Here is a 72,089-nt window from a genome sequence, read left to right as displayed (position 1 = left end):
TGTGTGTGTGTGTGTGTGTGTGTGTGTGTGTGTGTTTTGCTGGGACTATTCTTGTTTATGTGAGGACATAGCTATGGTAATATGTCTTGATGTTCTACAAAGACTGCTAAGAGTTCCAGATTTTCTACCTCTGCATAGCTTGGAGAATTGTAGATTTATAGATTTGTGTTCCATTTTATTTGATTTTTCTTCCTGGGTGTCCTGTTTACTTGTTTTAAGACCTTAAGTAAACCCTTTGTTCTCTCGTAACTTTAGCTTTGGATCGATACAATGGGAAGGGAAAGCTGAAAGGTACCCATCCAGTCTTCTCCTAGTATTTCTATAATATAAGCTGCTCCTTGTATTGTTACCATCACTCCTATTATTACTATCGCTAATGTGACTATCACTGTTGCCATTATTGCTTTTGCTACCGCTGTTGCTGCTGCTACTATTTCGACTACTTTACAAACACCACTATGGCCCTCATATTTGCAGAAAGTCCTCATATACAAAGAGTTTTCCTACATATTTTCTGGTTTAAAATTGCAAATCTGATGAGTCCTAGGGGAGGAGCCACGCTGTTTCATAAGTAAAAGACCAAATGTATCTTCTTATCAGCAGCATTTTTGTTCCTCAGTCAGCCACCACCTCAAAAAAACTACCCTCTAACTGAGTCAACCCCTGCATTGCTGCAGCTTTATTCATCTGGATTAAAATGTTAATTTGATTCTGTTGGATTTCTGCGTGACCAGCAGTGAGAGAATTGACTCAGAATTCTTCACAATTGCCACTCCAGCAAAGTATTATATTATTTAAAATTTTTAGGGTTTTTTTCCAAATTCAAATATTTCTACCTAGAAATTGTTATATTTGTATATTTCCTCTGGGGGACAGATATGATTGATGTCATTTGCCCTCTTGAGTACTAATGGAAATTTTCCCATAAGCCCCCCATTCATCAGAGAGAAATGACAGGCTGAGCCGCCGGATTTCTGTGTTGCTGTGTTTCCCGCAGTAGCCTGTGCTCCCATTAAAAAGAATGTTGCAATTCAGAGTTATCATAAGCCTCTCGTATATTAGGTGTGTTGTTTAGGATTATAGAATCATTTATCACTCTGGTGGATTTATTATTTTTTATTTCACCCCTCGTACTTCTGAAATCATTAAATAAGCATCAGTAAGAGTAGTAAACACGTTTTTGCTTCTGAAATAGGGGATCCTTCTCTCATAAAGTTGCAGGCATATTTCTTAGCCTTATAGATGCCCACTGATGACAGGGAAGCAGGCCACGTGGCACCCGAACCCGGGCTCAAAGGAGCGCACTTTCTAAAGTCCAAAATTCTTTCCCTGAGATTTGCATTACATTTCTCTGACTGTGGCTCTCTTCCAACACATACCAATCCCAGTTTTGTGCCAAGGAGTTGGACCATTCCTGAGACAAGTAGGAGCGGTACAATGCAGCCTTCATTTAGAATCTGGAGATCGGAGTCCTCAGCGATCTTATCTTCTTATTGCGGCATGATTAATTCATGAGTCCTGTGACATCTAGTACAAGCACTGCCTGTAAGCACTGAAGTACTTTCAGATGCAGCTGGCTTACCTGGTACCCGGACCCCAACGACAGGGATGCTTGAATCCCTATTGTTTTATGGGATTCCAGCGAGCCAGCATCCATTGAACAGGCACATATTTTAGTTGGATAATTTCTACTTATCAAACAGGAAAGGGAAAGTCAAACTGTTTTAAGACAAAAGAGAATGGCGACGTGGTGGTTCCTTCACCAATTAGGAAGTGGAAGAAATGAATCCATTACCAGGTCCTGACCTGAAAGTCAATGGGACAGAGAAATGCTGTTCTGGGCAACTTCGCCTGTGACCTGGCCTCACGGAAGGAAGAGCCTGGTGTCCTTTGTACCAATTTCACAAAACATCTCCTATACGCCACCACAAAAACCACACATCACTGAGTCATTGTGAGAAATGAGAATTGCCCACTGTAGTGATGTCACATTGAAAATGCTGGAGAAGTGGCCTCTCCCCTGTACAATCCCCATGAACACAGACAACAGAGTGGTGAAGGCCTGTGACTGAGGGAGGGAGGTGCAGGCTAGAAGGGGTCAATAGGGCAAAAAAAAGGGGGGACATGTGTAATACTTTCAACAATAAAGATTAAAAAAAACAAAACACATATTCAGGCCTGGCCGGCATGGCTCAGTGGTTGAGCACCAACCTATGAACCAAGAGGCCACGGTTCAATTTTCTGTCAGGGCATATGCCCAGGTTGCAGGCTCTATCCCTAGCATGGGGCATGCAAGAGGCAGCCAATCAATGATTGTTTCTATCTATCTCTCCCTCTCCCTTCCTCTCTGAAATCAATCAATCAATCAATCAATCAATCATATATATAACATACTAGTATTCATGGTTGGCTGGAAACTGTTATCCTACAGGTGGAAGCAGCATTTCTTTCTCTTTCTTGAGGAAGGCTGCAAGCGGCATCTGAAATTTATGTACGAGGTGGGGAGGCACAGGGGAGGAAAGTGTGGGGGACAGTAAATGAAGCCGTCCTGCCGCTGCGAGCGAGCCCCGGATGCTGGTGGGCTGTGGAGAGCTTGACAGCTTTTCAGAAATGGAACATCTGAACTTTATGTGAACACCTGGAGTTGTCTGTGTTCTCTGTGTCACAGGGAGAAACCGCAGACACACTGTTTCCTCACGCGTCAGAGAACACTTTCATCTCATGCAGTTGACACAGCTCAGTGTTCCTCTCTAGAACCCCACCTGCCCCAATGGGGGTGAGGAAGACGTGGACAGGATTACAGATAGACGTCCCCAAGACCAGACAGTGTGCTCAGAGTGGACACTGAGGCTCCAGGTTTAGTGCCCTTGATCCGGGGCTCGTCTGCTCGGTTTCCATGATAGAGTCATACTCTTTCTAATAAGCTCTGTCTACAGGGCATCCTTTCTCTGCCCAGTGAGCACTGCATTCCTGCCCCCCAACAATGATCTCATTTAATGATCACAAGGATCAGTCTCTCTCTCTCACTTCTCTGTCTTTTTTTAATTCTTACCCAAGAACATGCGTATTGACTTTTTTTTTTTTTTAGAGAGAGTGGAGGGAGAGAGAGAGGGAAAGAAACATCAATGTGAGAGAGAAACACCAATCAGCTGCCTTCCTGCACACCCCAGCTGGGGATGGAACCCACAAACTAGGTATGTGCCCTGACCAGGGAATTGAACCTGCAACCTTTTGGTGTACAGGATGACACTCCAACGAACAGAGCCACACCAGCCAGAGCTCTCTCTTTTTTAAAATGTCAGGGAAGAATATTGAGATTCTAATCACATTTTAAAATTAAGTTATAATTAATATATCATAAAATTCATCCTAGCCCTAACTGGTTTGGCTCAGTGGATAGAGCGTCGGCATGCGGACTGAAAGGTCCCAGGTTCGATTCTGGTCAGGGACATGTACCTTGGTTGCGGGCACATCCCCAGTGGGAGGTGTGCAGGAGGCAGCTGATCGATGTTTCTCTCTCATCAATGTTTCTAACTCTCTATCCCTCTCTCTTCCTCTCTGTAAAAAATCAATAAAATATATTTTTTAAAAATTCATCCTATAAAAGTAAATGACTAAGCGGAATCTAACCAGTGTTTGAATCAATGTGGACTATAAGTCTACAATATAAATATACTATAATGTACTTATATGTACCTTATTATTATCATCAATTTATACCTTTTATTGAATGTCTGCTGTTTGCTAAATAATACTGACTACCTTCAACACCGCTATGAATAGATCTCATGAACTCATTTTTTACAAATAAAGGTGATTTAAAGTTTATAAAGGTGATTTAAAGAAGAATATTGAGATCTGGAGCGAGTCACAGAGCAAGCTTATTGACTTAGGCCAGTGGTCGGCAAATTCATTAGTCAACAGAGCCAAATATCAACAGTACAACAATTGAAATTTCTTTTGAGAGCCAAATTTTTTAAACTTAAACTTCTTCTAATGCCACTTCTTCAAAATAGACTCGCCCAGGCCGTGGTATTGTGTGGAAGAGCCACATTCAAGGGGCCAAAGAGCCGCATTTGGCTCGCGAGCCGCAGTTTGCCGACCACGGCCTTAGGCTGACTGTCGTCATCCAGTGCCCTCCGCCAGCTGGATGGGCATGCATGGCAGCAAAAGTGAGGAGAGCAGCGAGGCCCACGAGGAAGCTTTAAAGCGGCATCAAAACTATTGGAATGAACGAGGTGGTGCATGGAAGTGAAGAGGAGAAGCACAGACCTGCAGGATGCCATACATCTAAAGGATGATGGAACAAGGGGAATGAGAAAGACGAGCTTAAAATGGGGCTAATTCTGGAGCTGGAAGGAAAAGACCTAATAAAATAAATATTTCCTATCTGGCCTCTGCAGCACTGTAGCAGCTCTTCAGTTTGCTTCACCTGTTCTGAGCCATATCCTCGGGGTACTCCCTTATTTTTTCCTCAGTCATTTCCTTAGCCTTGGCACGCATTGACAACAAATATGACAACCCACTTACTTATGTCCCAGCCTTGTTGTCCCTTGGCAAACACTGTTTGTGATTCCTAGCACTGTCTGCAGAATCCCAAAGCCGTCGCATGCCCTTGTAACCGTTTCTCACATGAAACACACCCTCTAAGTCGGTGTTCCTTCATGTGTAGTCTGCAGCTCACCTGGGAGGACTCACCTGGGATACTTGTTACAGTGCAGATTTCTGGGCCCCACCTCTGCCTAATAAGCTGGAAATTCTTGGAGCAGGTCCTCCCCTATTTAGGAAGTTCCCAGGTAGTTTCAGTGCCTCGTCTTTACTCCTGCTTCATAAGCCATGGGCCTTGGAGTTCCTGAGTTAGGGTGGGGAATCAAGAGAGAAAAAGCATTTATCTGTGTGCATGAGGATCACCCGTGATAGAATTAGATGAGGAATCAATACATGAGAAGCCTCAGATTCAGGACATTCATTGTAAGCTAATAATTAGTACCTGCTTGTGAGCTTCTAAGGCTGGGACTTAGGTACCCCTTCCTTGGGTTCTCTGCCATGTGGCAGAGAGCCTGTCTCAGCAGGCAGCCAACCAGGCTGTGCCCAGTCAAAACTAAACCCAACCCGACTTCCTCATCTCTTGCAAACGTGACCTTGGATGCTGTCAATGGTAGAAAAGTAAGAGTCAGTAAGGCAATTCTTGATAACTATAAAAAACACCAAATTACATGGAATTTAATGATGATATTGATATCAATGACAATAATTTAACATTCATTGAATGCTAATAGCCAATTTAAAATTCACTATTTATTCAACAGCTGTGTATTGAGTGCCTACTATTTGCCAGGAAGCATTTTAGGCATTTGGAATAATCACTGGGCAAAGCAGAGAGCCCTGTTTTGAAGGATTTCATATGCTCTGTGAGATGGAGAAATAAATAAGCGTTAAAAATAACAAAGAAGCCCTAGCTGATTTGGCTCAGTGGATAGAGTGCCAGCCCGCCGACTGAAGGGTCCTGGGTTCAAGTCTGGTCAAGGGCACGTACCTTGGTTGCAGGCTAGATCCCTGGCCCTGGTCGGGGCATGTGTGGGAGGCAATCAATCGATGTGTCTCTCTCACATCGATGTTTCTCTCTGTGTGTCTCTCCCCCTCCTTTCTACTCTCTCTAAAAAAATCAATGGAAAAATATCCTCGGGTGAGGATTAACCAAACAAACACAAAAACAAATACGTGCAGTCTGTAGTATTTTAGAAGGTGATGAGTATCGTAGGAAAAAGAAAAAGTTGAGCTGAATGAAGCATTAAACTGCAGAAGGGGACAGTATCAAATAGGGTGGTAAGTACTTTATTTTCTATAGACCAAATGATATAAGCATCATACTGATGTATTCCTATTTTTCAGAGTAATGGATTAAGTTTTAGACAGGTCTGTGAGTCTTCCCACAATCAGACTCTTAGTAAGAGATGGATCTGGACTCAAACCCAGGTAGCCTAGACTTCTGAGATTTACAATTTATATATTCTTTCTCATTGGCAAATGATGTCCGTACCATTTGCATTGTCAGCTGCACTGGTTTTCCAGGAGCTCCAGGGCAGGAATAAGCAATTCCAACTTTCATAATCCCAAGCTTAATTACCCAGTGGGCACCGGGAGCCCTCAGTCACCCGCAGAGTCTTCTGTTCAAACAAGACGCATGATTCTAATAAAGAATCAATAATATAAGGGCCGTTGCATATTTTCTTACTCGCTGAAATGGTGAGGGGCTCCCTGGGGATAGCACAGTAGGGTGCAGGAGGAGGGGAACATGAAGAGGGTTACATGCTTATTTTTAGTATCAATTAATAAATTTTGCTGAGCCATCCAGTTTGGGGGGAACTTTTTAAAAACTTGCAGTATAATTAGTTTCTAATTGCTGGAAATGAGTAGACATCGGAGTGCAATATTCCTGTAATTTTTTTAATTGTGAAATTATTGGACATTGTTTTACACACTCTGACACTTCTGTTATTACCTGAGAGAAGGAAAATGATCTCGGGACCAGGGATGGTTTGTGTGGAAGGAGACCTCAGAGATTGCCTTGCCCAGATCTCTCCTTTCTGAGAGGATGACATTTAGAGAAGAAAAGCACTATGCCTGAGATTCCTTCAACAGTGTCCAAGAAGAGACACACCATTGGGAAAACAATGGATTTTTTACTGTCTTAAAAAAAAACAAAAAAACCACACATTTATTTATTTTATTATTTATTTATTTTATTATTTTATTTATTTGCTTATTTTGCATTGCAATATACTAGTATTTTTATTGATTTCAAAGAAGAATGGAGAGGGAGAGAGAAATAGAAACATCAGCGATGAAAGAGAATCATTGATCAGCTGCTTCCTACATGCCCCACACTGGGGGTTAAGCCCATAACCCAGGCATGTGCCCTTGACCAGAATCAAACCGGGGACCCTTCAGTCTATAGGCCAACACTCTATCCACTGAGCCAAACCAGATAGGGCAGGATTTTTTTATTTTTATTTTTTTACTGTTTTAAAGAAATAAATAAAGAATTCAGGATACAATATACACAATTTTTGGGAGTCATCTATTGTTATCCTCTCCTTCTCCAGATAAAATTAATCTCAATGCAAGCTCCTTGACTTTCTCATTGAAATCTCACTCTCTCCAAAACACTCTTCATGGAACACACTGATTTTCTTTCATGCAAATATAAACATGTCACTCACTTAAAACACTTCAATGATTTTCTGTCTTCAGCATCAAGTTGAATTCTGTTGCTATGCACAACAGGTTCTCCATTCTTTGTCCTTTACGTCCTTTTGCAGATACACCTCTCAACACTCTCCTATTGCACTTGTTCTATGCTCTGCTCTCCCGTGGGCTCACCCTCACGTTGACCTTGGTCTTCTCTTTCGCAGGTTTCATTTTAGGTAGAGAGCCATCCAGGATGCTCTTTCAGCTGTGTCGATGCCCCTTTTTGGTGCATTCCACCTCCTTTCTGTTGTCATGTATTACTAATGTTTTGTTTAGGTCAGCCTTTGTCATCACGAGAAGCCCCGTTAGGGCAGAGATTGTGATTCTATCATTCTTTGTATCACCATCTTTTGGTAGCACCATGCCTTGCACGTGGATAGCCTTCAGTGAATACTTGAAAGAATGAATGAATAACAGAATGACTTGTGGCTTAATAAAGGTTATGGATAAGTGTGTTGTTGGTGTTTTTTTTTCAAAAAGGAAATCAAACGAAAAGTAAAAATAGTATTTTGGCCTATTATTGAAAAGCCTCAAGTAAAATATAACCTTGTAAAATTTCATAATATAGATATGGAATGCTGGTTGATAGAAAGCATCTTTCAAAGACACTTTGGTGCCATTATCTCTCTAAGCCTCAGTTTCTCACTCTGTAAATCTTAGTTCAATGGTTCCCCACAGTTCCATATAGTTGGGACAAACTTTATCAAAATTGTGTATATTGTATTCTGAATTCTTTATTCATTTCTTTAAGACAGTAATTGAACTTATACTAAATTTGGCGATATTCTCCAGGGAGGGATGAGCACATGAGTAAAGTTAAGGGAGCTCATGTTCTAGGAAGAGAGATAAGCACACAGAATTGGTTTATATCCAAACATACGTAGCTAATAGCCAAATGGATATGCAGAGGACCAGGGGAGGTTAGAAGAGGTAAAAGGTCATTTCTATTTGGGGACCCTGGGAAGACTTTATGAAAAGGAACCATTAGAGTGGGACCTTGCAGAGGAGTGACAGGAAAGGATTTCATAGATCATGTTACATAAGTATAAATTCCTGAGTTCCTCTTGGAACAAGACAGTACCATGAACTCTACTTGGAGCTAGTCTCATTCATTTTATGGAAATGTTTGGGCTTGATGATCTCAGGAGTAATAAGGTTACCTATTATTAAACATGAATTGTTAGTCTCCCAGCAGATTATTTTAGAATCAAGGAGGTCACCAGGTGCTAGCTGGGTAAATCCGCTCTGGATGGTAAGACCCAAAGGGTAATTAGCATTAATAAGCACATTAAGTGTAGACTCTTTAGTCATTCAATAAATATTTACTAAGGACCTACTGTGGGGCAGGGTTACACTAGTTGCTGAATTTAGAGTAATGAAAATGCATCACTTCTGATCTTAAGAGCTTAAAATCAAGTGAGGGGTCAGCTGTGGAAACAAACAATGATAAGGTTTATTTTTCTAAAAGTATGCATGACTGTGAGCATCATAGGAGGCCCCCAGAGTAGGAGTTAGTTGAGCTGATTCTTGAGAGATAAATAGATGTTTGCCAGGTATTCTGGAGCAGAAATAGACAGAGGCAATATGTATCAATAGGCACAGAAACAGGGAGAACACTGTGTGCTCTTAGATGGAGTATTTTTTTAAAAATTTAAGAATGTAAGTGATCTCTTTTTTTGTTTATTGGTAATAGCACTTTTTATTTTCTTTTTAGTGGTTTAGTGTTCATAATAGTTATCTTTTACCTTATAAAAGTATTCTTTCATGTCCCTCCCCTTGCCTTTGTGCTATTGTTGTCATACATTTTACTTGTATATATTTCTAGACCAAATAATGATTTTAAAATTGTTGTTTAAAAAATCAAATGTTTTTAAAGAGATTTTTAGAAATAGGAAATATATCTTTTATATAGATCAACCAAGTCACCATTTCAGGGGCTCTTTCATTTCTTTGTGTACATTTCCACTTCCATCTGGTATCTTGTGTTTGAAGGAATTTCTTTAACATTTCACATAATGCAGATCAATTGTTGATGGATTATTTCAGACTAGAGGCCCAGTACATGAATTCGTGCACCAGTGGGGTCCCTTGGCCTGGCCTATGGGATTGGGCCGAAACCAGCTTTCCAATATCCCCCGAGGGGTCCTGGATTGCAAGAGGGCACAGGCCAGGCTGAGGGACCCCACCGGTGCACCATCGGAGCTGGGGAGGGATGCAGGATGGCTCCAAGGTGTGTCCAGCCCGTCTCACTCAGTCCCAATTGACCAGACCCCAGCAGCAAGCTAACCTACTGATTGGAGCGACTGCTCCCTGGTGGTCAGTGCATGTCATAGCAACCAGTTGACTGTCTGCCCCCTGGTGGTCAGTGAACGTCATAATGAGCAGTTGAGCGGCCTTAGCATATCATTAGCATATTACACTTTGATTGGTTGAATGGCTGACAGGTCAACCGGACACTTAGCATATTAGGCTTTTATTATATAGGATTTTGTCTATCTGAAAAAAGCTTCCTTATGCCATTATTTTTGAAAGACTTACTCACTGGGTATAGCATTTTTGGTTGATATCCACTTCCCCTTAGCAAATAACTTAACAAGGTTGAGCCCTGTTTTCTAGCTTGCACTGTTTGTAACATCACTCTTATTTTTGTTTTTCTCAATGATGCCCTTATTTCCTCTCAGGATGCTTTAAATTTTTTCCTTTATCTTTAAGCAATTTGATTATGATGTGCCTTGGAAAAAATTAGCAATTATTTTCTTAAATATAACCTTCCCTCCTCTCCAGGGACTCCAATTACATGTGTGTTATATCACTTAAAGTTTTCCTACAGCTCTGTTGTTGCTGTGTTGTGTCAGTTTTGTTTTGTTTTGTTTTCTCTTTTACCACTTCATTTTGAATAGTCGCTGTTGTTATGTGCTCAAGTTCACTGATCTCTTATTCAGTGTCTAACCTACTGTTAATGTCATTCAGTGTATCTTTAACCTCAACTACTAAAAATATTTGGATCAATTTGGATCTTCTTTTTATATCTTCCACATCTTTCCTTAACATGTTCATACTCTCCTCTACCTTCTTGGACATATGAAATCCATTTACTGTGCCTATTTTAATGTGCCTAGGTCTGTTTTTATTAATTGATTTTGCCCTTTATTATGCATGATATTTGTTTGCTTCTTTGCATGCCTAGTACTTTCTTGGTGATACTGTGAATTTTACCTTTGTGGGTGCTGGATATTTTTGTATTCCTTTAAATAGATTTGAGCTTTGTTCTGGGGTACAGATAATTTACTTGAAAACAGTTTTATATTTTCAAGGTTTGCTTCCCAGCTTTGCTAGGTAGGTTCAGAGCAGTGTTAAAACTATGGGGCTAATTTTACTTCCCTGTTGAGGCAATACCTTTTCTCTACCTGATGCCACATATATTCTCAAGTTTTAATTTCTTTCTTCCTTTTTTTTTTTTTTTTTTTTTTTTTTTTTTGCCTCAGGCTGGGGGAAGCACAAATTATTTCTGGCCCTGGATGAACTCCAGTGGTTATTCCAACTGTTCCTTTCAGGTATTTTTCCCCCAGTCTCTGGCAGTTTCCTTACATGAGAGCACACTGATCAGTGCTCTGATGGAGACTTTAGGAGGACCCTTTGCACCTCTCCAGGGTTCTTTTGTGCAGCTTTCTCCTCTCTATGTTCATCCCCTCTTTTGTGCCTTTGAGTACTACCCTGCAAGTCCTAGCTGTATTGGCTTCCCCAAACTCTTGATTCCATCCCCTCCACTCAGAGAGGCCAAGGCTCTGTTTCACCCTCTCCTGTCCCCCACTGTGGCCTGGAAACCCTACAGCAAGCATGTCAAACTTGTGGGTAGCATGTTTGACATGTTTGCACAGGCAGTAAACTCTAGACAATTGTATGGCTCACCTCATTTGTTTTGGAAATAGCCCAGATGAAATGCTGTGTATATATAAACCTAGATAATGATGGTAGTCATAGAGTTGAGTGTACAAATGTAAGAGATATTTGGATCTCAAAATGACCATCAATGCCATAATCCATGTGTTTGAGTGGCAGATAGTAGTTGGAGTGGAGAGATCTTTTTTAAGAAACCAGTTAGGTGTAAGCCTTCAATGAACTGATAGATGTGGTGCCAGAGGGCTAAGAGAAGAGGGACCACAGGATAGGGGACAAATATTGTGGAGAAAATGATTAATTCAGTTTGGGGCTTATTGAGTTGAAGAACCTGTAGAAAACTCTAGTGTGGAATATTTATTGGAGACTTATGTAGAGAGCGATAGGCATTGATTATAAGTAAAGTTTCAGGATTATTAGTATTAAAGTGGTAGGTAAGACAATACACTGAATAACACCCTCACCCTGATGCTTCCATGAACTATTTCACTATTCCTTCTTGGCGGTAGGCACTATTACCTATCTACCCATAGCCATTTCTTCATTTCCATTCTTCCTGATTGGCAGAACCTCACCTTTTTTTCTTTTAGAGTTAATTATTTGAAGACATATGCTAGAGAGACAGAAAACAACTCTAGTCCAAGGTATGGATCCTGTTCAGAGATCTCTGTCAGCAATTGGCTTAGACAGAAGAGGGAAGGGATCAGACCAAGCCAGGGTCAAATCCCAGCTCTCACACTTAGAAGTTGTGTGACATCTGGTCAGGTTACTTAAACGGATTAAGTATCAGGTAATTGACTCATATAATGGGGAAATAATGATATTATAACTTATGAATTTACTCAAAACACTTACTCAGTTTCACACACACTGCTAGATGCTAAAGAGAGAGTGGTAAAGAGAGACCCAGTCCTTACCATCAATGAACCTATCACCTCTCAGCGAGCACAATATAAAAAGTAATAACAATAGAGTGGGATAGATAGATAAATAAATAAATAAATAATACATAAATAAATAAAAAATAAATTGAGCACTGTTGTATATTAGAATTTATGTCTATTTCAAAGATTTAAGGAGCAAACCAGATAACATATGGACCTCTCCAAATGCACTGACTCTCACAACATAGTTACTCAATAAATAACCAAAACATTGCATTGAGAGATAGTAAATTGTTGAAAGCATCACTGTTAAAGGAAAGGGCATTAATAAAAGTCCATATATTTATGGGGTATGTGAAAGACATGGTAATCAAGAAATTTGATTGGCTATCCATTAAGAAACAATTTAGCTGATTTGTCAATAGAGCTTGGCATTTGATCACGGAAACCTATCAGTGAAAAAATAAGAAGCTCCTTCACATAAAGACATTTTGTACACCCCACACCTATACTACACACACACACACACACACACACACACATACATATACATATACATATACATATAAAACTTTTGCCACTTTCTCTTAGCTTCATGACTTTTACAAAGTAGCTTTGATCAATTTCTAACTAGAAGTGTCATCGGTGAATAATGCCATGAGAGTCATATCCTGCACAAGTACATCCGGAGCAAAGATAAAGTGTTGACAGGATGATTGAGTTCAGCTTGCAAAATTGATTATTTTACTTCCCCACTCTCTAGCCTTTAATTGAAATGGATAGATTTGACGGAGCACCCTTGGCCTTGGCCATAGTGTCTGGCAGAGCCTGAAAACTAACACCCTGACTTCTGAGGGCACCGAGCCAAGGGTTCCCATAGGTCAATTCTCCCTCCTCATTCCATCCCCTCGACACGGATGGGATGAATGGGAAATGGGCCAGGTCGCCACTCTGACGCCTTCCACCCTCAGTTCAGGGAAACAGAGCTTATGTTACCCCAACAGCAGGGCATAAAATTAGATTTCATTGCACATGGTATCTTTAGTTAGTGCACACTAAATGGTCAGCTACCCATCTAAATCACCCCCACTGCGGGGAGAAACATATCCTTCCTGAGAAAAGAAGAATCTGGGAATTGCTTCTCCAAGATAATTAACTGGTTCTTCTCTGGCTAAATTGGGAACAGTGGGCAAGTGATCCTCACCTCAAAGTCTGGTGCCACATTTTCCACAATGACAATCTTTGAAAACACCAGGATGCAGAATGGCCCGGGGATCTGTGTGGTATTGACTGAAGATGCGGAGGCTAAGAGGGCCATCGCTTCCATTTTAAGATAGGGGCATCCCAGAGAAACAAAGAGCTAATTGGACAAGTTCCACATGCTTTAAAAACCAACTTCATGACTTCGCTGTGGAGAAGTTAACACGGTGAACCTTTCCCAGGGGTGTTGTTGGTGCACTTTCATAGGAGTGTCCGCGTGGCTTGGCCTGCCTAAGTTACTGGCAGGATTAGCCCAGTTGCCACACTTGTCTAGCAGAAAAGGGAACTGCACTCCTGTCTTTACTGAAGTCTTGCTAGAACTTTACAGAGGAAAAATGTGACTTAGAAGAAAAATATGTGTATGGGTGCACACATGTGCATGATTACATTCTGATGCTCTATCACAAAATCTCCATTATTAGGTATAGACTACATTCCTAGTTGAGCATCATTGAAAAACACACACACAAATCAAGGGTGGGAACAGATTGATTGGAATTGACTGCTCCTACCCCCTCTTTCGTTGTTCTATTTTCTGTTCTTAGAGGGCCCTCGAGAGTGTTAGTAATTGAATGCGACCAGTTGCCTTCATCAACTCCCTAAGTCCATCATTTTCTTTTCCTTGCAGTGATGCCAAGGTCTTCATCCCTCCTGATGACTTTGTTTGGTTGTTGCTTTTTCCCTGTGTTTTGGTGGAGAAAGAGTAGTTTCTGGTTTAGACTCTCTTGAAATGTCTCCCTCCAACAATTTAAAGAAAACTCTCTTCCTCAACATCACAGCAAATTCCTGTGTGGCAACAATAGTAGACATGGTGGTGGAAACACTGTCCTCTTGCTCTTTTAGTTTTTTCACAATGACTGGGAAGAAACATCCACTGGCCCATATGTTTTCATCTAAAATGTTAACATTCCTGTGGGGGCAAAATTATATTTTCTGAAGTCCTGTGTACAAATTTTTACATCAATTTTATTTATAGTGGTAAAAACATGGGGATGTGGGTGCAACATGCATTTCCAATGTAGTAGCATGGTGAGTAAATTACAGGGCATTTAATGAATGGAATATTATGTAGCAATTAAAATGATGCCTATGAAGACTTTCTGTTGATGTGGGTAAATGTTTGTGATCTAAAACTAAGATAAATCCTAGACAGAACTGCATTTTATCAACACACAAAACACACTGTACACTTATCTGCCTATCTGCATAAACAAAAACCTAAAAGGAGACCACATAGAAGTTAACACTTCATCAAAAGTTTAATAGTGGTTATTTCTAAGCTGAGGAATGGAGTACTGTTTATTCATGCATTTTAATATTTTTTAAATGGTTATTCATAGAATTTTGAAATGAAAGAAAACCAGAGCCAAGGAAACTTGCCTGAAGAAAAATAATACTAGGTGGTCCCTTAGTCATCAAATCCACTGACCTTTCTTTCTAAACCTCAGGTGTTCATTATTGTTGCCCCAGCACCCACTGAGAAAGAATCCAGGTTTCCTAGAGGGAGAAATGACTTGCGAGAGTAAAGCAGTGACTTAGTAATGAGGTCAGTTCTGGACCTTACCCACAGACACTGACAGCTGCTGTGAATAGTTTGGGTTCTTCTGCCTCTGCCATTCAAACAGCTCTTTTATGTTCTGTAACCTATGGCTCAACAGCAATTGTAAATATCTGCTTTCCTCTCCAGGAGAGACTTTTATTGGAAGCATTAAGAACCCTACTGGTATAACTTACTTCATGACATTTTCCAAAGTCACAAGGACTATGACATGACATTTTACAGGGTTGTGATTTCACAAACATCTTTATAAAACATCATGAAAGTTTCTCATTAAACTAGACTAATTTGACCTGGACAACTGGTGGTTTGTAAGGCTTCTTCTCACATTAAAACTCAGTGCTCCAACTTCTGATTCATTCATTTTTATTTTTATTTTTTGCATATCTTTTGCTGAACCATGAGTCCCCTCTGCTTTAGAAACTAACTCCTTCAAATTTCTCATTTTATCGGAAGAACGACACTTATTTATACCAAGATATACTTTTGTTAGAAGAAATAAAGTGGGAATGAAACTCTTTGAGTCTAAAACATCCTTTAAAAATTTGCTCAAACTTGATTTATTAATAATGAGATTATATGAACTACAGATGGAGCATTGGTTAAATCATTTAAGTTTATAGCTCGTTGTTTATCAAAGTGTGCACTGTCAGTAATAGGTATTGTACAAACAAAAGCATGTGGCTAACTGCACTGGGGAACTATAGGATTAAGTGAAGCTATATACATTTATTTACTATAGGTTTTCTCAGAATTCTTAATTCATTAAAAAAAAACACACAACAATAGTTGGTCTTCCAGGAGAGGTCTATTGGACTGTGGTACCCTGTAAGTTTCGTCTTCTTATTCCTTCTGAAAGCCAGCTCTGTATTCTAATCCACAGGAGTGAACACATGACCAAACCTGGCTAATCACATAGACCATGAACTTTCTTTAATAGCAGTTAGTCCAAGAGGTGGGCATATGAACCAGGCTAGCCAATCAGAGCTTTCCCTGGAATTCTATAGAAATTATGACAGAAAGAAATGTTCCCTTCTGTTTACTCCCTTCTTTCTAGCCACTTTCCTTGCTATATTTTTCTTCATAGCATTAACTATCATCTAGCATAATATGTATTTTCTTGTTTTATTTATTATCTGTGTCCCCTTAGTAACATATAAGCTCTATGAGGACAGGGATTTATTTATATTCTGTTCATTGATCTATTCAATGTGTGATATACGGTAGATGCTCAATACTTGTTAAATCTTGACCAGATCAAGAGATGTAGACTAGATGGTGTTTCTCAAATTTATTTCAAAATAGAAGATTTATCCATAAAGCATTGGAAAAATTAGTTCTCTGTGGAACATAGTTTGCGAAACATTGTGTTCATAAGGGTCCTAATAAAGTATCATTTTAGACATGGGCATTTTTTTTTTAAATGAGGCAACTGAGACCAGGAGAGGTTAAGTAAATGACCCAAAAGTCGGTGCCATACTATGCATTTGAGCCCTCAGTTCTTTCATATCCAGTGGGAGAAAATGCCCACTACTGCATGCCAGGCTCACTGATGGGTCTGCCTCCTCACATTTTCTCTCCAGGGCATCCACATGATGAGAGGGGCTGGAATGGAATCCCTCCTTTGTCCACAGAGCTGAGGATGTGACTTCTCCAAGGCTATATGCCCCAGTAGCAGTGAGGCTGTTCCCCATTTTGCAATGCTGCCTCTTCACCATTTGAAAGGCCCCGATTTCTGCAAAAAGCATAAAGAATCTATACCTAATAAAGCAAAACATAGCCTGAAACTCTGTATAGAGCAGGTGTTACATGTAGTCCATCCAGCATCCATTCAGCTAATATTTGAGTGTCTACCATATGCTAGGTACTGTGCTAGGCAGAAGAAATACAAAACAGAAATCATGTCAGCTGTGTGAAGTTTAAACTCTAGCAGGAGGAGTTCAAGAACAATTAAGCATACAGGCTTTGATGGTTGGGAGGCATGCTATAAAGAGAAAAACAATAGGAGATTGCTACTAGTAAGAAACAGAATTTTATTTATTTTTAAAATATATTTTTATTGATTTCAGAGAGGAAGGGAGAGGGAGAGATAGAAACATTAATGATGAGAGAAGGTCATTGATTGGCTGCCTCCTGCATGCCCCACACTGGGGATTGAGCCCACAACCCAGGCATGTGCCCTGACCAGTAATTGAATCATGACCTCCTGGTTCATAGGTCAATGCTCAACCACTGAGGCACATGGGCTGGGCAAGAAGCTGAATTTTAGATGGCCTCTCTGAGAAGTCTGCTGCTCTGCTCCTAAAAAATAGGTAGATACTGGATGCCATGTGCTAAAAAATAGGAAGAGAGACTCCATCCATGCTAACCAACCCTTTGGCCTTGTAAAAACCAACACTGCAGTTGATTCTAGAGTTGAATTATTTCCTTTTTTTCCATTGAATAACTTGGCAGCATCAATGAGCCCACCAAAAGGACCTGGCTTTACCACCAAACAGATTTGATGCTGAACTGGACCTCAGATGAGATGGAAAGTGCTGTCTTGGAGGCAGATGCCAAATGCTTTATGCATGTAATCACACTGTTCTTCATTATCCATTATTTATCAGCCTGGGGAGATTGGAGGAGAGAGAGTGAGACCCCTTAGTTTAATGTGAGGTCTTTATCTTTCGGCTCTTTAAGCTCAAACATGCCAAGAAGAGCTGTTGAATTGTTGTCAGTGACCATACAGATCACTGGCCAGCCAGTTTTCAGCCTCAGATGCCCAACCTTAGAAATGAAGGCACCTGAAAACTCAGTCAAGGTCTTAGGGGGATAGTGTTAGCAGGCAATTTAATTATAGGCCCATGAGAAAGGGCTAAGAGATGGGGTTTAGGACAAACATTTCCCCCCCTGAACTGTTTTGGTTCTTTTTCCATAAAATGGTAGTTCTCAATCTTAGCAATAAATCGGTGTCACTTGGGAGAGTTAAACAACAATGCTGATGTCCGAGTCCCACCCCTAGAGAGTGTGATTTATGTGATCTGGTGACAGGCTTGAGTGTGGGGATTTGCCAGCACTTCCCAGGTGACCCTAATGTGCTATCAGGGCTGAGAACTCCTCTGTAGAGGTAGGTGTCCTCGTGATGAACAACTTAGGCGTGGGTCAAAGGTCAGATCTTTTAGGACTGTGTCACTCCTGTCTTGCCAGAAGCCTTCACAAAAGATTAGTCAGTCAATGGGCAGATCTTAATCTGGTCTCATGCTGCCCTTTTGACCATTTTAAGCAAAATGGTCCATTTACCTACATTTGAACTCAGAAATAGGTAGGTTTTTTAAGGTCGTTTACTTCGTAGGTAGATTTTCTCTCACTTCTGGTCTAAGGAGGCAGGATGGCTAAATCAGTATGGGGAGGAGGTCTGATAGCTACCACATGACTAGCCTGGGGCTCTTTGGGAGGAGGCAGGAGCTGGGAGGCATGAGACAGGCAGAAGGATGAGTGTGAAAAGGTGAGAAATCTCTAGTGCACAGGTTCACAAAACGTTCCACCAGGAATTTTTCTCTACTATGTGCCCCATAAATTTGATGTTGAAAAACTTTCCTTACAAAATAAATGCATTTTCCTGCTAAAATATCTCATCATAAGCCCTCCTGTCTACTAAGTGGAGTTTCCCTTCAGCAGCATGCAACCACTGATGTCATTCCAACCCAAAGCAAAGAACCTCAGCTTTGCGTGTGATCTCCCACAGGTGTTTGCATGAGTGCATGCCTCCTACCAGGCTCCCAAGAAGTGGAGAGTGGATACATTCAGAGACCGCAGGGAATCTAGGCCCCCAGGAAGAGAGAAGGGAGCCCACAGATATTAATCACCTATAATGGGCCAGGCACTTTGTTGGAAGATAGGTATCACCATACTCATTTCATGGGTCAGGAAATTTGGGCTTTGAGAGGTCAAGTTATTGGCTCTCAGTCCCAGAGCAGTGAATGGAGCTGGGATTCAAATGGAGTCCTCCATCTCTCTGTGCTGTTTCCCCTATACCACACTAACTCCTGTGGGAACATCTGAATTTAGACTTCCATCAGTGAGAGAGACTGCTTCTGGGCCCCAAAGGAAGCCGCTCTCGTTGAGTCTTCCAGATTTCCCCCATCCATCTCCCAGAATGATAGGCTGGGCTAATAGGTCCAATTAGGAAGCACCTCTGGCTTCGACCCTAGATGCATTAGAGGGTGTTGATGAAGAGATGAGCTCTGGCTTCAGATCGCCTGGGATTTATTACTGCTCCATCCCTCACCAGTTATGCTACCTCGGGCAACTCACTGAGCCCTCTGAGCCTCAGTTTTCATCATCTGTAAAGTAGGGACAAGGATAGCGCTTATCATGTAATGTTTTGGGGGAGACTGAATGAGATAATCATGTCAGACAGTTAGCACAGCACGTGGGGAAGTGTCCAATAACAATGACTATTATTACAATGCCCACCCTCCAGGGCCTGAGCTGCCAGCTTGCCTTCCACTGGCAGGCCGAGAAGCACATCCCTGGCTGTCCCCTCAGCCTTTCCCTAGATTCTAGGACCCAGCAGCTCAGCCTGAGTATCCATTGCTATTTCAGCGCCTGCCTCCCTCTGTGTATTGATCCCATCTCCCTGCACCCCCAGCCTCCATTCATACAGAGGTAATGCAATTTCTTATTTCAGAGTGAGAGCGAAGAAAACTGAGTCCTCCTCTTTGAAGAATGGCTGAAAAGCCCTCAATTTTATACTGTGTTAATCAGGCCTGAAAGAAGTGACAGAAAGCCAATAGCCAGGCTTGGAAATCTGTGAGAAAAAATGCCCCGGGAAGGCTCATTGGTTTCTTGTGCATAAGCAAGTTGCTATGAGAGCTGCTGCTCTGAGCCAGGCCTTGCCAGAGCTAGGTGGATGGAGACAGAGGTCCCCGCTCAGACCCCACCATCTCTGCCTCATTGATGAAGAGGAAAACTGGCTTATAGTCTTGGGGAGCCTGGAACCTGGACCCCGTGCTCTGGAATGGCTTCCCTGGAATCCACACCTACACACATTCACAGTGCCTGGGTCCTCCAGGCATCTCAGCATCCCTGTGCCTCCCCCAACACCGTGGTGGTCAACTTCTAATTAAGATGCCAAAAGACTAAGTCAAGGTCACAAACATCTACCCTTTCAATTATGGCTTCTGTGTAATATCAGTGTCTGACCGGCCCACTCCTTCCAAGCGTAAAAGCACATTCCTGTTTATTATCTCATCAGTGGAAACAGCAGTGCTGAGAGGGAGGTGTCTTTACTAGATAACTGTCACCCAGGTATTTTTATTTGATTGGATTTCTAAAGTAGGAATAATAGTCCCCATTTCACAGGACAGCTCTAAGGATTGAATGGGGAATTTTCTAATATGTAGTAACTATTCGGCGAAATGTCCGTGGAATCTGAACCCAGGGAAACCAGCCTTTATTGAAATCTCACATTTAGGTAGTAGCAAAACCAGACTTGAGGCTGGGTCTTCGGAGCTCTGCTTATCTTAGTCAGAGATGGAAAGCCCTGTTGGGATTTCTCAGCTCATTTGTCTATTTCTAGCATCTGTAGAGTCGTTGGAGCTGACCTCAGTGCTAGTCTAGCATGTATCAATAGACACATATTTTTACCTATTTGGGGAGGGCCTGTGATTACTGGAGACAGGTCTGCAAGGGGCTCTGCCATCCAGGAGTGCCTGTCCTGTGGGGAGGCAGACCTAAGACCGAGTGACCCATGCTGAGGTCTGCAAAAGCAGCTGTAGAAGCAGAGAGAGGCAGCGCCCTTCCCAGGAACGATGCCTAATGGAGGTCAGAGTTCATTCCGAAAGCATTTCAGAATGGAGACCGTGCTCTGGCCCCAAGTTTAATTCCAACCACTGCCACTTAGTAACCCTAGGGCCTTGGCCAACTCACTTGGCCTGTCTGAATATCAGTTTCCTTACCTATAAAATGGGTTTATTAACTGTTTCTTGCAGGACTTGGGGGAGGACTAAAGGAGCTACAGTATTCACAGGGTGGCTAGCACAGCAAGAACATTGGAAAATTGCCGGCTATGTTTTAATGTTAATGTATATTGATATCTACAGATAAAAGCACTATTTGGGGAGATATTAAATGTGTTATCAGTGGGGCTATTTAAGCAGAGACTAGAGTTAAGTCATAGAGAAGATTCTTAATCTTATTTCCCAGATTATTTCAGACCCCATACCTCCATACAATCTGCAAGTCAGTGGTTTTTACCTGTGAAGAGGAAATCCTAGACCCAGACTCCTGGAGGGGATAGTTCTCAGGGAGGTGAGCAAAGCCTGGTGAGATTAGCAGAGGGGAGAGAGAGAGAGAGAGCGCGCGCTAGCTAGCTAGCTCTGTGGAGCAGGGCTGAGGACCAAGAAGCTTATGACTGGTCATAACCCCGAGAGAAATATCACACATTAATGAGACTGTTCCTTGCCTGGACAGTATTGCTCAGTGGTTGAGCTTCGACCCATGAACCAGGAGGTCATGGTTTGATTCCCAGGTAAGGGCACATTTCTGGGTTGCAAGCTTGATCCCCAATAGCAGGTGTTCAGGAGGCAGCCGATCAATGATTCTCTCTCATCATTGATGTTTCTATCTCTGTCTCTCTCTCCCTCTCCTTTCCTCTCTCTGAAATCAATAGAACTTATCTTTTAAAAAAGAGAGTGAGAGAATGTTCCTTTGGCTCACAGGTATAGATTGGGAAACATCATATAGAATCAGTAGTTTGAATAAACCTTTGAGAAAATAGAGGAGATGAGAGACGAAAAGGGAGACCTGTTAGGGTACTGCAAAATCCAGAGGTGATAGTAGCCTAGAGTGGCAGTAGAAATATTTTTTAAATAGGAATGGATTATTGCTAAGATAAAAAATAATTCATTAGAGAGTTCATAGTCTAATAGTCATAGTCTAGACAGCTCAGTCTAATAGAGATAGAAACAGTGTAACAGATAATAATGTCAGCCTCCCTCAGTATCTAGACTCCACCTGGGCTTGGGTCCCCATTTCTGTTTTTTATTAGCTATGTAGCCTTGGGTGAGTCACTGTATCTCCTTAGACCTCAGGTTTCTCACTTCTAAAATGGGATTAACAGTAATACACTTATTAAGAGTGCTGTTGGGAGCCTGAGGAATCCCCACAAGCAAATTATCTAGCACAGTAAACATCAACATTTATAATTCTAATTATACCTAATACACCCAATATATTTTACCTAACATACCTAATATAAGTATATCAAATATGCTATTATTAGATAGAATGCATCAGAAATACAGTAGTTGTTTTTATTTCTAACAAAGTTTGAACCAAGTGAGACTTGGGTTTTTTCCTTCATTAACCAGACAGTACACCTAATTGGAGACTCTCAGGCTCAGTAATCAAAGCAGAAAGGCAGGGGGAGTCCCTTGAGGCACCCAGACAAGAGGATAAAGACCCATCAGATGTCAAAGAGAATCGAGTTAAGATCTGGAGGAAAGAGCCAGGGCATTTGGTGAGGAGCCTAAATTGCGGAAATCAAATAAGTACAATGCTATTCACCATGGAAGCCAGAGGAATTTTCTCTGATAGCCTCCAGGGCCGCATAATGGGGAAGCAGAGGTCCCCTGCCCCCTGGCCGCAGTGCCTGGCACGGGAGAAAGTGCACCTTGGCCACAGGAGATGCTCTCGGCAATCTCAGGGAGTCCAGGTTTCCTCTGAGCACAGCTTGGGAGGAGCCCCTGAGCATCTGTGGAGCCCCCCAAGGGTCTCACCACTCCTCAGGCTCTAGGGCTGCATGTTTCCCTGGCTCTGCTCAAACTCCATGCAGACAAAAACCAGCCTTCTTTGTTCACTTTTCTTTACGATTCAAAGGAACATCTGCCCATTTCAAGGGATTGTAAATACGGTCTGACTTAACCTTCCTGATTTAGACAGAAAAAAAGATTTCCCCAATGCTTCCATTTGCAAAGCCTTTGGCATCTACAGCACCTTATTGGTTCCTTGGACCCTGGATGGCAGATAGTATCCAGAAGGTCAGGAGGGCCGGCTGGCGTGGCTCAGTGGTTGAGTGTCCACCTATGAACCAGGAGGTCACAGTTCGATTCCCAGTGGGCACATGCCCGGGTTGGGGGCTCAAACCCCGGTGAGGGGCATGAAGGAGGCAGCTGATCAGTGATTCTCTCTCATCATTGATGCTTCTATCTCTATCTCTCTCTCCCTCTCCCTTCCCTCTCTGAAATCAATAAAAAATATATTAAAAAAGAAAAAGGTGAGGAGGAAGCTTGTTTGCTACTGATATGACCCCATACCAGTGCCACCTCTTTGCAGGTGTGTGCGCTCAGGTGAATTCACTCCTTCCCTTGCCTCAGTTTCCATGCTACTACCCTGGGCACTGGGCGTGTAATAGTGAATGAAACAGACATGCTTTCTTCCTCTGTGAAGCTTACAGTCTCGTGAGGGCCAGTGAACCATAAATAAGTGGACAAATGCGTACATATGTGATCCTGAATTGTCCATGGACTAACATGAAAATAAGTAGATCGCTACGATGGAGTATGAAGGGGGGAGGATCTATTCTGTGGAGTCTCCAGCATGGGAGGCGATATTAACACTGAGACTTGGGGGAGGAAACAGCCCCGCTGGGAAGGTGTTGGATGATCCTTGCTGGTTGGCAGGCCTGGGGGGACGGTGGCCCCCCATGGGATGAATATCTGACAGTCCCAGGCACCCCTCCTGACAGGTCAGAACTGCTCAATACTAGTACAGAGGGGATTGAATCTTAGCTGATCAGGCTGAGAGTTTGCATCAATGGAGAAAATGGACCAGGCGTAATAGCTCATAGATGGGAGAGGAGGGCTCCAATCCAGTTCTTCCAAAGCTAAACCCTGCCCACTTGCCACCAGAGCCAGTTGCCAGGGAAAGTGTCACACAGGTGGACAGAGGCAGAGCCACAGAGCAGGGGGCGGGAGGACTGGGACCCCACACCCCTGCGTTTTTCACTGTCGTCCCCCAGGGAGTAGCCAGCCCACAGGCAGCTTATCTTCTTGGGCCAGGCACCACCCACCCACCCCCTTTTAAAAATAAAGGCTCCTTTTTACTTCTGCTCTTTGACTCTCTCCACCTAAATTCCATTTCCCTTAACTAAGTCCGGCGCCGGAAGGCATCTGAACTGGTTGTGGTTTGGGGTCTTGCAGAACCATGAGCAAGAGGAGAGCCCCCACTGAGGCCTCTGAGGAGTACCCCCGGGGCTCTGGGCCTGGGGGGTTTGGAAACCTGGTGGGAAAGGGGCAGCTACATTGCAGATGTCTGGGTACTGAGCTCAATGCCGACTCAACCAGAAAGAAGCTGCTGGAATGAAATAGTGTCCGTGACAAAGTCACCATAAACCAAACAACACCCACTGGGCTGTGGGTGTCACTGAGTCCCTTTAAATTTACAACCTGCTCCCTGTGGAGAGATCCCTGATGTCAGAATGCAGGAAAGGAAATGTGTGTGTGTGTGTGTGTGTGTGTGTGTGTGTGTGTGTGTGTGTGTGTCTGAGAAGGGAGAGAAAATGAAATGTGACATAACCATGAGAAATGTGGGGGGTTCAGGGGAAGATATGAAGATTATACAGTGAGAGGGGGTGTGAGAGAGAGACTGAAAAAGAAAAATGAATCTGAAACATAGACAGAAACAGAAAGAGATAGGTAGAGAGGGCGAGGGAGACATACACAGAGATGCAGACAGAGGGAGAGAGCAAGAGAGAGGAGGAAGAATCTACAAAGAGTACAGTTAAAGGAAAAGAGGGAGATGAAGAGGCAGAGAGAAAAGCCCCGAGGAAAAAAGACAGAGGCAGAGAAAGAATGGGGGAAGAACATAGGAAACGAAAGAAAGAAAAGACGGACGACAGCCCAGAGAGATGAGAGACAGAGTCAGTTACAGAAAGTTACAGTCTGAGATACAGAGACCGAGTCAGACACCAAGAGCTTGGGATGGAAGAAAGAAGAGGCACCCAGAGGCCAGACGCAGAGAGGAGGGAGGAGTGGACAGCAACGAGAGAGATGCAGACAGGTCAGAGACAGAGAGGAAGAGGCAGAGGCCGGAGAGAGGTACAGACCAGAGAGACGCACACACGTGGTGACCCCACATCACCCATCACCCCGCAGTAGCTTGGGGACCCAGTGATGACAGCAGGGCCTGGGGGAGGGCAGCCACCAAGACCCCCAGTGGGTTCTGGCTTTCGCTCCAGCTAGGAATGGCCCATCTGCCACAGGATTCATTAGATTAAAAAAAAAAAAAAGTCTCCAACTCATAAATGGTATCTGCTAAAAGGGCCTCTTTTGCTTTCTTGGAAATGGAAGTGGGAGTCACTTAATATTGCTTTTCCGAGAAACAGGTATATATGTCAGAAAACGGCCCTTTCCATCCTCTAAAAGAAAACCCTACACATTTCCCACCTCCGGTAGTGCTTTTTATTACACCGCGCTCCTCTCCGAGCGGACGTGTTCAGAATGTCTGCAGCAATCCCGTTCCCATTAGATTTTTGGATAACACTTACCGCAAGGGAAATACAATTTCTTGCTCTGTGAATTGTTTATGTCCTCATCAAAATATCTCTTCAGCGACACCCTGGGAGATGATTTTTAAAAGAATTTCCCAGTCGGCAGACTTTTAAAAAATCCCCTCCTACACTTTTCCACTGTCCATAGGGGGGGCAAATGACACTGCTTCCAGAGGGTTTAGCATGTTATGCTTTGTTTAATACTTACAATAATGTTGACTCTATGTTGAGCTCCAGTGCTGGCTAGGCACCTCACAGAAAATACCACACGAATGAGTTTCTCACTCCTGCGGAAGGTATGAGTGTACCCGTTTCACAGCTAAGGAGACGGAGGTTCAGAAAGGTGAAATACGTAGCCTCAGGCTAACAACTGCATCTCTCATGTATGCAGTGCATCATATGTAGCTCGCATGTGCCTTAGCTTGTTCCCCAGATCAGTTCGCATGCATTTTGGTAACGGGCCTTCATGCGAGCTCTGGTGGCTCAGAGAATTAAGGTACGTTTCCCGTGACCAGCGAGCAGTTAAGAGGCCCATCCAGAACTCAGACCATGTGTATCAAATTCCAAAGCCTGTGCTCTCAATTGCAAAGGTGGCCTTCTCTCCTTGCTCTCTCCAGAAATCCCAGCATCTCTCAGGTATTGAGCTCAAGGAAGGCAAGGGCTGCAATTGAGCCACTAGTATGGGCCCCTGCCCCCCAAAACATGTAAGTTCCATGAGAGCAAGGTCCTGTGTCCCCAGTGCTGGTACCAGTGCATGACATTTTGTAGAGGATCAATAAATAAGTGTTGCATCCAGCCGGCGTGACTCGGTGGTTGCATGTCGACCTATGAACCAGGAGGTCACAGTTGGATTTCCAGTGAGGGCGCACACCCGGGTTGCTGCCTCGATCTATAGTGTGGAGTGTGCAGGAGACAGCCAGTCAATGATTCTCTCTCCTCACTGATGTTTCCATCTCCCTCTCCTTCTCCCTTCCTCTTTGAAATCAATAAGAATGTATTTTAATTAATTAATAATTAATAAATAAATAAATAAATGGGTGATGAAAGAATAAATCTGAGAACCCCGCACCTGTAGCGAATGGCACAGGGTCGATGCTCCTTGCCTGTTAGCCCTCCATCCTTCATGAATCACTCTGCCTTGAGGCTCAGGGGTCCTCCAGGTGCTGACTTCTGCAATATTTTTACTGCTCAAGAAAAATGAAGAATTTCCCTGTGCAGCACATTTGCCCTAAAGATGCAAATCCCGTGTTTTTGGCCTACAGATTCCAATCACGTGCCTCTCTGGAACAGTGGCCCACACTGGGGGCTCTTAGGAAAACCCTCCCTTGAGAAATTCTTGACTTGAAAAAAATGGTTCTGCGCTTCCCCATCCGTTCCTTCGGCCTGCTCAGAGTTCAGCATCATTTTTAAGTTTCAGATCGACGACAGGACTTTGATTCATGCTCACCACTAGGCAAAGGAGGCAGGGATACAGTGGTTGCTTTTATTAGAAGGTCGCTCTGATCAAGCCCAATTTACTCCTTGACCTTGTTCGCAAAAGCGAATTTAATGTAATTATATCGAGGCTTTTGCAAACTGCTACCTGAGGACTTTATGGTAAAATTTTCTTCTTGTTGCCTGGTCCATGTGGCTCAGTGGTTGAGTGTCGACCCATGAACTAAGAGGTCACCGATTGATTCCCGGTCAGGGCATATGCCTGGGTTGCCTGTCGATAACGTTTCTCTCTCATCGATGTTTCTTTCTCTCTATCCCTATCCCTTCTTCTCTCTCTAAAAATCAATAAAAACATATTTTTAAAAATAATTTCTTTGTGTTAAACAAGAACATTGAGCCTGCAGGTTCCAGGAACAAAGAGAGTGTGATGAAGTAAACTCCTTGGGCCATGGTGCTTTCTCGCAAGTCTCTCATTCTAAGAGCTATTTCTACCTGAGCTGGATGCCAGATTCTCATTGTTCTCTATTTATAATAAAAACAGAAGTTAAGTTAGGGATAGAATTATTGATTAATATTTCCACAAAACGATGGTTCTTGGATGTGTGCCCTTCTAACTAAGAGGTCTCCACAGACATGCTGCTATTGCTTTTTCCTCCAGCTGTTTAGCCACGTTGGTTAATGGCAAACCAGCCAACAGTGTCACCCAACCAGCAACTTGGGAGTTGTCCTTGACTCCTCTCTTATACGTCGCCCAGTGAGCAATGCCATGAGTCTTCCCCTTTCCACCTAAGTCTCCTTGGACACCATCCCTCTCTCTCATTTCCCACCACCTTGGCTTTACCATGTCTCTCAGGGAAAATTGGCCTCATCTCCTAACTGGTCACCTATACTTAGACTCTGCAACCCCAGGTCTATGCAGAAGAGGGTAGGTCTAGTAACAAAGGCTCTAGGCATCCCATAGTGTGAGGGGAACAATAATAACCACTCATTGGCATTTACTGTGTGCCAGGGTCTTTACTTAGTGCACTGCAGGAATTACTTTATTTAATAACCACAAAAGTGTGAGGAAGGGCTTTCATTATCTCGATTTTACACATAAGAGAACTAAACCTTGGAGAAGTTGACTAAGTTGCCTAACAGCAACGAGTTGGTATTTGGTAGCAGCAAAATTCAACCTGGTGGGTATCCAACACCCTTGATGGCTCACCTAGCCCTTGAGTTAAATCAGCATGCTGTGGAAGCCCAGCTCAAAAATACATTGACCCGCCCAGCCAGTGTGGCTCAATGGTTGAGCATCAGCCCATGAACCAAAAGGTCGTGGGTTCGATTCACAGTCAGGGCACACCCCTGGGTTGCAGGCTCCATCACCAGTAGGGGCCGTGCAGGAGGCAGCTGATCAATGATGTTTCTGTCTTCTCCCTTCCTCTCTCTCTAAAATCAATAAAAACATATTTTTAAAAATATACTGACCCTTTGACCAATGTAAGCAATTTCAGTTTCTGGGCCTCTGTTTTCTCATTTGTAAAATAGGCATACTAATATTTATTTTCAGGATTATTTGCTAGGATTAAATGAGTAATGGCCAGAAAACCCATAGCACCAGGTCATGCACCTAGCATGGCTAACCAAAAGAAAAGAAAAAAAAAATAATTGAAAATGATTGGAAATACGTTATCTGTAAAAGGAAGAGTCTACTCCAGCTTATCAGGTAGTGAAAAGATCATTTCTGGACTATCTATATGTACTACATACCCTTGCATTGTCATATACATGCAGAAAGGTGCTGGGGTGAAGGCTGTATTCATCAAAGGAAATTGGGATTCAAAACCACATTTCTTGACTCTGCTCTTCCCCCCACAAAATATGGCCTTTCCACATGAAAAAGAAAAATCACCACCAAAAGCAGCCTATGCAAAGTCTCTCTCTCTGTCATCCCTCTGCTCATCCCATTTATCCTAATGCCTTTGCTCAGGTTTTTCTGCCCACTGCCTGCGATGCAAAGTAACCAGCCCTCTTTGTTCTAACACCGCATCAAGATGTTGGGGTTTCTCATGGGCAATTTGAAGATGGCAAATGATGATGGAATGTTCAATCACACGCAGACCTGCCCTCTTGGAGAGAAACACACTACACAGTGCTTAACTGTTTGCCTGCTGGTGTTCACTGGGGAAGCATTGTTAGTTCAGGTTTAGGACAGGTAACAGAAGGCACACTGCAGACTAAGGTTTCCTGCTGCCTCAGGGAGCGGTGCTATCAGTTTACCTTTTGATGGGTTGTTTGGTGCATCAATTAACAGGGTCACCATAAACCCCTTCAACCCACAGCAATCAGCCAGCTGTTGTAGTGGAAAAAAAGGTGAGCACAATACGGGCTCCTGGCCCACCTGGACTAGCTCCAGCTGTCCCTTCAGAGAACTGCAAATGAGTGTTGGGGGAAAAGGGGAGGGAGACTCAGCAATGCACCCTGTTGCCTCGCAGAAATTCTGGCAAGGGAGTATGATTGCAAACACCCTGAATGCCACCAGCAGCCAGGAGGCATGAACCTCTTAATTCTGGCCTTCCTGGCCTTGCATCTGTTCCCCAAAATCTCCCATCTGTTCACTTGTGAGACCCTCAAGCTGTTATTTCTCCCCAAAGGATAGCACTCAGTGGTCCCCCTGATGCTGAGCAGACCATGTTAGCAAAGACTCTGTGTGCATGCATTCACTTGTAGTGCATTCACTTCTCCATTAAGTCATTTATTTACTGTGAGTTTGTTGTTCTGGTGGCAAAAAGGACATTGCCAGGGACGAACCTCTCATTAGATCTGTTAGCGTTGAAGACCACCTGTGACAGTCAGACAATAACCGAAAGGCCAGCTCAGCTGATAGAGGCAGCCCCTTCCCAAAGAGATTGGTGAACCCAAGGAAAATGGGGAACCGGGACCCCGATATACCATGAGCACTGTTGTTGGTGTTGGTGATGCAATGATGCTGGTCTGTAAACAATGAGTGTACAAGAGAAGGAAGAGACAAGATTTTTAAATTTTATTTTAGAGAGAGAGAGACGGGAGAGGGATAGAGATAGAAACATCAATGCGAGAGAAACATTGATAAGCTGTTCCTGCTCACTCCCTACTGGGAATTGAGCCTGCAACCTGACCAGAAATGGAACTGGTGACCTATTGGTTCTATGGGTTGATGCTCAACCATTGAGCCACACTGGCTGGGCAAGAAGAGACAAGATTTTTTAAGACACTGAACACACATCATTGTGTTTCATCTTCCCATATCAAATCAACTTTTGACCATGGAAGGGAAAAAGATGAGGACCTAAAATTTGAGGAATGAAGTGGTGTGAGCCAGCAAAGACAGTTGGAGGAATTGCCAGGGAAGGGAGTGGGATGGCAGGGGGCGGGGGTCAAGTATGGGAATAACTATTCAAAGGAGCAAGTTATTTCCACCAACATGAAAATGACAAAGCAGGGGTGGGGCCACCAAGGGTGATGAAATCTTGGATAAAGCTAGGTGAGAAGGACATGGATATGGTATATAGGGAGACTTCTTAAAACAGGTAAAAGGAAGCCAGACAAGGACTAGATAGAGGAAAATCAGGCCTCAAATAGGAGTGAATTCTCTCTCACTCAGTGATCACCTCTTCCTCATCCAACTCTGAAGAAAGCAGAGAGAGGCAAGTGAACTGATTGGCTTTGCAATCTGAAGTGGTGGAATGAGGAGCAATGACAGGCTGTATTCATGGTGGCTGTGATGCATGGGGATCTCAGGCTCTACCAGGCCTTCCACCATGCAGGGGTCTCCAGTGCAGTGTCTGGGGCATGCATGTAGGGGCAAGTAGCAAGACAGATGGTAGCGCCATAATTTTAGACAATTGGGAATAGGATCCCAGGCAGAAATTTGACTCTGATATACAAGACAAAGATATCTAGAGTAGCAGTTATGAGGGTAAGATTTAGGACAGGTCTAAATAGAAACAGAATAACTAAGGAGGGAAACTGAGGCAGAAGGACAGAGATGGTACCACCTCTGAGGACCCAGGGGAAGGACAAGAGAAGATTTCATATCTAGAGTTTTCCCAAGACCTTAGAAAGCTGGAGCGCATGGCAGTAAGACACCTACCAGCGTGGCGTCAACAATGCTCGTGGTTAGGTTTATCTCGGGAAGAGCAGAATTGAGGGCACAGGTCAGTATATCACTGGTGGCACTGAGGGACCCATAAAAGGCATGGTGGGAAGAAGGCCACCATAAGAAGCTGCAATGATAACTCTGCAGTGGCCCAACATTGAAATGCGTGGAAGGCTTGGAGTGGGCAGCAGAGATGACTAGGGGAAAGACCATCACAGACTTTGAAGTCAGTCAGACCGGGGAGTGATCCCTACCTCTCAGCACCAGGATGAGGGTAATAACGATGTACTTATCATTGGTTCCTGTGAGGGTTAAGGGAGATCATGAATAAGAAATCCTTCGGACCGTTAATACATGTCAACTCTTACTACTAAGACTTGGCATCTTCCTGCATCAACTACTCTCCTACCTCTTCCCATGGCCGCTCTTTTCCACCTCACTTCCAAACCCCATCGTCCTCCAAAATCATCCCTATCCCCACCACAACGGGGGTAATAGTAAAAACAAGAGCTAACAGTTATAGAGTGCTTATTATATGTCAATCATTCTAAGTGCTTTTAAAATATATCTCATTAAATTCCCCCAAACAGCACTATGAGGCAGGTACTAGTATCATCTCTATTTCATAGTTTGGGACTCTAAGGAATAGAGACATTCATTGACTCGTCCAACATCATTAATGCAGCCCCCACAATTCCTGAGGCTCCCTCTGAGAAAGTTTTGTCCCCCAGTCTGTCCCGGTGCGAGGCCCCCAGGAGCCCCTCTGTGTGGCTCAGCAAACTGCGAGAACCCAGCTGGATGGCTCTGCTTTCAGCCTGGGGTGGGGAGCCCTGGCGAGGAACGCTGCATAAATCTCAACCTCATGACCCGGGAGCCTTACTCCAGAGCCATAACTCCACATCCATCAGGCCGAGGCCTGGGAGTGTTATTAGAGAAAGCACTGGGGATAATTCCTTCCAGGAAAGGGCTCTTTGCTCTGTGATTCATTAAGGCTCCCCCTCTCCAAGCAGCCGGAGGTGCCAGTGGCTCATTTTCACAGCAGTGCGAGAACATTTCTTTGTCCTCCAACAATAGGGGTTCCAGTGAAGACTTTTGATTTCCATTCTCCCCTTGAAGACTGAGGGCTCCAAAGCTGAATTCTCATTAAATATTTATCGCCTTCTCCCCATCGCTTTCTCAGTGTGTTAGACCCCAACAAACCTCCTTAATCACAGGGCAATCAGATCCTTAAGAGCTGGCAGTGCTGGCCGAAAAGGAGGGGAGGAGGGCAGAAGGCAGAGAGGCTTCCTCTGAAATGGGAGAGAATCATACCCTGGCCAAGTGTCCATGAGTGCGGCTTGGAATGGAGCAGATGGGGGATTTTGGAAAACAGAGCACAAACCCACCCTCCGATAGCCACAGCTCACCAGCACAGCCTCAGCCTGTCCTCTGTAATTGTTTCTTTCAAGCCAACTGCACACTTTGTTGTCTGGTTCTGCTTGATCACATCTCCTGTAAGGTGATCCAGGTTTTAGTTCTCGACTGTCCCAGACAATACTGCCAGCATCTCTTCATCTCATGTGCTGGGAACTCAGTGACCCATCCACACCTGCTCTACTGCAACTACATCACCAGCCCACAGGAATGTTCTGAAGGTTGCTCTCTCCTGGTCCAGAATAAGTGTACCCCTGCCCAGGCAGTGTTGCTCAGTGGCTGAGTGTCAATACATGAACCAGGAGGTCATGGTTCAATTCCTGGTCAGGGCACATGCCTGGGCTGTGGGCTCCATCCCCAGTAGGGGACCTGCAGGAGGCAGCCAATCGATGTTTCTCTCTCATCATTGATGTTTCTATCTCTCTCTTCTTCTCCCTTTTTCTCTGAAATCAATAAAAATAGAAAATAAAAAGAATAAGTAGGCCCGCTCACTCTACCTTGGACATCCTAGCTCTGGACCTTTTAGATCTATACTTTATTTTAGCTCCTTTGACTGTGAGGATCTGTGTGAAAGCTGGTTCTTTGACCTGTTTCATTCCGGCTTCCCAGTCAAACCTAAGATCTGATCCCCTCTATCTCCCACAATTGCAAGAGAAAGGATTCCTCTGTCAGTACAGGCCTCACTGAATTTAATGGCTGTATCCGAAGAGAGAAAATGAACCCCATTGTTGGGGCCTGGGAGAAGGCTAATTTTTACTGAAGGGGCTGGAGGCCTTATCCCCCAGGTGGATGGGGCAGTGAATAACCTCGGAAGCCCACCTTCCTTGATTGAGACCTTCATTCACCACCTCTTCCTCTGCCTCAGCTGAAATCCGGCCCTGGTCCCCAGGGCCTCATGCTGAATTTGAGTCCCGCAGGAGTGAACTGGTCTCACCTGTTTCTAACTCCCATGCCCTGAACCTCTTAGGACACCTTTTCCCCAGCTACTCTGCAGTCAGATGGAAGAAGCTGACCCCTTTGCCATTGTGTTTTAGTTTCAGGCATTGGAGGCAAATGGTCTTTCTAGCTCTCAAAATCAATTATTTTTGACCCCACAAATGCCTATCAAGGATCTGCATTGTAGATGGAAACATGGACACTCAGAAGGGCTGTGGCTCTTACTCATTGAAGCAGCCTGTCAGGCCAGGCCTGGAAACGGGCTCAAGGCCTCTGTAGGCCACAGCAAGGCCTTGAAAAATGAGTCTGTTTCCTGTTTCCCGCGTCTTGTCTTTTGGTCTCTTCTCAACACGTTTGGAACGAGTGTCTAGAAGAAGCTGTTCGAAATTGTGAAAGCCTTCTTCCTTGCCCCCAACCCTGACCTGATGGGGATGAAAGGGCTCAGAGGAATGAAGAGGCTTACACACCCATTTAGTGGTTGTCCTAGAACTCAGGACTCTAGACCCCCAGTGACTTAGGAAAGAGCACCACTAGGCAAAGCCACTTTAATGTTAAATAAGTAAAATTTGCATGTCAAATGATCACCTGCTGCTTCCCTCATTCTGTGTGTGTGTGTGTGTGTGTGTGTGTGTGTTGTGTGTGTGTTGTTGTTGTTGTTGTTGTTAACCATTCTCCACCATAACAAGGCAAATGAAGGAAGCATAGCGACAAATAGGGACATACCACTAATATTTGCAATCCTGAAATTGAAGGCAGCAGCAAGAGAATGGGGAAGTTTACACAGGGACCGCAGCAGAGGGTATCCCCAAAGGGCCTCTTTATTGTGAGTAGCACAGGCTGGGAGGCCCTCCTGTATTCCCGCCTGATGAATCACAACAGACTAGTTGTGTAGGCTGGCAAAAATCTGCCCCAAAGGGTTGGATAATGAGAATCTTAGTGGGCGGCTGCGGCTGTCCTATTTCACATGATGCTCACAGAGGCTTAGGAATAAAGGATGGAACAATGGTTATAATCTTTAATGGCTAATCTTATTTCAAAGAATCAGAATAAGAGGTGATAATACTCATAAACCCATAACCCAAGAGACTGTGACAGTAAGCTGTGTAACTAATCTTCGGAGACCAATGGGGGGGGGGGGATTCTCTCTTTGCCAAATTAACGAAGGAGGCAGGGAGACATAGCAGCCAGTTCCCTGAGAAGACTGTTAGGCAAAAAGATAGAATCAACACTGGATTTACCACCCGCTCAGTGTGTGCCCTTGAGGAACTCACTTTCTTATTTTGGAGCCTCTGAATAATGAGGAGGCTTTATTAATAGTGTTCTCTCAGCCCGTCCAACTCTAAAAGTGTATCCGTTTATGAGAATGCAGACTGTACCCCTGTTTGTAAGTGCAGTCAACTTCTCTGTCCTTGGAAAAAGTCGTGAGTTATGTAACTAGAGAAGTTTTCCAGATTATACTGAAAATTAAAGTTCCCACAGTCAGCACTAAGTCATGGCACCAGAAACCGGAAAGCTCCTGAGACCGGAATCATGTGCTAGAAGCTGTTCCAGAAAGTCCCCATGGACGGTGTTCTCAAGACAAACCTGGGGCTCCCCAGGGACTGACTGAGTTTGTAACCAAGCCAGCTGCCTAAAAATGCCTGGCTCTTGCCAGAGACATAAGGGAACTATTGGGTTTCCCTTTAAAAAATCGTTCTCTAACTCCAGATGAGCCCATAAAGATAGACGCGCTGAATTGGGTTCTGAGCAGTTGGCAGAATTTTTCATTGTTTTTAAAGAAAACTTCGTGATTATAAAAAGGAGACAAAAAATTCAAAAGACTGTATTTCCAATAATTGTCATTGTTTAGTACACTTGTTGGATGCACAGCCTTCAATAGTGACCACTCTGCGTTGCAGATAACACAGAAATAATTGGGAGATGCCTCCTGTACAACCACAAGCATGGCTTGTTTTATTGCACGCCACCTAATTGTGCTTTGAAGACATTGTGTCTTCATCAACATGGATGCAAGGCCGTCCACCAGCAAAAAGATTACAACTCACTGAAGGCTCTGTTCATGATTATAGTGTTTTTGCAATAAAGTATTTTCTAATGAAGGTACATAAGTAGGTTTTTTTTTTAGACCTTTTTTTTTAAATCCTCACCTGAGGATATTTTTTTTCTATTGATTTTTAGAGAGAGTGGAAGGGAGGGGGAGAGACAGGGAGAGAGAGAAACATTGATGTGAGAGAGATACATCAATTGGTTGCTTCCCTCACATGGATCGAGCCTGCAACCAGGTACCTACCCTTGACCGGAATTGAACTTGAGACCCGTCAGTCCTCGGGCTGAGCCTCTAACCACTGAGAAAAATCAGCCAGGGTTAGACCTACTTTTATTGCCCAATGCATACTACAGTATACTATAAACATAATCTTTATATGCACTGGGAATCCAAAAAATTTGTGTGACTCATTGCAATATTCTCTTTATTGCGGTGGTCTGGAATTGAACCCACGAATATCTCTGAGGTATGCTTGTAATTTATCTTCTTTTAAAATGAAAGGGTAATAATCAGGCATTTGATAAGAGCATTATATTGGAAAGAAGGAGACTCTATATCCTGGTTCTCTCTCTAGGTTGACTTTGGCCAAGCCAATGGCCCGCTCTTGGCTTTTATATCACTAGATGTAAAATAAGGAAATTGAAATTCCGCTTGTCTTAATTTTATTTATTCATGTATTTTATATTAGTTAGGGCTCTTTAGATGGTGCCTTGGGACAGGACCCAAGCCACTAAGGAAAACATAAAATCCTTGGCTCAATGAACTGAAGAGCCCAAGGATAGATTTACATTTAGGCATGGCTGGTCCAGGGGACAATATCATCAGAGCCCAGTATCTCCCACCCATCTGCAAGCCCTTTTTTAAGGTGTGTAGGTTTCTGTGCTAAATGCTATAGTAAGGTCAGATGAGCACGAGAAGTCTAAAGCTCTCATCTAGGAAAACAGTTCTTTTCTCAGCAAATAGTCAAATCAAGCACTTGGTGCCTGAATCTCCTTGTCCGGAATTGGGTCACCTGGTCAGTCTGATCCAGTCACCGGGCCCTCCAGTAGGAAAGGTCAAACCCATTCCAATTAAGGGGCTGAGCATGGGGAATGGTTCTTCCCTGAAGAAAATGATGAGTACTCTTTTACCAGAAAAATGTTGAATCATAGGCAGCAAAAGCAACAATGTTTTAACCACAAATATTCCCAAGAATCTGATGAAACTGAGCATTTTCCTAGGACATAAGCCTATATAACAAACACAAAACCAAAACCAAAAGTTCCATAAGGAATTGAAGGAGTCAGACTCCATGAAACTTGTCCTCAGATTACAGTTACTTTATAAAATAGCTCTTTTAGGAATTGTTCTAAAATGATGCTGACGTTGGTGAGAACTCACCTGGCTGGAAAATGAAAATGCTGCTGCTAACGAGACAAGTGAGCAGCCCTCATGCAATCCCCTATAACTGTGGCACCCTCCAGTCCAGGTTTTCAAATGTTCTATAGGCACTTCCCTATGTTCTGGCAGATATAGAAAGAGCTATAGTCTTTTTGGAAGGCAGTTTTGCCCTATATATTAGAAGCAAAACTACCAATGCCCTTTGACCCTGAAATTCCACTTCTGGGAATCTAGCCCAAGGAACTCACTAGAAATACAAAACCAGCTTGATGCACAAATACATTAATTGTCTCATTTGTATAACAAAAATGAACGTGTGAATTCTCCTCAATGGCCAGTGATTAGGTATCTGGTGCAGCACACATTTGCTGAGCCAACATGCAACTATTAACCCTTTGCACTCGCTTGCTTTTTTCTCGAGCTGCTACCGATGCTAACCGTGTCGAGTAACACTCGACATCCGAGTGCAAAAGGTTAAGCACACTGTTTAGAGTTTGACACAGACAGCACAAGAAATAATATTCCACTGTTGAAAGATAAAATGGAGATATGAAGTTAAATGAACCATAGATGTAATATTGTATGTATGCAGTATTGTTCCATATAGTGATCTGTAAAGATATCCTATATAATAAAAGGGTAATATGCAAATCGACTGAACAACTGAACAACTGATCGCTATGACGTGCACTGACCATGAGGGGGCAGACACTTAATGCAGGAGCTGCCCCCTGGAGGTCAGTGCGCTCCCACAGGGGGAGCACCATTCAACCTGAAGCCAGGCTCACAGCTGGCGAGTGCAGTGGTGGTGGCAGGAGCCTCTCCCGCCTCTGTGGCAGCACTAAAGATGTCTGACTGTCTGCTTAGGCCTGCTCCCCATGGAAAGTGGGCCTAAGCCATCAGTCGGACATCCCCCAAGGGCTCCCGGACTACCAGAGGGCACAGGCCGGGCTGAGGGACCCCCCCGCCCCCGGCCCCTGACTTCTAGTGTTAAGATATTTAGAAAAAGACTGGAATTAACTGCTGAGATCAGGTACTGAGTATGTGTTTCTTTGCCATCTCTATTTTCTCATTCTCTTGTGAGCATCACTTACATTATAATGGAAAATATGTTCTTGAAATTAACAAGTAAATGATAAATAAGTGCATAAATTAATATATGTAAAGCCTTATGGACCCAGGTGGTAGCAGTCCTAGAGAGAAGGCATATAAATGAGATTATTGGGTCCATTGAAGGAATTAGAATGTGGACTGTAAATTAGATAATAGTATGGTATCAATGTTGAATATCGTTGTTCTTTGTAAAAGCACATTCAATGTATAGCTGTAAAGAAGCAAGTTGTCTTCAACTGACTCACAAAACATTCAGGGGGAAAATATATGTATTAAGAGCTAGAGATAGAGTGAGGTGGGGGAAGGAGAGGGAGAGGCGGAGAGAGAGCATGCAATTGTAACACTATAAAGTAAACTTTTTATTGAGTTGTTCGTTGTTGAGTGAAGACAAAGGTATATAACCCCTGGTAACCTCACCTCTTCTCTGCTCTACTTAACAGACCAGCCTCCCCACACTCTAACTTGTGCTCATAACTTCATCACAGTGCTGGTTTTGGGAAACATATCTGATCATGTCAAGCCTCTGCTTTAAAGTCTTGAAAGACTTCATGCTACTTGTAGGAAAAAGACACACATCCATTACATGGCTCATGAGGTACATGGCCATGCCCTTTCTGCTTTAGGTCTTCTCCCCCACCTTTCTCTCCCTAGGAATTTCCCATAGCTACCTTGCCTTCTTTTGTCCGTGTGTGTGTGTATGTGTGTATGTGTGTGTGTGTGTGTGTGTGTATCCGTGTCCCCTGTGGTGGTTCATTTTTATGCGTCAACGTGGTGAGACTATGATTCTCAAATATTTGGTCAATACCAGTTTTGAAGTTTACTCTGAAGGGACTTTTTAGATGAGATAAACATTTAAAAATCAGGAGACCTTTGAGTAAAGCTGATTGCCCTCCATTGTGTTGATGGGCCTCATCCAATCAGTTGAAACCTTTAAGATAAAAGACTGAAGTTCCCTGAGGGAGAGAGAGTTCTGTCTCCAGACTACCTTTAAACTCATCAGTTCTTATCAGGGCTCCCAGCTTGCCAAGACTGCCTTTCAGTTTTTGGACTTGCCAGCCCCCACATTTTCATGAGCCAGTATTTTCTCATACATCCTATTGGTGCTGTTCTTCTGGAGAACCATGACTAATACATGCTCCTATTCCAGGAAGAGGTTTTTCCATTTTAGTTAGTCCTGACCTCTCCAACTGGCTCAAATCTCTGTTAAAGTACTTTTATCTCCTAGACATAGCAGTACTACAGAGATTTATATGACTATTGAAAAATGCCTGCCTCCTCCATTATAAGATGTTTTTGGCTTACTATAGTAGATGCTCATTAAATATTTACCTTATGAATGAATGAATCCTGAATGAGTTGTGATGTATGTCTTCAGGGAATAAGCTCTGAAGAACAGTGGTGTATTCGACCCCTTTTATTTGATGGACTAGAGGCCCGGTGCACAAATTCATGCATGAGTGAGGTTCCTTGGCCTGGCTGGCAATCAGGGCCGATTGGGGCCATCTTTCCCAGTCCCGATGGGGGCTGGCTGGCCGGGGAGGGACCGCAGGAGGGCTCCAAGTCATGTCTGGCCCTCTTGCCCAGTCCTGATCAGCCAGACCCCAGCAGCAAGCTAACCTACTGGTCAGAGAACCTGCCCCCTGGTGGTCAGTGCACATAATAGCCACTGGTTGAGCCATCAACCAAATGGTCAACCGAACAGTTGACCGATTGGTCAAACACTTAGCTTATTACACTTTTATTATATAGGATGGGGAAACAGGTTAATACACTCAAGAGTGTGCTGAGACTGTTCCACTTGGTTTTGCAATTATATCCAATTACTGCTTTTGTGTTGTGAATTATTTTTAAAAAACACACAGTGTCTCAGATAATCGTCAATCCTAACTGCTAAGCAATATGAAAAATAAAATTATCCAGATTCATCCAGAACCACTGTCTCATCTCCATTCTCTCTTCCAGTTTAAAAAAAAATGTGGTCTACAAAGAAAAAGAAAAAAGAAGGCTGATTAGTAATTTTTTTCCAAAACTAAATCCTTGGAATACATATGAGCTTAAAAATCTATGTGGTTGTTCTTTAACTTACCTTTGAAAAATGAATGCAGAAATCTATTGCCCATTTACCCATGACATATACTCATTCATTCAGACAGGCATTAAAGCAAATAATTACAGAATACCTACTATGTGACAGGCACTTTACCAGATACCAGTGGCAAAGGACAGAAATGAATTAGGCAGTTACCGCCTTTAGGTTGCTTATAATCCCTTGAAAGTGGTAATATGTGTCCAAGACAAAATAGAGGAGCACATTCCAATTAGGATTCCAAGTTGAGTAGAGAAGAGGGAATTCACTTCCTGCCGGATGATTTCGAAAGGCATGAAGCAAGAGGAGGTTGTGGAATGAGGTTTTGAAGGATGAGTAGGGTTTTGAAATGCAGAATGGGAGAGGTTATTTAATGTTGAAACACTGAGAAAAACAAAAGCAAAAAAAAAATAATAATAATGACAAAACACATACACACTCAACACTAAATTTGATCAGGTTTTGGCCCAGGTTTGAATCCTTCCCTTTACTTATTCATTCATTTATCCATTCGTTTATCTATTCATTTATTCAACAGATATTTATTGAGTGCCCCCTTTGTGCTAGTCACTGAATTAGGTCCAGATTCAGACACAGGAAATCACAATTTTTATGGTCCCTGCTCCTGGAAGGTTCCAGTCTAGCGGGCAAGATGGACTTCATTCAATATTTTACCTCTTGGTTGTACAATTACGGGCTGATGCAAGGGCTGTGAAGTAAGGAAACAGGCCCTTTGAGGACAGATGACAAAAGAACTTGACTTGGTGGCCTTTATCGGGCAAGAGCCTCTGAGATGAGAGCTAGCAGGGCAAGAAGTTAATTAAATGGGGGAAGGGTGGGTAGAAATGGGAAATGATGATTCAAGCAGAAGGAAAGGGATGTTTAAAGGCTCTGTGGAGAGAACTGGTACGACAATGGCTGTTACCTACCTCACTTACCTTAGAGATTTTTTTTTTTACCTATCTGTGGATTTAGTGCTGCGAAAACTGGGTGTTTTTTCCCCACATAGCTGTAGGTTTCCCAACTGGCTGCAGATTACAATCACAATAAGAGGTATGTGTGTACTTTTTAAAGGTAACAACTGTGACTCCTCTCCCAATGATTCTGATTTAATTGGTCTGAAGTATGTCCTGGGCATTGGCTCCCCAGGGGCCTCCACTGTGCAGCTGGGTTTGCGACCCACCAGCTACCAGGTGTTCAGTTTACCCAATTCTTGAACAGCTTAGCTGCTCAGGATTAGGGGGAGCTCTTGGAAATGTAGAGGCTGCCAACAAATCAGTCTTGTTAAAACTCACAGGTTGGATCCTGCTTTGTGCTCCTTGACTCTGTGCTAATAACCAGGGGGGACTGGTTATCGTTCTCAACTCAAATCTCTAGAAGTTGGCCATCAACAAATAAGCCATTGTGATAGGATTCACCTCTCTGACTGCCCTAGGAAGAGGGAGTCACTTCCTTTTATGTTTCCCACAGTGCTTTGGGCTAACTCTCTTGGCATTTCTGCCTTTTATTTACTCTCTCTCTCTCTCTCTCTCTCTCTCTCTCTCTCTCTCTCTCTCTCTCTCTCTCTCAGAACTGTTGGCCCTTTAATAATTAGAGCCCTTCTTAGTCTCCCTCATACCTCTTTCTAGAGCTCAGCCCCAATTTCTGCACTTAGCTGATGCTCAATAACTGTGGGAAAGGCAGTCATTTTGTGGAAATCTGGGAATTGCTATTCTTCAACACCTCAAGTACACATTCAAAACAAGCCATGGTAGATGGGTAGGCACAGAGTGAGAAAGGCAGACCTGCATCCATAGTCTAATTCTATCACTTAACTAGCTGGTGGACTTACTACCTACCTGCTTGGAACCTTAGTCTCCTCATCTGTTAAATGGGGATAATAAAACTTAACTTTAGGAGAAATTGGGGGATTTGAAAAGGCGAACTATGTAAAATACCCTGCATAGGCCTGGCAGTTTAGTAGGTTCATAACAAATGGGCAAGAAAAACTGATAATAAAAATAGACAGTCATTACTAAATTCAGGAGGTGTCACACTGATTTAAGTTGTGAGTCCCCCAAACTCTAGCCAGAATCTCCCTCCAGGAAAACTTAGACTCTCCAGCTCCAGGTCCAGTGACCCTCTTCATACACTCTGTACTTCTGTTTATTCATCTGCCTCCCCTCCTCCCTGACTGTAAACACTGAGGCACAGAGATCTTGTCTGTCTGATTTCCCACTAGACCCCCAGTTCCAACACAGGGCCTGGCCCATCATAAATGCTCAGTAATGTACTTGCTTCACCTGTAACATGGTGGCAAAAGCATCTCTCTGGTTGATGGTGAAGGGCCAAGTCTGACGCTCACTTGGAAGTCTCCCACCCCTGAGATGGATGGTTATTGGAATGTCACCTGATCTCCCCAAACCCCAGAGTTGAGTTGGGTCATCTTTGTGGACCCTCCTCCTAGGTTATGAGTCATGCTGATTCAAGAACTCTTCTTGCTACGCCTAATACCATGGGGCAGGCCCATAGAAGAGATGGATAAGATGATTTATTTTTGGCTCCATTTACTAGGCCAGGGTTTCTTTTATGAAATTAATTTGAGCTCATCCATTTATTCATGTATATATTTGTGTACTCATTCATGCAATATTATTTGAAAATCTGCAATGTCATGTTTATTTCACTACATCTTGTAAATACAATGAGGAATTCAGCATAGTCTCTGCTCTCTGCCAGGACAGTCTACAGAAACATGAACCCACAATTTTAATATAATATGGGGAGTTTCTGATATACTGATATAGATATTTGCAGGGTATAATGACTTCCTGAGAGAGAGAGAGAGAGAGAGAGAGAGAGAGAGAGAGAGAGAGACTAAATCATTCTCATCTAGATGAGTAGAGTGTTATGGATTTTGGAATATGGAGGACTTCTTAGATAAGGTGTTATTTTGAATCAATCTTGAAGAATGAAGAGACATTCTCAAATTAAAATATAAGAAGGACGAGGAAAAGGAAAAAGGCAGAAAGAAGCATATTCCATAGCACAAAGCTGAGAAATAGCACGGAGTATTCTGACACCTACAAATACAGTTCTCTGTGGCTGCCAAATACAATGAAGGTGTTGCAGGAGCAAGAGCTACAGTGAGAGTTAGTCAGGGGCCAAATCCAAAAGGGACCAGGGCCCCTCCTAAAGCCGTGTGGCTGGCTTTGCAATGACCAGGCTCAGCTAGGAATCAGGAGCCCTTTGTAAAGGGAAGCACAGTTTACACCCTGGGATCTGCACACCACCCCCCATCCCTACCCTACCCTGTGTGGGTTCCAGGGCTGGTTCTGGTCTGTGTCCACAATCTGATTTGGGTGTAGCCTTCTTTATAACACATTTTCCCAGCTCCTTATCGCAGCTTCTGCTCTTGTTATGGCAACGGCTGTGAATGTCTCCAGTGGGATGGTTCATGCCCGGAGATTAGTTATCTCTGCTCCCTGGCCCAGTGTTGTTTCCGTTGGCTGGAGAGTTCTCGCATCCCAGGGAGGAAAGGATGGGAAACGCTACTGGGTGTCAGCTGACCTTCTTCTTCCCTCACTAAGACTTCATGAACAAACATTAGCCAGCGTTAAGCTGAGGTTGAAGACTTGCACTTGATTCCTCATGATCCTGGATGTCCCGGACAAATCACCAGGCAGTCCATCAGAGCAGACCAGACAGTCACAAGGGATAACGCCCAACTCTGAGCTTTGAGAGTCAGACAGATCTGGGTTCATATCCTGCCCCTGCCACTTCCTGACTCTGTGTCTTTACAAAGTAATTAATTTCTTTAGTCTTTAATTTCCTCATTTGTAAAATGAGGACCATGGCACCAAACTACAGAACTTATTTTACAGATTCAAGAGGGCAAACATTTAAAGCACCTTGAGAGCTGGCTGGCACATGGCAAGCGATTAACACATGTTAGTCATCATCTTCACCATCATCATCTAAAATAGCACATATTAGATCAAGTTGACATGACACAAGTCTGACAGACACAAGCACTAAATTTCAGCTTTGCCCCATCCCCCCAAAATATCACACTGGATTTTGGACAGATTACCAGACCTCGCCTGGCCTCAGTTTCCCACCATGACAATGAAGGAAGTAGATTCAGTGATTTATCTATGAACATTTTTTAGTTCTGATAACATGTGGTTCCTTGAATAAGACCAATGTCCACATATACACTGCTCTTTGCCTGTAAAAGAAAGACAGTGACAATGAACTTTATTAAAACACCCAGAGAATTTCAAATTAGAGTACAAATGCTTTTTCTGATTTTTTTCTTTTTTGTAGCTTTTCACTAGCAGCTTTTCTCCCAACCTCGCCGAGTGCGTATATGTGTGGCCTTCAGCTATCAGAGTGCTCAGTGCACAGCACCAGCAAGTATCCCAATGACCTCCTTCTGGGAGGGAGAGTGCTTAACATTTTTCTCTGTTTTCTCAGCCCCTATCACATGGCATGACCCAGGGGGAGTTCTGTGTGCAATTTTATTAATTGAATAAATAAAGAATGAGTGGACAAGTCAAATGAATGTATGAACACACCTCTCATTGCGCCTAAGGTTTACATGGACTCAAAAATATGCAAGTAACATAGGACCTCAGAGACAAAGGGGATTTAAAGTCTATCTCTGCTGTGATGCTGAGAATCTTTCTACCGTACTCTAACCACACATGTCTATGTCAAGGGGTGGAGAACCCAGTGCCTCCCAAGGCAATGCTTTTCCCTCTGGGGCAACTATGACTGTGAGAGTGTCCTTCCTTCTATTATTGAGCCTGAATCTGTCTTATGCTGCAATTAGAAGAGGCAACAGATGTATAGACCTATTATCTATGGAGGTTAATTGGCCATACAGACAAAAGCACTGAGAGTGTGTATGTGTGTGTGTGTGTGTGTGTGTCTCAGTGTATAGGGAGAGATGTCATCCTATATAATAAAACCCTAATATGCAAATCAACCGAACAGCAGAACGACTGGTCACTATGACACGCACTGACCACCAGGGGGCAGATGCTTAATGAAGGAGCTGCCCCCTGATGGTCAGTGCGCTCCTACAGGGGGAATGCCACTCAGCCAGAAGCCGGGCTCGCGGCTGGCGAGCACAGCGGCAGTGGAGTGGAGGGAGCCTCTCTCACCTATGCTGCAGGTGGGCAGTAAGGAGCAAGGGGTCCCGGACTGTGAGAGCCCTGGACTGCGAGAGGGATGTCTGACTGCCGGCTTAGGCCTGAAACCCATGGGGATTGGGCCTAAGCTGGCAGGCGGTCATCCCCTGAAGGGTCCCAGACTGCAAGAGGGTGAAGGCTGGGGTGAGGGACACCCCCATCCCAGTGCACGAATGTCATGCACCGGGCCTCTAGTATGATAGAATTAGCAATGTTTAAGGAACTGTATTTGGCCTTGTGATGGAAGAGAGCTAACTACACCTAGAGAAGTAACTCATTAATGCCAAGCAAGTTTACAGGATACCAGTATGTAATTGTGATCACTATTTGTTTTAACTGTGGAACCTTCTTTATATATTGCCAAGACACACCTATCTGCTGTTTCAGGCATGTGTGAAGCCAGTCTGAACTTCAGCAAGTAGTTTAGTGGGGCGATTTTGAGACCTGTTTCTCCTAGGCCCTTGAGAGAGGTGGGTGAAATAACTCTCTACCACATCGGAGTATGGGTCTCAGCTGATAGAATAAGGAGGCTCCTCCAGGTATGTTTCACTTCCATGAAAGAGAACCTCCATGTGACTGTATTTACCTTCTCTCTCTTTCTCTTGGTGCAGAGAACATTCTATCTGTTGCAAGATATGGGAGTTTTATACATTCCCTGCAACAAGGAATGAACCAGGTCAAGGTTTTCTGCCCTTTCTTATTGGCAGTGATTGAGTTAGACATGTGCTTCCCATGCTGAATCGCCCTGTAGCTTGCGTTAAAGTTTTAGATATGCCAACCTGGTTATGCCATTCTCAGATCCACCCGGGTCATCTTGATAAACTCATACCTTCCTGCATTCCCTTCGCCTCCCATTTTCTGACTGTTCCTTGGGTTGGGCATGTTTAGACATGCAAGATATCATTTACTTGAGGATTTTATCAGCGTAGCTGTCAAAGAGAGGGGCAGGAACTGTAGGTTGGTTACGTCAGTATTCATTCTAGTCCCCCTCTCCCTATTGACCTCATCTACTGTGTAGACATTTCCCAGCCTCCAGCGAAGCTAGTGTTCTGGCCAATGACTTATAAATGGAAATCCTTCAGCATTCTTCCTTCCTCTTCCCTGAACTCTGTGGCTTGGTATGGTACCACACACATTAAAAAAATCAACCCCACATTGTGACATGGAGAGTTTCATGCTTATTCCTCCTAACTTTGGGATCCTCCTGTAAATGAGCTTCTTAAAAGTCTGAGCTTCTGTCTCAACAGCTGCTGGAGTTGTCATCCTGTGGAGCCTGACCCTACTCTCTGAGAAAGTAGCTTGGCAGGTATTTCTCTTGCTCGGTTACTGGTGGAAGAGACAGATGTGCAAAATCATAGATCAGGAAATGTGTTGGCTTGCCCAGCTTGGCCAAAGCAAGTTGAAAAAACTCAATAACTTAATTCCAACAAGAATAGGTATACCAAAGAGGAGAATGCTTTTTAATCCTAAAGGCATGTAACTTTTAAGGTAGCTTAAAAAGTCAGAGTGGTTTAGAGAGTAGTCTTTGGAGTCAGATCATTTTAAGATCGAATCTTTGTTCCAGCACTTCTTAGCTGTGTTAATCTGGGCTGGTTACCTAACCTCTCTCAGACTCAGTTTCCTCATATGTTAAATGGGAATCATAGAAGAACCTAATTTGCAAGGTTGAAAGGGACTCAATAAAACAATACATGTAAAGCACTTGATAAATGAGATAACAATTCTCAAGTGGGATAGGATTAATCTTGAGTCCCAATCCTACCTAATAAAAGAGAAACATGCAAATTGACCGTACCTTTGCTACGCCCACAGCCAATCAGAGCGAACCCAGGCCGCTCCTAGCCTGTAGGCCCGAGCTTAGGTCCTGAGCGGCAGGGGTCCCAGAACGCCCCAGACCACTCAATGCCTATGGGTGCAGGCGACAAGCCGCCTGGTGGGTGGGAACATTCCCGCGTCGCTATAGCGACACGGGGATGTTCCTGCCCCACCCCCAGCGGCTTGCAAAGGCTCCCGAACGAAGCGGTGATTTGGGGCCACGCCCCAGCCAGGTGCCCACGACCGGGGGGGTGGCTGCTGGCCTCTGGGGTGTGCCAAGACCCTGGCGGCCACCGCTGCGTGCTGCCCAGGGTCCCTGCATGCCCCCAGCCTGGGGCCCATGGTGAGGCTGGCTGCTGGCCTTGGGGCGTTTTGAGACGGGGATGTTCCCGCCCCGCCCCAGAGGCTTTCCAAGCTCCAGCACCAAGTAGCAGTTCGTGTCCACGCCCCCAGCCCAGCGCCCTCCACAGGGGGATGGCTGCTGGCCTCTGGGGTGTGCGGAGACCCTGGCAGCCACCACCGGGTGGCGGGGACACACCCCTAGCCCAGTGGACACAATGCAGGGGCTGCATGAGCTGCAGAGGAAACAACTTTTAAAAAATATATACATTTTATTGATTTTTTTTTTTTTTTACAGAGAAGAGAGGAGAGGGATAGACAGTCGGAAATATCAATGAGAGAGAAACATCGATTAACTGCCTCCTGCACATTCCCCACTGGGAATGTGCCTCCAACCAAGGTACATGCCCTTAACAGGAATCAAACCTGGGACCCTTCAGTCTGCAGGCCCATAGTCTATCCACTGAGCCAAACCAGTTTGAGAGTAAATACCTTTTCTGACAACTCATTGGCTAAGCTCCCTATAGGCCGCCACTTGCAGTGTTCTTGGTAATTTGGGTTATAAGAATCCAAGAAGGTGATCTAGGGTTTTTCCACTACACTCCTGGAGGAAAAAATGAAGGTCCCTTGAGGGGTCCCAGATTGGAGAGACTGCAGGCTGAGCTGAGGGACAACACCCCCCCCCCACCCCCCTACCCCTGTGCACGAATTTCGTGCACCAGGCCTCTAGTATCCTGATAAAAGAAACCCAAAATGTGATGTTTCCACTCTTAAAAAGCAAGAGGTGTCAGCCAGACACTCCCCCAGCATCCTTCTTTAGGAACATGTGTCACAGTAAGAACACAGGTTTTGGAGACAGAAAGATCAGGGTTTGAATATCTCATCCTGGCTCTGTGGACTTGGGTATGTCAGCCCACTTTCCTGTGCCTTTATTTGGGAAATGTGTGTGTGTAGTGACAGTTGCTTCCTAGATAGCTTATTGCCCATAGAATTTGATTCTAGTGTTTTGGGGTGTTTTTTTTTTTTTTTTTTTTTTTTTGTGTGTGTGTGTGTGTGTGTGTGTGTGTGTGTGACTTCTTCCTTCTCCCTTCTTTCTTCTTCTTCTTTTTCCTTCTTCCTTCTTCTCCTTCTCCTCCTCCTTTTATACCACCCATGCCCAGTGTGACTTCCAAGGGCAGCCATGTTAATGGAAAGGGAGGTATCTCGCCCCAGCTTTCTGCCCTCACGGCCACAAACTCTTGGGTGGATCCTGGCTCAGTCTGGGCGGAAAGAGGTGTGTCTGAGTCCTGGTTTCTGTTCCATTTGCTGCTGGAGAAAAATCAGCTCTTATTTTTGGAATTCTTGGGCAAGTGTAGAGAAAGCTCAGAGGGTGGGGGAAAACCCATGTTTGCTTAATCACTGGTTTCTGAGGCAATGCATCCAAACATTCCTTTTTCAGTACCAGTGTTTCTCTCAACTCTCCACCGCATGCCCATGTTGTTTTCTTCTGCATCTAGTTCATCCTGAGGTCTTGTTTCTTTACGACCAGATAGCAAGTGACTTAATTTATTTGCATATCATAAATGGTTCCCAGAGATTAGTACCTAAGACCTTACATGTTACAGATGAGACAGCTCAGTGATAGAAGCCAGACTTGTCTTAAAACTCACAGTTCATCAAAGAGGGAGGCCTTGATCTCTGGTGGTCCTGCTGATGCCCCCATGCCCAGGGGAAGAGTTGTCTGGATTTCACTATTACATGAAACTAGGCTTCCAGGGAAGCAGCGTGGCGTGACAGGCAAAGAGCAACCTGTTGGGTTTGTGACTGGCACACAATTGGGGTTGTAGCCTTGACTGATTTAAGTTCTTCGCCCACTGTCAACATCTGGGAGTTCTTGAGAGCTGAAGTAAGATTCAGTAAGAACATGTGGTTCATATGCCTACATGTTCAGCGGAGGAGCCCATGAAGGGTTTTAAAGGGTTTGATCATCTAACCGATTATAATGGCTGTCGTGGAAAAGGCATTAGAACAGACAAGGAGAGAAGGCGCGAAGAGAGACACTGCAGTAACCCAGGTAGGAGATGATGATCTGGACACAGGCACTCACCCTGGGCATGGAGGGCAGTCAAGGGCCTGGATGGGAATAGCAGAGAAGGACAGTGTGGGCTGATCTCCCTGAACTTTCCACAGACTCCCTTTTGTGCCTTGAATTATAATCTTGGCATGATCTTCGATCTTCCTTCCAGTGCACCCCGATGCCCATCTATTCTACAGCTAAGCGCATCCGTTCTACTTCCACAAAGTTAATAAGTTCTGACTGTGTATCTATTGTGTCAGTCACTGTGTGACAAGATGAAGTTAAATAAATAAAATTTCATGGTGGATTAGATTTGAAGGATGAGGCAGAGTTTGGTTTAAAAAAAAGATTATTTGGATTCTGGCTTATATCGCAGGATATTTGGAAAGAGAACATTGGATAAGAAAACCAGGCCTGGTGAATGGACCTTGAGTTTGTTTTTAGTCATGTTTGGATGATCAAGGAGAGACTTCAAGTAAGTATTTATAGGGTCTGATTAGAACCATGTACTCTCGGCGTGACTTTGACTAGACTGCTGGTCATGTTTCTGTAACTCATTTTCTCCATCTGTAAAAGATGTATATTAATCATCCCTCTGAAGACTGACATTGGACTTCAGTATTCTCTCTATAAGAGCACTTAGTATAGTCACCACAATCCTGCAAGTGTTTAGTAATTGGGAGCTACTGCATTTGTCTGCCAAGTTAGTTTCTTCTGAGGCCTCTCTCTTTGTCTCTTTGGCTTGCAGAAGTTTGCCTTCTCCTTGTCTTCATATGGTCTTTTTTCTATGCTCAGGCCTCCGGTATCCCTTTAATGTGTGTGTGTGTGTGTGTGTGTGTGTGTGTGTGTGTGTGTGTGTGTGTGTTGATTTCAGAGAGAAAGGGAGATGGAGAGAGAGATAGAAACATCAATAATGAGAGAGAATCATTGGTCGGCTGCCTCCTGCACACCCCCTACTGGGAACTGAGCCCTGAAACCCCAGCATGTGCCCTGACCAGGAATTAAACCATGACCTCCTGGTTCATAGGTCAACACTCAACCACTGAGTGCACCAGCTGGGCCGGAATCCCTTTTTGTGTCCAAATTCCCTCTTCTTACAAGGACATCAGTCAGAGTGGATTAGGGCCCAACCAGAGGGACTCATTTTAACTTAATCATCTATTTTAACTGTCTTACCTCCAAATACAATCACATTCAGAGATACTGGGGGGTAAGGCTTCTCATATGAAGTTTGAAGGGCCTCAGGTCAGCCCACAACAGCCATTGTTTCATTATTTCACATTTTACTAAGTCACAGGAATAAGAATCTGTGCTCATTTTCATCTGTCTCCTACACCTTGAATCACACCCCAAAATCTGTGCTTCTCTAACTTGAGAACTTTGTGAAGCACAATACCACATGATCAAGGTGATGTGGCATTGAAGTCAGACTCGGAAGGAATTCCCAGTGAGAAAGTCACCCACGTGCTATGTGTCATCTCTCCATGCATGTCTCCCTTCTTCGCATTAAGCAATAAGGCTAAATGATTTTGTCATCAGTATAACTTGCTATGCCCACCATCTATTCTCCCTTCTTCTGGTAACAGAGATCTTTTTCTCCCCATTTGGAACATTCTTCTCCCTTAGTTTTAGTCTAGTGATTTTTTTTAGGGTGACATCACTGCAGGACCCAGGAATAGAGATGTGATCTGGGCATGGCCTAACATGAGGACATCTACCTGGATTCAATATTTTATTCAGAGTTTCTCCACATAACTCAAAACTTGGCTGAAACAATTATATGAGTGGCTACAGCGGGCTCTCTCTGACACTATATGAAAACCCTTGATTTCCCGGGCATGCAAATAAATAAATCCTCTTTTATTTGAAAATACTTTGAGTTGCATGGCAGTCCCCTGCAGTAGAAAGATACCTGACCATAGACATTGGTCTGTAATCTAAATTCGTTTGACCCAAAGGTTCCAGATTTTTCATGTAAATGCTAGGCGAAGAATAATTGCTTTTGCCTCAGGATAGGGATTATTTTAGTTTAGTTGCTCCATAGACAAACCGTGATGTGAATATCTGGTTACAGTCCGAGCTGGACATGTGTTTATCTTCTCTAAAGGCTCGCTGTTCTACTCTGTGTCCTGATGCCTGAAAACTTTCCCCCATGATTTTGTCCAGTTTTATAGTTGTTTATGCTGGAAAGGCGAGCCCAGTATCGGTTACATTGTCATGGGCTGTGTCCATGAAAAAAGAATGACTATCAGAGTTTTGCCAATTTTTCTGAAATGCCATCTGTGAAAATCATAGTGAATATTGTGGCTATTGTCCAGGAGATGTTGAAAGAAAGGAGTTTGAGTTTGCACATTTACATGGCGGAAGTCCACAGAATGTAAATATATTGTAAAAAGTACGCAAGACGTTGCTGCTTATGGCACAGAGTAACCCTGTGACCTCTGGGACATCATTTCACTCACCTAAATTTCAGCTGCAGGTGGATATTGTAGGAGGTATCCGAGATACTGATGCTGACGCTGACACTGTTCTGCTATTCACTCTAATACCAATTTCAATTCCAATGCCAATAGTAACACTAGTTGTGTTCATTTCCTGAGTGCTTACAGTGATCTGGGCACATGCTTAACTTCACATACATGATTTCTCTTAATTCTCATAAAAATCCTGTAAGGAATTATCCTTCCTCTTTTATAAGTGCGGAGAACGAAAGACAGGTTTGCCTTGGTAGCAAACAGTTTATAGTTGGAGGAGCTGATATTTGAATGCAAATCGGTCAGATTCCAAAGCCCATGCTCTGTGTTTTTGTACACTTTTCTTCTGCGATTGTTACATGGACTCACGGGGATCACTTAGACCAGTGGTCGGCAAACTCAGTCAACAGAGCCAAATATCAACAGTACAACGATTGAAATTTCTTTTGAGAGCTGAAAACCGACTTCTGCGCATGGGCCACGAAGTTTTAATCACACTGTACGAGCGCGCCCGCACGTGGTATTTTGTGGAAGAGCCACACTCAAGGGGCCAAAGAGCCGCATGTGGCTCACGAGCCGCAGTTTGTCGACCACTGACTTAGACCATAAGAACAATATGCCCTCCCTGTTGTGAACACATTCCCTTCCTGTTAACCCCTTTCTTCCCAGCTTCGCAGGGTTCGGGAAAAGAGACCCACAAACACAAGTTGTGCACATCGCTCTGGCTGATGAATCAAACCTTCAAATGATGGCTTTGGGCCCATTATTACTTTCTCTAATAATGTCTAATTTATACATTTCTCACAGGTCCTGCAGGTTAATTTACCAGGGGGAAAGAGTGAGTAAAAACCTATTAGTCTTTTTTTTTTTCCCCTGCCTCAGAAATGATAGACTTGGATGTTTCTATGAGGCAACATTAATAATGCATTTATCATTTCGAGCCCTTAACCTCTTAAGTTCTTCAAACAGAATTAAAAGAATCCTGAACTACTAAATAATTGCATTATGTGGCCGAGTGGAGAGAGGGAACACCTCTGAAATGACACTAGTCTGTTTATTTCCCTGCTCACAGCCTCACCACTCAGAATGGGGTGGGCGCTGTCACTGCACTTTTCTTTCTGCCTCACGGCTTCCTTGGAACTTCCCCCAATTAGGCATGGATGCTTCTTCCTTTAGCCACCCCAAGCAGAGGCCCACCGTACAAATGAAGTGCAGACATGGTCATTTGCATAGTATCTCTTTGTAAACACATTATTCTCTGTGTGTTTTTAATATGTTTTTATTGATTTTTTTTAGAGAGAGAGGAAGGGAGAGGGATCCCCAGCAGACCCCCTACTGGGGATCGAGCCCACAACCCTGGCATGTGTCCTGACCCAGAATCAAACCGGGAACCTCTTGGTTCATGGGTCGGCGGTGCTCAACCACTGAGTAACACAGGCTAGGCATTACTCTGGTTTTTGTTTTGTTTTGTTTTGTTTTGTTTTGTTTTGTTTTGTGTTCCTCTTCTGTGGTAGTTTTGGGGGCATGAGGACATATTGATATGTGTCAACATATATGATTTTGTCAATGACTTCACGGGCCAGTCTAGGCTGGCTTTGTTTCAGGGGTTGAAGACCTTGAGGTCCTCCTGTCCCACCCACATTTGAGACCCGTGCAGATGAAGGCTGAGAAGATCCTATGAGATTGGTAGCTGCCTTCATAGAGAGTTAGGAATTAGCCTTCCTACCCTGAGTGTGTATTGTATCTGGGGCAGAGTAGGAGGGCATCTCAGCCACATGCATTCTTTTACAAACAACTGCTTCCCCCCTCTCCTCCCCTTGGTCTTGGTGACACCTTCTAATCCCTGTCTTATCTCTCCCTGAATAAGGTCTGCTTGTTAGGTACTCCACTTCCTAAGCAGTTACCAAGCCCTGACAAGTGTGGGGCCATCCCTCCTTACCCGTCTTATATCCTGGCTGATTGTAGGGCACTTTGTCTTATTCCTTCAAAAGTTGAATAGAGTGAATGGATGAATGCATGAATGAATGCCACCCTACCCAGACCCCCTACCCATTGGTGGCTGGTATACTACCTTTGCTTGTGAATATAAGCCCAACTCTCCCTAGGGTCCCCCACACAAAGGACGGGGCCCCATTATTCCATTTTATTCTGCTGATCACCTTGTGAGGAGGTTGCCTTACCATTGACGCAGTCCTGCCCATCTGGCCGCTCGCCTCCCCCAGCTGGCCGCTCGCCTCCCCCAGCTACCCACCTGACTGGTGGCTGAGCCAACAGCTACTATAATAAATTCTGACGAATCTCTTCATGCTACTCAAACACTTCCGTGGACATTGCTGGTATGCTTGATTGGCAGAATGGAAGGTTTGTTAATAGCTGAAATACATTTTTCACTCACAAAGGATCTAAGAATATATGCCCTTTTACATTAACTATAAATTAACCTCTCAGTCCATATAGATTGACCCAGACATACACCCCAAACTCCTCCTCTTCCTCTGATTTTCCTTCCTCTTCTACTCTGGGTCTTAATCTACGTCTCTGTCTGTACCCCAGGGCCCTGTTTATACTGTTGAGGTTTGTCCCACCCTTGCTAATCCTGATTCTTCAATAAGAGGATGAGAGGTTCCAAAAGGCAAGTTGTTCAGTTCCCAGAGAACTTACAGTCTAAAAACAAACTTGGTTTTAGTTGGGCCTCACCTTGTCTTGGTGACATTTGTGTCATTCTATTTATTGGCCAAATAGTGAAGGTAGTATGTCTCCTGAGAATTCCCTAACCGTGCCCATCACATCTGCGATGCTCTTCCTTGCAAAAAGTGCCAGAAGTGTCTTCATCTGACACACAAAGAGACGATGGTTTTTAATTAAATGTATTGACTAGTTCAAAGATGCATGGCCAATAAGTAACCATTAGGGATTTAGAATCTAAGATTCTTCTATGACCCCAAGGTTGCCATGTTTCACTTCCTTAGAAAACAGTGTTTTCGTTTTCATAGTTGGCCATTTTTATGGTTTACATTAATTGTATGTCCTCATTATAGTACATGAAGAAAATGTAGAGCCTGGCCGGCACCGCTCAGTGGTTGAGTGTCGACCTATGAACTAGGACAGTGATGGCGAATCTATGACACGCGTGTCAGCACTGACACACGTAGCCATTTCTGATGACACGCGGCCGCTGAGGCAGCCGCATGTCGAGGATGAAACATTTGCTGCTCCTGAGGATGAAACATTTGCGAAATAATGTTTTTTCCTCAAAGTGACACACTACCCGAGTTATGCTCAGTTTTTTGGCGAAGTTTGACACACCAAGCTCAAAAGGTTGCCCATCACTGGACTAGGAGGTCACGGTTTGATTCCTGGTCAGGGCACATGCCCAGGTTGCAGGCTCAATCCCAGGTAGGAGGCATGCAGGAGGCAGCCCATTGATGATTCTCTCTCATTATTGGTGTTTCTATCTCTCCCCCTTTCCCTTCCTCTCTGAAAGCAAAAATACATATATTTTAAAACAAATACAGAAAAAAAAATTTTATAAAAGAGGGAAAGGAAAATAAAACAGAGAGAGAGAGAGAGAGAGGGGGGGGGCGGGGAGGGAGAGAGAGCTCGCAGAGCTGCCCATAGTCTCAGCTTCTAAACCAAACCACATTATTATTTTCAGGATAAATTAGCGCTGCATGATCCGTGCTAAGTGAGACCACTTCCATTAGAAACCCAAGAGCAGTGATTGCAGGTGATTGGAGAGCATTTTCATTGGCTGCCCTGTTTGGATTGCTCTTCTGTCTTAATCATAAAAGATCTGACCATCGAGTGGTGAAATTCTACTCCCGATAGGAGCCCAGTGCCTCTCACATTGGCATATCTCGTGAAGCGAATTAGCCATCTAATAGCTAACACGATGACATGAAGAGAAGTCAAATGTAGCACTGATTTCCCAGGAGGCTGCAGAGTAGATCAAGTAACACTGCAATAAAATTGTCCAACTAGCAAATGGTTCTCATCAGAATATTTTTTCTCCCCTCTAAATAAATGGCCGGTCCAGTTCAAGAAGCCCACGGCCTGTGGCAGACACTGCTTAGTGTGGTCTCACAAAGTGCTCGTTACCATTTTCTATGCTTCTCTGGAATATGAGACCAGTCATTTGAAGCCTAGAAACTGGTCTAACTTGGAGAATTCCCCCTAATCTGTCTCTTGCCCTTTCCCTTTGAGGAAGACAGAAGTAACACTGGCTCCCAGCTTCCTGCAAAATCAGCGGCCTGGAGAGTGTTTAAGGAGCTTATCCCAGAACGTTCAAGTTTGTTTTTGCTGGGCTGCTTGACTTACCACCTGGTTTAGAGGTTTCTGGTCATAAAGACAGAGAAAGAAGAGCAATTGTAATACTTGTTAAGAATACATATTGCCCTATTTCCTATGAGATAACTTTTTTTCAAAACGGATGTTAGCACAAGGAATACAGCATCTGGAGTCAGCCAGACCTGAGCTGCAAGCCTAGCTCTGTGTCTTTGAAGTCAGTTCTCTTTGTCCGGTGTTAACGTCCTCAACTACAATAACAGGGTCACACATTTTTAGTTTTGTTACTAAACATATTAATAAGATTCGAAAGCCAGCATTTATTGTGTTTATTCTGTGCCAGGCGCCAGGCTAAGCACTTTATGCATATGTTCTCCTTTAATCTTCACAAAGAACTCTTTTCCAGTATCATGTCATTGTCTTGCGTTGCTTTGTTTTTGCAGGTGAGACACTGAGACTTAGAGCTGTTATTGTGTCACCTGAGGTTATTTGCTATTGTGTGGCAGAACCAGGAGTCAAACGTTCATATTCTTGCTCTGGAATTCTTACTTTAAACTATTTTTTGATTAGTTCAATATCATTCTTTTACAAATGAGGGGCAGGGGAGTTGAGAGAATTTAGGAGCGGTGTAAGCGATTAGCTAGCTGGTAAGTGGCAGAGACATGATTTCCGGGGAGGCTGAGGGCAACTAGGGGGCCCGATGCTTGGGGATCCCCAAAACTGAGTTCCTTCTCTCAGTCTCAAAATAATTGCACCCCATCGTGACAGACAGGAGTCTGGTGTCATTAACTGGATGCTGAGCTTTTCAGTTTGGGCAAGAAGGCATTGCAGCTCTGAGTTTTCTAAGACGGTTGGAACATCTGGTCTAAATACATGTTGACACCACAAGGAATAAAACCTGAAACACAACAGAAATTATTCCCTTTGCAAAACGAATGCTAGAGGGAGAAATCACAGAGTAATTCTGCCAGAGATCTCAGCAATTCTCCCAAGATCGTGCATGTTAATTGCTCGTAGCTGCAGGGTAATACCGCCAGTTCCTATGAGGCACCCAAGTACCGAGTGGCAGGCCCTTCGGTCACAGAGGTGCAGGCATTGGACGTTGGAGATGTTGCTGGGTCATCCTGCCCCTTCTCCACCCACCCGGGCTGTTCATGAAGCCCAGCCTTCGTGTCTTTGTGCGGAGTCTGAAGTGACTGACTGAGTGATGGGCTTTCTCCAGGGAAGTCATTATAACATCGTAGATTTAACTCTGGGGCAATGTTTTATTTGGTTCAAACGATCGTGTTATTTGCTCAGTTACACTCATTAATTCCAGTTCCCCTCCGGAATGCACGCTCTCTAATTACACGTTTCAACTCTGGGCTCAGTGTCCCAAGCCCGCCATTGACTTTAAGGGCGACTGTAGGAAGCTTATTTCCTATCGCTGGTCCTCATTTTTTCCCCTTTTGGCAAAATAGAAGAATTGTAAGGAATGCTATCTAAGGTCTGCTTTTCTTCTTTCCTTTTCCTTTCCATTCTTTCTCTCTCATTATTTTGTTTGTTTATGTGCTATCTCCGCCCTTCTCTCCTGCCTCCCCTGATAATTATCTTGAAATAGTCAATTCCTTGTGCTGGGACCCCACCATGTACTGAAGTTAGCCCTTACCAGCTTGATGTCTTTCCTCGGGAGTCTGAAGTCAGCCGTAGCAGGAGTATTTACACTGTGGTGTTCAGCAAAGGTGACGGATCTCCCCTCTCCCAGGAGAGCCAGCTGTCCAGCCTTTACCAGCACCCGCTGCTGGGACCACTTTCGGAAGAGGCACTGGCATAAATACCCTTCTCTCGTTAAAATAACGATGAGCAAAACTTTTCAAAAGAAAAGAGAGATAAAATCAGTCATCTTTCGTTGTTGTTGTTAATCCTCACCTGAGAATATTTTTCTGTTGATTTTAGATAGAAACCTCAATGTGAAAGAGACACATCGATTGGTTGCGTCCTTCACACGCCCTGGCCAGGGCCAGGGGATAGAAGCTCCAACCTAGGTATGTGCCCTTGAATGGAATCACACCCGGGACCCTTCAGTCTGCAGTCTGATGCCCTATCCACTGAGCCTAACCGGCCAGGGCAGATCACTCATCTTTGAAAGAGCTTACACTCAATACTTATAAAGAAATGCATATTCTAGGAAGGAGTGTGTGTGTGGCAGGGATGGGTTTGGCTGATAGCCGGTGTTCAGCTGCTTCTGTGTGCCAGGAATATGTTTTCCTAAGCAGTCCTCACCAAGCTTTCAAAGCAGGTTTTATGCCCACTATTTATATAGAAGGACACGGAGGCTCAGCAAGATTAAATGTCTTGCCCAAACGTATGGACATGGTAAGTGGAGGAAGCTCACTGCTGCGTAGCCATCTGAAAGGTCAGATATTAACGTCCTTGACCCTTTCAGCAATTGTTGCAGGTGTCAAATGAAACCAAGGGTGCCCCAGTTCACACAGAATCACCCCAGAACCCTTGAGATGGAAACCACTCGAGACACCACAGGTACAGATGCAGAGGGGATGCCAGCGGAGCCGCACTGGGACTTTAGGGACAATCACTTTACAGATGAGAGTAGAGATTAGGAAAGGACATTGGCTTGTGGGCCTCACCTATGAAGCGCTCAAGGCCGTGTGTCTAAAACGGTCAGTTGGTTTTACTATCTTAAAGTTTTCTTAACTATGTGTCTCTGCTTTTAACAATACTATGAGTCTGGCTGGTGTGGCTCAGTGGTTGAGCGTCAACCTATGAACTAGGAGGTCACAGTTCAGTTCCTGGTCAGGACACATGCCCGGGTTGCAGGCTCGATCCCCAGTGTGGGGCATGCAGGAGGCAGCCGATCAGTGATTCTCTTTTATCATTGATGCTTCTATTTTCTCTCCCTCTCCCTTCCTCTCTGAAATCAAAAAAATATATATATTTTAAAAAAGCAATAATGCTAAGGTAATTTAGGGTGGGGATCTTATTCAAAGTCATCTGTAGATTTCTCTGTAAGTTCTCCAGCCACTCAGAGGCTCCAGGTCACTGGGACATGGTAGAGCTTGAATTCAAACCCCACTATGCTTCACTGTAAATCAGAGGGTTATTCATTCACCACCAGCCTGTTCTGCAGTGATGAGAGCGACACGAGTGTCATTTCAGATGCACGTTAGCCATATCTGCATCCAAGACATTGGTGTCTGGACATCAGCCTCCTCCATGCTGGTTTTATTTTTTTCAGCCAATGTCAGAAGAAGACATTGATTCGCTGCCTCCTTTTAGCATATCAATGCTCTCCCCACCACTAATGGAGAACAGAGGTGCTGGCCACAATGGGAGAGCTCCAAGCAGAGCCCGGATGGACTCTTCAAAGGCTTGGAGGAGGGGCCCCCCCGGAACCCAGCTGCCTCCCACATGGGGCTCATTAGCCACACCACTCTCCCACAGTGAAGCGAGGCCAGCCGAGAGCCACAGAAAATTAGAGGCTTGTTCTGGAGAGGCCAGATGTTGAGACAAGAGGGACATCCTGTCTCCACTGGCTGGGCTAGCGGCTTGGAGTGCTCTTTGCTGTGGTGGACAGGGTGGGCTTATGAAGAAGTTCTGTTCAGTAAACGGTCAGGGGAAGTGGTTGTGACATGAAAGAGCATCATTTCCTGGAGCCCCACCTGGGCAGGTAGGGAAGGGTACCCAGAAACTAAGGGATCCAGCACTGGTTGCCCTACTGTGTACACGCTGTGCTTTGACACACATTATCTTATTGATTCCTTGGAAACATGTTTTGACCTAAGGACTATTTTCAACATTTTATAAATAGTTGCAGCAGCAGCAACAACAACAATACTACCCTTTAGCTCAAGAGGTGAAGTAATTTGGCCAAAGACTCATGGTTATAAGTGGCAGCAACAGTAGGGCTTGAGCTTTTGTAATCTCGACTCTGAACTTTTCCTCCCTTTGCATCAGTGCCTCCCCATGTATGATTTGTGGGAAATGCAGATCCCCAGGCCCCACTCCAGACTTACTCAGCACCCAGAGGTCCTCCAGGGGATTTGGACACACATTAATGTTTGAGAACCGTGGCCCTCCATCCGCAGCTGTCTTCTGAAGCAGCCCCTGCTACTAGTCTCGAGAGATGTTGTCATCTCTTCCAGCCCGTTTCAATGAAAGCCCTGGTTTTTAGGAACAGAGAAATAGCCCTTCAGGTTTCTTCTGTTTTCATTGTCCATCCTCAATGGAAACAACTCCCAGTGAAATAATTTTTTTGCATGGCCCAGCCTGACTTCCACCGGTTCAGTGGCTGCAGGTGGTGAGATGCAAAGAGGCAAGGGAGTAGAATATGGTTGCTTTGAGGCACCCAAATCTGTCTTGACTCCCTGAGTTCCTTACCCGCTGAGTAGGACTCACATGTTGGCTTCTCAGCAGGCACCCTGGGGTGCCCGAGGGCTTGGGTCTCAAAGAAATCACCCCTCCAGTTATCTCTCATCATCCAAATGTGTGCCCTCCATCCGGGGACATAGTCCGTGAACAAGTACTCATGGGCCAGTGCTCTGGGCTACTCCTGTCACTATGGTGGGCCCAGCTGAAGGCAAGAAGTCTGCGTTAAGCCCTGGCCGGTTTGGCTCAGTGGATAGAGCGTCGGCCTGGGGACTCAAGGGTCCCAGGTTCGATTCCAGTCAAGGGCATGTAACTTGGTTGCGGGCACATACCCAGTAGGGAGTGTGCAGGAGGCAGCTGATCGATGTTTCTCTCTCATCGATGTTTCTAACTCTCTATCCCTCTCCCTTTCTCTCTGTAAAAAATTAATAAAAATATATTAAAAAAAAAGAAGTCTGCGTTAAAATTGGTAACTTAATTACTTATAGTTGTTGTAGAACTTCATTAAAATACCAACTCCAGAACATGGAAGCTGGCAGTTTTCATAACTAAACAGGGCAAAAGTGATGTAAAAAGGTTAAAATCTCTTCCTTCCCGAGTATTGCCAAAAAAAAAGCATCAAATTAGGAAACTGGAAATTTGAGTTAAAACAGCTCAGGCCATCTCAGGATATTAGCTGGTTCCCGAACAATAGCCAGTACCAGTTCCTGTGAGAGAATGAAGGTTGCGGAATCACCATCCAGGCTTAGATGTAGGCAGATGATTTAAGAGAGAGATGCCATAAGGACAATGAGCCCTGGTAGGTGCGATCACAAGAAATGAAGCTACCATTGTGGCCCAGGCACAGGCTTCCCAGGGTGGTTGTTAAAATAAAGGCTCTTGACTGTTTTCACAAGTTGTTATTCCACTTGGGTTGTATTCTACTGATACAGCCCATTGGGATCTCAGATGAGGGGGTTGGGTTGGGCGAACTCCTCTCTCCCATATCTCTGGGACTTAGTGCAACGTAGGTAGAAAACTAAACAAAAGTGATAACCCCAGTCAACTCACAGGTCGACTATTGTGTGCATGCTGAATTCCATGTTTTTAGAAGATGTTGATAAGCAAGATGAAATCCAGAGACGGAAATTATATATCACAAGAGACAATGGCAAGACTTGGCAATGTTGTGACAGGAATAAATAGCTTTAAAAAGATGAGGTGCCAGATCCCCTTGAAATGCTTCAGTCTTGTCAATGGGAAGGAAGGGGTACATCTGTAATGCTTTCAACAATAAATATAAATATTTTTAAAAGACATAGAGGAACCTTAAATGCATTAATGTGTTTCATTGAAACGGGCTGGAAGAGATAACAGCTTTTACTCAGTGAAAGAAGCCGATCTGAAAATGTTATACCTTAGAGCAGTGGTCGGCAAACTCATTAGTCAACAGAGCCAAATATCAACAGTACAACGATTGAAATTTCTTTTGAGAGCCGAAAACCGACTTCTGCGCATGGGCCACGAAGTTTCAATCGCACTGTACGTGCGCGCCCGCACGTGGTATTTTGTGGAAGAGCCACACTCAAGGGGCCAAAGAGCCGCATGTGGCTCGCGAGCCGCAGTTTGCCGACCACTGCCTTAGAGGACTCAATATCACATGTATCTTTTCACATGTCTACATTTTTCCATTTATCATTCTTAATATATATAATCTAATTTAAATTATATTAGTGAGTCCCAGCTGGTTTGGCTCAGTGGATAGAGCATTGTCCCACAGACTGAAGGGTCCTGGGTTCAATTCGGGTCTAAGGCACATACCTCAGTTGCAGGCTCAATCCCCGGCCCCCAACCAATCGATGTGTTTTTCACATCGGTGTTTCTCTCTCTCTGTGTCTCTCCTTCTCCACTCTCTCTAAAAATCAATGGGAAAATACCCTCAGGTGAGGATTTACAGACAAAAATATTTTTGAAGAAAAAACAAAAAAATAGATTCTATTAGTGATTAAGTTTAGAAAAAGTGCTTCAATCTTAAAGAATCTCTGTCATTAAGAATTATGAGACATTTTGACCAAGTTTGAGAACACTTGAAAATAGATCTTCATGGTTTCAACATGAGGCATATTTATGTCTTTTACATCTTCCCTTTTAGTTCTCCAACTATGCAGCCCACATGTAGTTCCTCCCGATGGCCCCAAAACCCAATCAGAGGACCAGTGGTGAAAATTGCAGGGAGGCCATGTGTAGCTCATTACTAATAAGAGGTTCCACATGTGTAGTGCATTACAATTAAGAGGGCCCTCACCATCAAAGCCATCCAACAATGGAGTCAGACACCGTGCTGGGAAGGAGCTCTTTCCCCTGGGGTTGCTGAGCAGACACTGGAAGGGGGTCTGTAGGTAAGGCGCCAGGGGGCTTTCTAAAGCCAGTCAGCAGCTGGTCACGCCCTCTTCCTATTCATAAGTGTGCTTGGGTCTGTGCTTTCAATGTAGCTGCTGTACTTCCTTTCTTGAAAACAGATTTTGAATCACCATTTCAGAAAGTAAATAGCAAGAATGGAACTAACATTTTTCCCCCATGCCTACTATACATCACATCTATGCTTCTGGCCCCTTTACTTTAGTTCTCATCAGGACAAACTTTGCTAAGTATGTGTCGGTTATCTTTGTATTACAGGTGGAAAGTCATAGGACACATTTGCCCCTAAAAAGTAGAAATATAACCAAACTGTTCCAAAATGTAAGAGAATCAAGACTGAAGGAAAACAACTACGGAAATCTTTGGCATGCATGGGAGCCAGTGTGCTTCAAGGACCTCAGAACCAAGAGTTGCTAGGACCTTATACTCCCATCCCCCATTAATAGGAGTCAGCTACCAACTCCTAGGATGCCTCCTTAGTGCAAATTTTGAGAGAGAAACGGATGGGTTTACTTCACCCAGTTGAATGGATTGCCTTGGGTCAAGTTCAGTGAGCTCTGATGAGGGGTGTGCAAAGTGATTCCTGTGAGGTGCCTTGGTCTTCATTGTGTGCAGGTTGTGGGTATTGGTGGGGACAGTGCTGGGGTTATCTTAGAAAGATATAAGTAGGGGCAGTGGTTGGCATCTCTAGGAGCGTGTGACTAAGAGCTCCCAGAGACCGACCCCAGAGCTGATCGTCAAAACAAAGTCTGTCTGTGTAAAGTGACTGGTCTTCCTAACACCCCTGGTAACAATAGGACGACACTGATACTCAGAAAAGCTAGTCCCTTGTCCTAGGTCACAGGGTTAGCAGGAAGAGGACAAGGGTGCCATTCACCATAGATAACTCAGCCCAGCATTGGAAAATGCTGGAGATGGGTCCATCCAGGCATTCATTTCAGTTAGTAATGACAAAGCCAATAGAATCCAGCGGGCCATGCTAAGTAAGGGTTTCATAGTGAGACCGATGTGGGTTCAAGTTCAGAATTTGCCTCTTGCAGAATGTGGGATGTTAGGCAAGTAGATGAACCAAGTCCTGGTTCTGAGATCTCCATCCCTGGATTCTAGGACCCTCAGTGTATGGATCTGTAAATGGGGAGAGGGGGCTGAATCATATCCTCGCTCAAAGCCCTTCCATAGGTGAAGTGCTGGTAACGGTCTAGAGCAGGGAACACTTCATCTCAGGGTCAGATTTGTCTAGTTTTGTAAATTACGGTTTAGCGGGGCAGGGGCACTCTCATCCATCCGCCTGCCTCCTGTTCATGGTTGTCTATGCTCTACAAGAGTGGAGTTGGGTGGTTGCAACAGAGACAGTATAACCTGCAAAGCATAAACCAGTTACCATCTGACCCTTTATAGAACACGTTTGCTGACCCCTGGCCCAGAGGAAAGTAATTTTTTCTGCCTCAGGCACCCATGCTCTTTTGCCCAGTTCTCGCCTCTCTTTGATATTGTTCTTCTTCAGCTCCTTTTGTGGGAACGTCAAGACCAATCTCTGAGCACATTCTGCTAGGATCAAATCCCGGCGCTGCCACTCACTAATAGTGTGCATCCTGGCACGTGTCACAGATTATCCGAGTTTTAGTGTTCTTCTCTGGAAAATGCGATTGGATGGAGCCACGTCACAGGGTTCTCCTGGAAATTCAGTGGGATACTCCATAGAAACTGCTTAGAAAGGGCCCAGTGGATATTAGCCACTGCTACAGTGACTTTATTTCCGTCATCCATCCCTCTGGGCAAATAAATGTCCATCTCCACATTGCTTCATGTAGGAGTTGGGCACTTAATAGCTGGTAGCTCATGGTACAGTAACTGACCTGGTCCGCAACAACTAAATCATGGGATGGGAAAAGGTCTGGGAAGTGACAGGGCTGGCAAAGTTATTCCGGAAGCCTACCCCTCTTCCCATGGGGGAAGCCAGCCACGTGTCACCCCTTACTTGAGCTAGGGGCCTGATGGCTAGAGATGCCCAGGAAGATGGACTCATGGGATGCCTCCTCCCATCCTTTCCTCATGCTAATGAGCCCCAGGTTCTTGAGAAATTCCAGCCAGGCAGGGAGTCTGGCCTGGCTGAGCTCCCTGTGCTATGGAGAAGCAGGCTGCTCAGGAGAGCACACAAATGGCTGGAGTGGCACTCCACCAGAAGTACATCCCCTCCCTTTCCTGCCCCCCCCCAACCCCCCGCCCATCACGGGGAGCCTCAAGGTAAAGGCCCACACATCTATAATGCATCCAAACTCAGCATCTCCCCCCTTTCTCCACCACGGGGGTAGAAGTTTCATTACATGTCTCGGGAGGGGTCTCCATTCTTTGTCAGTGAACATCTGGCCCCAGAGACCTCCTAATTAAAACCACAAACTCATTATTGTCACCTACTCTTTCCACTTCTTGTTTATGATCCCCCTGCACTCCCCGCCCTGCCCCCGTTGCGCACGGATCCTTCAGGACCGGCTAGTCTGTCTCAGTTTTCTTTTCCCTAATGAATCTTATGCTCCAGCTGTGTTTCTCCCTGGAGCTGGAGGTCCGGGACCCTGATTACTACCAGGGTTTCCAATTGCCTATTCTCCCCCAAGCTTTTCTGAAAGGATCCATTGAGAAAGAGGTCATGATTAAAAGCCCTTGGAACAGGCAGAGTGTAATTGAAGCAGTGCCTGGCGCCTCTCGGCTTAACCTCCCTCCCCATAACCGCAGCCAAGCACAGCAGGCTGCAGGCCTTGCCCACATCTCTGGGAGCAAAATGGGAAGTGGGATGTGGGGGAAGGGGACCTCTGAAGTCTAGGATGTGAAGAGGAAACATCCCTGACACGTGATGAAGATGTTTCGGAAAAGCCACGCAGAACGAAATATGTCAGACTTGTCCCCAAAAGCGTGGAAAATGTCTTTATATTACGTACACTATCTGTTCCTACATGTAACTCATTAAAGGTTCGTTGTGAAGGTCTCTCGGAAGGATGCTGAGGCGTGGTTGGAAAAAGTGGGCTTAGGGTACCAGTGGTTGAAACCAGAGTAAGTCTTCCTGGTGGTATAACCTTGGAGCAGTCACTTCATTGTGAGCTCTGTTTCCCTCTCAGGCTCTTTCTCGCGAGGTGGTGATGAGGAGCCAGGAAGTTGATGGGCTCAGGGTCTAATACGGAGGTGGGACATAAAGGGGCTTACTCGTTATAGATGTCTACCTTTCTATCAAGTACCAGGGGAAGAGGAATGCAGAGCTGGGGGTTATGGAGAGCAAGAGCCTTGCTGTGAGACTTAATCACCGTGATCAACAGTCCTCACAGCAGCCAACACTGTACAGTGTTACTGTCACACACACATATAGAGACGCACACACACACACAGTCACAGACACATACACATATGCACATGCACAGACACACACATGCACAAGGATGCCCAACAATCATAAAACATATAAGTCAGGTACTGTTACTTCCTTCCCTTGAGGGAACCATTGCTAGGGTGTGGTTCTTATTAAGAAGGGGACCGGGTCTTCCTTGAAAGCTACCTCAAGACAGTTAACACATTATCACTTTTGAACTCTGATAAGTGAACTGTGTATATAGAACGATGCTCATTGCTGCATTATTCATAGTCCCAAAGTAATAAAAACGAGAGGGAAATGATCCAGCATGTGCCCATAGGTTATTGGCGTGAATAAGTTGTGGTATGCACACTTGTACTTTATATCAATACTATGCAGACTATGAAATCACCTACAATTATGGGTACCAAGAGTTTCTGATGTTAATATGTTCATGATATTACAGTTGTTTGAGAAAAGCAATATGCAAAGTTATAGCTATACACAAATAAACAAATATCAACTATGTAAAAGCATTATGCAAAAAGAGTCCTGGCCGGATGGTTCAGTTGGTTGGAACATCATCCCGTATACCAGAAGGTTTGGATTCTATTCCAGGGGTCAGGGCATATCTAGGTTGCAGGTTTGATCCCCAGTCAGGGCATCTAAGGGAAGCAACCAATCGATGTTTCTCTCGCTCTCTCCCTTCCTCTCTCTCTAAAACGGATAAACATCAATAAATGTATCCTCACCTGGCTGGTATTGCTCAGTGGTTGAGAATCAACCCATGAACCAAGAGGTCTCAGTTCTATTCCTGGTCAGGGCACATGCCCGGGTTGAAGCCTCGATTCCCAGTAGGGGGCATGCTGGAGGCAGCCAATGGATATGTTTCCCTCCCATCAATGTTTCTATCTCTCTATCCCTTTCCCTTCCTCTCTCTCTCTAAAAACAAAACAAAACAAACAAAACAAAAAAACAATGAAACCTATTTTACAAAATAAAAATAAACATATTCTCAAGTGAGGATAAAAAAAAGTATGCAAAAATAAAAATAAAAAACTGGAATGAAATGCATCACTATGTTAAGAGTTAAACCTCTGGGTTATTTCTTATTGTCTTTTTTTTTATACACTTTGGAATTTTGGGTTCAGATAGATCATGGGTTCAGACTTGGGGTTGAGTCTGGTTTCTGATATTCACAACATGGCTTGGGATCTTGTGTAAGGAACTCATTTCCCTAACTCTGATTTTCTTCTTGTGTAAAAGAAGTATAGCGATGATATCTCCAACATAAGAAAGCTGTGAGGGTTAAAACAGAAAATACATGTAACTTGTTTAGTACAAAACATAATATTCTATATAGTTTTTTTATGTCTTGCTCATTTGTGTATTTTGTTTGTTTGTTTTGTTTTTGTTTTTTTTTTTTTTTAGTGAAATGGGGGGAGCAAAAGCAAAGAAGATGCAAGGAGATTCTGGCTTAATTGACAGAGGTTGGACCCAGCCCTCTGGGTGCTGACTGGGGGCCCTGTAGGCGGTCAGGGACTGGCCCCATCTCTGTTCACAAACTAACAGAGCTGTCCTGGGGCGAAACTTCACACTGACCATCTGTGTTCCTTCAACACCCACATTGGTCCTTTTTAACACCACTGGGTTCTGTTTTCAGCTTCTTATCTTTGATGTAGATAACAATCTGGCTAGAGCAGCCAAATGTTTTTACGTGTGAGATTTAGGCAACAGGGTCCTGTCTGTATTAGAGAAATCCCCCAGCCAGGGTGAGGAGGGGAGAAGAGGGAGGTCAGGGAGGGTGAGGAGGGGAGAAGAAGGAGGTCAGGGAGAGTGAGGAGGGAAGAAGAGGGAGGTCAGGGCCACCTGGCTGAAGGGGCCTGGGTTCGGCCCCCTATGCTAAGTGAACAAACAAACAGCAGGGCCCTGGCTGGGAGATGTACATTGGAAATAGGGACTGCATCTGGATTCACTCAAGCTCAGCCTGTCTCCTCTCTCCTCTCTCTCTCTTCCTCTCTCTCACTGAAGCAATTCCCTCCTCCCCAGCAAGTAATGTAAATGTCTACAGTGCTCTTTCTAATGCCTGGCATATAGCATGTGCTCAATTAATGTGTGTCGCGCCTTAAAACGTCAGCGCACGCAAAGATAAGGTGACCAGATGTCCTGCTTTTGGCGGGACAGTCCCAATTTTTAACAATTTGTCCCGCGTCCCGCGGCGCTTTAAAAAAGTCCCGATTTTTGGAAAGAATGCACGACAAGCTAGGGAACGGTGGGAGAACGGGAAGGGAATATAGCGGCCATGTGGCTAATTAGCCAGGATATGAATTTTATATTATTTTTGTTAATTTTATAATGTTAAACTTTAATAATAACAAATAATTGTTGAGAACTGATTATCGAGAACTGCTTATCAAAGTTCGCATTGTTGATCAGTTGTTAGAATTCGACCACCATTGTTTGGACTTAATGAACAATGGCATTTTTGGGGATTGGCAACGACGAAAACATTTTGTAACTGTCTCTCAGACGATACACATCGTACTGCGTGCTAGTAAGCTAGTTAAACAAGTGATGTCATTACAAATCAGCTATTCAGATAATTTAGGTAAGTAATTTATTTATTTATTTCATAAATACATACATTTTCTTGAATTTAGCAGACAGTACTCGTATTATTTATATTTTATAGTGGCGGCAAAAAGTCTAGCGCCGGCCTTGAAAGTGACACTTACGACTTACGTTACGGCAAATTCATGACCTTTTAAACAACAACAGCAATCTACTAAAAAAATTCACTCAAATGAGAAATATGCCAAAGAATAAAATAATACTATACATAATTTTTTATTATATTTGTAAATTGTACTTATGTTGAAATTTAAACAAATATATATTACAATACTATTTTTGCATTCTATGAAAATTTTTGTTGCTCCATATAGAACAAATTTTTAATCAAGAACCGCCCCCCCGGTCAATGGTGTCCCGCTTTACCAATGTTAAAATCTGGTCACCTTACGCAAAGAAGGCTTGGAAATTAAAAGCGGGAAGCTTCAGAGCCCAGTTCAACTTACTTTTTGCTTTGTTGATCTTGACCACTTTGGATGTAGTTATATTTAGATATCAATGGAATCATACCAGGGGCTGGGGGGCCGGGGAAAGGGAGAGTTTCTGTTCAATGGGTATAAAGTTTCAGTCACTTAAGATGTCTCCAGCTCTGCTGTGGGACATTATAGTTATAGTAACAACACTGCTCTGTATGCATGAAAGTTTAAAGAGGGTAGGTCTCATTTTGTGTGTTTCTTTTTTTTATTTTTTACCATTATTAAAAAAGAAACTAGTTTTTTAAAACATGTTTTTACTGATTTCAGAGAGGAAGGGAGAGGGAGAGACAGAAACACCAATGATGAGAGAGAATCATTGGTCAGCTGCCTCTTGCACGTCCCCTACTGGGGATCGAGCCTGCAACCCTTCAGTTCTCAGGCTGATGCTCTACCCACTGAGCCAAACCAGCTGTGGCGAAACTAGTTTTTTAATTAAAAGAAAATACTTTGTTTTGTGTGGATCAGACCTAGAGAGGTTTGGTGAAGCCCTATCTGCCCAGATGGTCGGCATAGTGAGGACCAGATGGCCGCCTGCTATCTTAGGAGACCAGCAGACAACTGCTCAGGACCCCTGGGGTTACCATGTCTTTGGCCATGGAGATTAGCTTCAGTGCCTCCACAAGGGAGCTGTCCGTAGGAAACCAGTCAGCATCGGCAGACGTGATCTCCCCGCCTGCAGACGCAGCCCCAGCTCCAGTCACAGACAGCTCCAGGTTTCAATCCTAGACAGCTACCTGACATGCATGCACACACCCCTGCTCGCCCCTCGGCTTGCATTCCAGGGGTTCATGCTAGGAATTGGGAGTTTCGTGGCGCCAACGCATTGGTCCTCCAGAGACTCCTTAGCTTTGCGGGAGTGCCCTGCGATCCCCTGGGCCATGTCTGTCATCAGAGTTACACTATCAAGGCAAAGGCGGGGGGAGGGGCTGTCATTTCCCATGGAAGAGCAGCAGAGGTATTTGGTTGTGTCCAAGAAATGACGTTGTCCCCCTCTGAGGGGGCAGCGGCTCCTCTATCACCTCCTTCTCTTCCTCTGGCAGTTCCCTCTGGGTTTGCTATACAAGCAGATGCTGCCCTTTCCGCCTCCCCCGGAATGTCTGTCCCCATCACCAGACAGCCAGCGCGCCTGTGCTCCACCCGCTGCGGGAGTGCGCTCAGCTCCCTGGAGGTAACCTGGAAGGCAGTGCGATGGTGGATACGCACAGTTTCACTTCTGACTTCTGAGCACGTTCTGGATGCATGACACCCCGGGAGGGGCGAGGTGGGCAGTGGTCTGAGCAGACGGAGTTCTCTCCGTCTTCATTTAAAGAGCCCCGGTCTGAGCCCTAGCACAGGAGAATTTCAATGCTCAGAAATCTTACTCAGGCTGGAGGGACAGAGCAGATCACATTGCTAGCAATATATTAGCCTGCATCCCCCGCCGTGAGCCCCTCCCTCTGTCCCCCTGCCCTCCTTCATTTTTCTTCCTAGCTCTCCCCCGCCCAGTGCAGTACACATCCTTGCGTGTTGCCTGTCTCCCATCCATTCGCACATTGAAGGCACTACTTTCTCTCTCTTATTTCCCACCATATCCCCAGTTCCACACATGGTGCCTGGCACAGAGCAGGCCCTCGGTGGTTATTTGCTGAACACACGGGCCGGGCTAGTGGCAGTGTGGGTTGATAGTGCAGCTGGTTGCAGGGGCAGTCCTGGTGCCGAGAGCCAACAGCTGGCTGCTCCTGCACCAACTCCTCCCCTCTGGACCCTCAGTTTCCACATCTGTCTAAGGGGAGTTGTAAGAACCCAGCCCTCCCAGACATCTTGTGAGGACCAAATGGGAGGATGGTGGAAAGGGTTGATTGAACAGCAATGTTCCCACAGCATGTATGCAGCACGCTCTATGTGGCCTGACGTTAACGTTTTGGTAGCATCTTTGTCTTTTACTGTAAGTTACTTGCAATCCTTTTGAAAGCAGGTAGAATATAAATGACATTGGTAGAAAAAGAAGCTGCATAGATAAGAATGGGGTATTAACAGAAAATTTACAAAAGAAGTGAAAGCACAAGGAGTAAAAATTCAAAAGAGCAATGAGAAGTAATCCAAGGCTAAGACATGTTGCTTTAAGAATCAAATCAGTGATGATTACAAACACGCATGCACACACATACACACACAGACAGGGTGGGCAAGGATCTCATGAAACAAAACTCATATGTTCCTGGTGGAAATACACATTTTTGCAAAAATAATTTAGCATCAACTACAAAATACCTATATTTTTGATTGACTAATCTATTGGGAATTTATCCAAAGAATTAATTATGGGTGGAGTCGTCACATGTGCAAGACTATTCAGCATGGAGTTGCTTATAATAGAGATCTGTTGGTAATAGCCGACAACAGAGGAAAATTCAATAAATGTTTCAATAAAGAATAACACATCCAAATTCATCAGTTAAAGTTATTATACTCTAAGAATATTTAACGTCAGAGGAAAATGCTCTCGATATAATGCCAAATGGAAAAAAGAGGAAATAAACTGTATATACATGAAATTTCCCAAGTTTGCAAATTAAAGCATATCTATATACAAAAACCATAAAAAACGTGTATAAATAGAAAAGTAAAAATGTCAGTACTGCATAACACAATGATAAATATTGCATATTTGCAAATTTCATATATATGTGTACATAAGTATATATGTAATTCATTTTTCTATTATTTTTTTCACTTCTTTATGTTACTACTAACATTTTTTTACATGTAAAATAGGAAATTATTGTTATTTTTCAAGGGTAACATTTAAATTAAACTCTAATTTCTAATTTTCATATAATATACTA

The sequence above is a fragment of the Eptesicus fuscus genome, chromosome 21, assembly GCF_027574615.1.
Source record: "Eptesicus fuscus isolate TK198812 chromosome 21, DD_ASM_mEF_20220401, whole genome shotgun sequence".
Classification (NCBI taxonomy): Eukaryota; Metazoa; Chordata; class Mammalia; order Chiroptera; family Vespertilionidae; genus Eptesicus; species Eptesicus fuscus.
The sequence above is the reverse complement of the archived record's forward strand: the minus strand, read 5'-3'. Positions refer to the sequence as shown.